This window comes from Argopecten irradians, chromosome 2 (genome assembly GCF_041381155.1).
Source record: "Argopecten irradians isolate NY chromosome 2, Ai_NY, whole genome shotgun sequence".
Lineage (NCBI taxonomy): Eukaryota > Metazoa > Mollusca > Bivalvia > Pectinida > Pectinidae > Argopecten > Argopecten irradians.
In genome coordinates this window covers 70354737-70426825 of record NC_091135.1, presented here as the reverse complement: position 1 = coordinate 70426825, position 72089 = coordinate 70354737, and the positions used below count along the sequence as shown (strand labels likewise).

At 34.2% G+C, this 72089-nt stretch overlaps 3 protein-coding genes across 5 annotated transcripts in view; 1 reads left to right on the top strand and 2 right to left on the bottom strand.

Moving 5' to 3' along the window:
* The window catches only part of LOC138316352 (annulin-like), a 77435-nt gene extending 59667 nt beyond the window's left edge, over positions 1–17768 (bottom strand). The window contains exons 1-3 of one of the 2 annotated variants that reach the window (XM_069258047.1): positions 17609–17768; positions 6706–6791; positions 2019–2272 (exon numbers count right to left, since the gene is read on the bottom strand). In XM_069258047.1, coding sequence (XP_069114148.1) covers positions 2019–2271 — 253 coding nt within the window. In that variant the 5' untranslated portion in view covers position 2272; positions 6706–6791; positions 17609–17768. Of the gene's footprint in view, positions 1–2018; positions 2273–6705; positions 6871–17608 lie in introns of those variants that run through there. The other variant, XM_069258046.1, reaches the window with a different exon arrangement.
* Positions 17769–34997: 17229 nt separating this feature from the next.
* On the bottom strand, positions 34998–56858 carry LOC138316351 (mitochondrial import inner membrane translocase subunit Tim21-like). 2 transcript variants are annotated; one of them, XM_069258045.1, is made up of 7 exons: positions 56559–56858; positions 54412–54474; positions 50223–50320; positions 49586–49659; positions 48279–48378; positions 36783–36986; positions 34998–36739 (listed from the first exon to the last, which is right to left on the bottom strand). In XM_069258045.1, the coding sequence occupies exons 1-6, from the start codon at positions 56608–56610 to the stop codon at positions 36897–36899; spliced, it is 477 nt and encodes a 158-aa protein (XP_069114146.1). In that variant the 5' UTR covers positions 56611–56858; the 3' UTR covers positions 34998–36739; positions 36783–36896. The 2 variants fall into 2 exon arrangements, with proteins under 2 accessions (XP_069114146.1, XP_069114145.1); XM_069258044.1 differs by having other exon boundaries at positions 56393–56857.
* Positions 56859–57153: 295 nt separating this feature from the next.
* Positions 57154–69521, top strand: LOC138317078 (mediator of RNA polymerase II transcription subunit 10-like). Its single transcript, XM_069258699.1, is given in 5 exon segments — positions 57154–57174; positions 57176–57285; positions 64931–65014; positions 65178–65280; positions 69367–69521. Coding segments are annotated over 5 exon segments (414 nt in total). The 3' UTR covers positions 69463–69521.
* The last annotated feature ends 2568 nt before the right edge of the window (positions 69522–72089 follow it).

The following is a 72089-nucleotide window of genomic DNA, read 5'->3' as shown; positions in this document are numbered from 1 at the left end:
ATGTAAATGTTACTATAGATATATAAATGTTACTATAGACATAGATATGTAAATGTTACTATTGACATAGATATGTAAATGTTACTATTGACATAGATATTTAAATGTTACTATTGACATAGATATATAAATGTTACTATAGACATAGATATATAAATGTTACTATAGACATAGATATATAAATGTTACTATAGACATAGATATGTAAATGTTACTATAGACATAGATATGTAAATGTTACTATAGACATAGATATGTAAATGTTACTATAGACATAGATATATAAATGTTACTATAGATATAGATATATAAATGTTACTATAGACATAGATATGTAAATGTTACTATAGACATAGATATGTACATGTTACTATAGACATAGATATGTACATGTTACTATAGATATAGATATGTAAATGTTACTATAGACATAGATATGTAAATGTTACTATAGACATAGATATGTAAATGTTACTATAGACATAGATATGTAAATGTTACTATAGACATAGATATGTAAATGTTACTATAGACATAGATATATAAATGTTACTATAGACATAGATATGTAAATGTTACTATTGACATAGATATATAAATGTTACTATAAATATATAAATGTTACATAAATATGTAAAATGTTACTAATGACATAGATATGTAAATGTTACTATAGACCTAGATATGTAGATGTTACTATTGACATAGATATTTAAATGTTACTATAGATATAGGTATGTAAATGTTACTATTGACATAGGTATGTAAATGTTACTAATGACATTGATACGTAAATGTTACTATTGACATAGATAATTTTAAAATGTTACTATAGACATAGATATGTAAATGTTACTATAGACATAGATATGTAAATGTTACTATAGACATAGATATGTAAATGTTACTATTGACATAGATATGTAAATGTTACTATGACATAGATATGTAAATGTTACTATTGACATAGATATGTAAATGTTACTATTTACATAGATATTTAAATGTTACTATTGACATAGATATATAAATGGTACTATAGACATAGATATGTAGATGTTACTAATGACATAGATATATAAATGTTACTATAGACATAGATATGTAAATGTTACTATTGACATAGATATGTAAATGTTACTATAGACATAGATATGTAAATGTTACTATAGACATAGATATGTAAATGTTACTATAGACATAGATATGTAAATGTTACTATAGACATAGATATGTAAATGTTACTATAGACATAGATATATAAATGTTACTATAAATATATAAATGTTACTATAGACATAGATATATAAATGTTACTATAGACATAGATATGTAAATGTTACTATAGACCTAGATATGTAGATGTTACTATTTACATAGATATGTAAATGTTACTATAGACATAGATATATAAATGTTACTATAGACATAGATATGTAAATGTTACTATAGATATATAAATGTTACTATAGACATAGATATATAAATGTTACTATAGACATAGATATGTAAATGTTACTATAGACATAGATATATAAATGTTACTATAGACATAGATATGTAAATGTTACTATAGACATAGATATGTAAATGTTACTATAGACATAGATATGTAAATGTTACTATAGACATAGATATGTACATGTTACTATAGACATAGATATGTAAATGTTACTATAGACATAGATATGTAAATGTTACTATAGACATTGATATGTAAGTGTTACTATAGACATTGATATGTAAATGTTGCTAAAGACAGATATATAAATGTTACTATAGATATATATATATAAATGTTACTATAGACATAGATATGTAAATGTTACTATACATAGATATGTAAATGTTACTACTGACATAGATATGTAAATGTTACTATAGACATAGATATGTAAATGTTCCTATTGACATAGATATGTTAATGTTACTATAGACATAGATATGTAAATGTTACTATAGAAATAGATATGTAAATGTTACTTTTGTTATAGATATAAATGTAACTATTAACTTACAAGCGGACACAACGTCAGCAGTGGTATCAAGACCAAGTCTGGCTTTCTCCTCCTTCTCCTTGATTTTTTCCTTCACTTTCTCTGGTTGGTGTTTTTTTTCTAATTCACTTTTTGGTTCCTTCGGTTTGCAGCCATAGCGCTTAATCTTGTTAGGTACAATCCTGGCTTTCTTGGTACCTTTGCTACCTTTCTTGGATTGGGTACCTGTTGCTCCACTATCGCAGGGTTTACCTTGTTTGTACTTCGCATACATCCTTAAACAAACATTAGACTTCAACATCTATAAAAATGGCAAAAATAAGCGTTGAATAAAGAGACCGTTGCTATTTTAGATATCAAATAACATTAATGCACATTAGGCTGTATGGCCTTTAATTAAAACAACTATATTTAACTTAAAACAAAAATAAGTTGCATACGCATGTTTTATACTAGTTTACATTTGAAGATACATATTGTGACCATTCGGTAGTATTTGTTTCCAAGATCATGTCAGAAGCCTAGTTGTCAGTTACCTGTATGATACATTCTTGGTAAAGACTATGAGTAATAGACGCATCAGTATAACTTACTCTTTCTGCATAGGTTTGTAAACGCTAAGCGACATGATCACCATAACTATAATTCTGTTCTTATTTCTTAACCCAAAACTAGTATGAAGGTGGTGATCAGCCTTTGAAAGTACCTTCTCAAGTCGCATCTCAGCAGCAATACGTAGTGTTGAAAAATAAATAAAATGGCTAATACGCCAATAAACATTGGAGGAAGTCTAGAAAATTGTCTGATAATTTGTTTATGGACAAGAAAAAACGGTACAATGGATGATTTTTAATCATTTGTTTTGTATTTCTATATGAAAATCTTTATACTACACTTTTAAACTTCTAGTGTTTGCCGCTAGGGATCTCAAGACGATTTCGCGTGACTAGCTATGACTGTAGATTAGTGTGACTCTACTAGGGACTACATGTACATGCATTGATATGTTTCAGAGGAAAACACATATTGCATTAATGTTGACAAAATAAGTACTTGTCAACTTAAGCAGCAAAACAAGATTATTTACATAAAAGACTTTCCCGTTAAAATTAATCTGTTTCATTACATTGTTAATCATGCTACTGTGTTCTACCTTTTGGAGAATAATTACTAGGAAATGAAGATTTAATCCAGTGATCAACAGTGGATATCTTACATGAATTTGGCAAATTTAGGTAACAGTGACCTATTGTTTTAATTGACCAAGAAAAATGTAAATTCACATATGGGATCCAAAGCATGTTAAACTTGAATTTTATTGAAAGTTATGTCATTGCGATATACTTTTTAATAAAAGTATAATAGGATCATCAATTTGATGATTATGTTGAATAATTGATGATTAACTGATTCACCGTCACATAATATCTTATTAACATCCGGAATTAGCATTAAATGGGCTAAATAAAAAAAAATATGTTATAAAAACTGACTGGTGGGATGTCCAAATAATTGATAGGTTGGATGACCAATTAAAAGGTGTGATGACCAATTGATAGGTGTGGTGACCAATTGATAGGTATGATGACCAATTGATAGGTTGGATGACCAATTGATGGATTGGATGACCAATTGATGGATTGGATGACCAATTAAAAGGTGTGATGACAAATTGATTGGTGTGATGACCAATTAAAAGGTGTAATGACCAATTGATAGGTTGGATGAGCAATTGATGGATTGGATGACCAATTGAAAGGTGTGATGACCAATTAAAAGGTGTGATTAGTTGACCAATTGAATTAGTGTGATGACCAATTAAAGGTGTATGACCAATTGATGGATTGGATGACCAATTAAAGGTGTGATGACCAATTGATGGGTGATGACCAATTGATTGGTGATGATGACCAATTGATTGGTGTGATGACAATTGATTGGTGTGATGACCAATTGATTGTGTGATGACCAATTGATTGGTGTGATGACCAATTGATAGGTGTGATGACCAATTGATAGGTGTGATGACCAATTGATAGGTGTGATGACCAATTGATAGGTGTGATGACCAATTGATTGGTGTGATGACCAATTGATTGGTGTGATGACCAATTGATAGGTGTGATGACCAATTGATAGGTGTGATGACCAATTGATAGGTGTGATGACCAATTGATAGGTGTGATGACCAATTGATAGGTGTGATGACCAATTGATAGGTGTGATGACCAATTGATAGGTGTGATGACCAATTGATAGGTGTGATGACCAAATGATAGGTGTGATGACCAATTGGTTGATGACCAATTGGTGTGATGACAAATTGACAGGTGTGATGACCAATTGATTGGTGTGATGACCTATTGATAGGTGTGATGACCAAATGATAGGTGTGATGACCAATTGATTGGTGTGATGACAAATTGAAAGGTGTGATGACCAATTAAAAGGTGTGTTGACCAATTGATTAGTGTGATGACCAATTAATAGGTGTAATGACCAATTGATAGGTTGGATGACCAATTGATTGGTGTGATGACCAATTGATTGGGGTGGTGACCAATTGATTGGTGTGATGACCAATTGATTGGTGTGATGACCAATTGATAGGTGTGATGACCAATTGATTGGTGTGATGACCAATTGATTGGTGTGATGACCAATTGATAGGTGTGATGACCAATTGATAGGTGTGATGACCAATTGATTGGTGTGATGACCAATTGATAGGTGTGATGACCAATTGATAGGTGTGATGACCAAATGATAGGTGTGATGGCCAATTGATAGGTGTGATGACCAATTGATTGGTGTGATGACCAATTGATAGGTGTGATGACCAATTGATAGGTGTGATGACCAAATTGATAGGTGTGATGACCAATTGATAGGTGTGATGACCAATTGATAGGTGTGATGACCAATTGATTGGTGTGATGACCAATTGATAGGTGTGATGACCAATTGATTGGTGTGATGACCAATTGATTGATTGATAGGTGTGATGACCAATTGATAGGTGTGATGACCAATTGATTGGTGTGATGACCAATTGATTGGTGTGATGACCAATTGATAGGTGTGATGACCAATTGATAGGTGTGATGACCAAATGATAGGTGTGATGACCAATTGATAGGTGTGATGACCAATTGATTGGTGTGATGACCAATTGATAGGTGTGATGACCAATTGATAGGTGTGATGACCAATTGATAGGTGTGATGACCAATTGATAGGTGTGATGACCAATTGATTGGTGTGATGACCAATTGATAGGTGTGATGACCAATTGATTGGTGTGATGACCAATTGATTGGTGTGATGACCAATTGATAGGTGTGATGACCAATTGATAGGTGTGATGACCAATTGATAGGTGTGATGACCAATTGATAGGTGTGATGACCAATTGATTGGTGTGATGACCAATTAAAAGGTGTGATGACCAATTGATTGGTGTGATGACCAATTGATAGGTGTGATGACCAATTGATAGGTGTGATGACCAATTGATAAGTGTGATGACCAAATGGTTGGTGTGATGACCAATTTATTGTTGTGATGACCAATTGATTGGTGTGATGACCAATTGATAGGTGTGATGACCAATTGATAGGTGTGATGACCAATTGATTGGTGTGATGACCAATTGATAGGTGTGATGACCAATTGATAGGTGTGATGACCAATTGATAGGTGTGATGACCAATTGATTGGTGTGATGACCAATTGATTGGTGTGATGACCAATTAAAAGATGTGATGACCAATTGATAGGTGTGATGACCAATTGATTGGTGTGATGACCAATTGATAGGTGTGATGACCAATTAAAAGGTGTGATGACCAATTAAAAGGTGTGATGACCAATTGATTGGTGTGATTACAAAATTGATAGGTGTGATGACCAATTGATAGGTGTGATTACAAAATTGATAGGTGTGGTGACCAAATATTACGATTTAGAATGACTGATATGAGTTTTACGATGCATTTTAATGATTATATAGCGTTCTTAACATGGTAATTTTTCGATTTAAAGCTACCTGCATTTATAAATGATAATTGTGTCGTCATAACATTATGCAACCCTACTCGATCTGAATATACCGGCTTCAAACCATCGGCACATTGTTGTGTAACATAAAAAATGAATTAATTGTCTCGCTAAGGTATATAAACAAAGTGATCTTTTAAGAGACATTTTTTTAAATAGTACATAGGATCCCTTGATGGACATTTTTAGACTAGTTCGTGTTTATTGAATTATTACTATTTAAGGTTTGACATTATGTGCTTGAACGTTTTAGGAAATGCGCCGCGCAGCGGAAAATTTTCTAAAGATTACGTAAGGTCCTCAATATTTTGTAATCATCCCCCGGTTACATGGTCAGGTGAACTTCGACCCCTACTGGGTCTGACTGATGAAACAGACAGGTGATAACATGTTCTGATAGGAATAGACTTCAGTGCGCCATAGTGTGTAAATTTACAGTATTGTAATAGACTTGTATACGTGTCATTAGAGTCTAGGTTACCAACAACATGTTGTGCACCATACCCTGTTAGTATAATCAATACCTACCGTCTAAATATAGACACCAACTTAAAGGTAATGGTGAAAATACAGGTAGAGCCATTACAGGTAAAATAAGTTTATCATATCAGGTAATTTATTTAGACTTAGAATTAGTGGTTTAGCTTACCTGGAGTTATCAGCTTAACAGACCTTATTGGTACAGATATGGTTCAGACAATAAGCAGTACTGGTCAACGGCTGTTCTCAGACCAACTTCGGTTAGACGCTAAGCAAACAACAAAGCTGCTTTGAGCCAATGTAAATCAGTGCGAATGAAAGGACGCACTTGCACAGCAGGTTAGTCTGGGTTGCATTATACACGAGTTAGTCTGTGGAGTGATGTGGCCTTGAGACTATTATCACACAAAAGAAGATATCCTGTTCGCCTGCTTGACGATCGTTTAGGTTTTAATTACGTGGCAATTGTATGACGTATGTCCGTAGTATGTCCGTATATGTCTATTTTCGTTATACTTCTCAATTAAGAAAATAAACGGTGTGGGAAAATATCACTAATTAATTGTATGCAGTCTCTCATGACAATAACAATTTTCTAAATGTATTAATGTCGGTATTTAACAGTAAGTTCGATCTTTTACTCAGATCAGGGTGCATTGTTTTATGTCATGATAGAAACACATGTCATATAAACTTATAAAGATCGGTATACCCTAAAAATTGCCATGTTTCGAGCGCAATATATACGTATTTAGCGAATAAAGAAATCAATTCCTTTTTTCCTCAATTTAGTCTCTACATTGTACCTTTATTATTGTATCAGTGCACATTGTTCCTGTATTATTGCGTCAGTATACATTGTACCTGTATTATTGTATCAGTATACATTGTACCTGTATTATTGTATCAGTATACATTGTACCTGTATTATTGTATCAATATACATTGTTCCTCTTTTATTGTATCAGTATACATTGTACCTGTATTATTGTATCAGTATACATTGTACCTGTATTATTGTATCAGTATACATTGTACCTGTATTATTGTATCAGTATACATTGTACCTGTATTATTGTATCAGTATACATTGTACCTGTATTATTGTATCAGTATACATTGTACCTGTATTATTGTATCAGTATACATTGTACCTGTATTATTGTATCAGTATACATTGTACCTGTATTATTGTATCAGTATACATTGTACCTGTATTATTGTATCAGTATACATTGTACCTGTATTATTGTATCAGTATACATTGTACCTGTATTATTGTATCAGTATACATTGTACCTGTATTATTGTATCAGTATACATTGTACCTGTATTATTGTATCAGTATACATTGTACCTGTATTATTGTATCAGTATACATTGTACCTGTATTATTGTATCAGTATACATTGTGTACCTGTATTATTGTATCAGTATCAGTATACATTGTACCTGTATTATTGTATCAGTATACATTGTACCTGTATTATTGTATCAGTATACATTGTACCTGTATTATTGTATCAGTATACATTGTACCTGTATTATTGTATCAGTATACATTGTACCTGTATTATTGTATCAGTATACATTGTACCTGTATTATTGTATCAGTATACATTGTACCTGTATTATTGTATCAGTATACATTGTACCTGTATTATTGTATCAGTATACATTGTACCTGTATTATTGTATCAGTATACATTGTACCTGTATTATTGTATCAGTATACATTGTACCTGTATTATTGTATCAGTATACATTGTACCTGTATTATTGTATCAGTATACATTGTACCTGTATTATTGTATCAGTATACATTGTACCTGTATTATGTATCAGTATACATTGTACCTTATTATTATTGTATCAGTATACATTGTACCTGTATTATTGTATCAGTATACATTGTACCTGTATTATTGTATCAGTATACATTGTACCTGTATTATTGTATCAGTATACATTGTACCTGTATTATTGTATCAGTATACATTGTACCTGTATTATTGTATCAGTATACATTGTACCTGTATTATTGTATCAGTATACATTGTACCTGTATTATTGTATCAGTATACATTGTACCTGTATTATTGTATCAGTATACATTGTACCTGTATTATTGTATCAGTATACATTGTACCTGTATTATTGTATCAGTATACATTGTACCTGTATTATTGTATCAGTATACATTGTACCTGTATTATTGTATCAGTATACATTGTACCTGTATTATTGTATCAGTATACATTGTACCTGTATTATTGTATCAGTATACATTGTACCTGTATTTGTATTCATTGTATCAGTATACATTGTACCTGTATTATTGTATCAGTATACATTGTACCTGTATTATTGTATCAGTATACATTGTACCTGTATTATTGTATCAGTATACATTGTACCTGTATTATTGTATCAGTATACATTGTACCTGTATTATTGTATCAGTATACATTGTACCTGTATTATTGTATCAGTATACATTGTACCTGTATTATTGTATCAGTATACATTGTACCTGTATTATTGTATCAGTATACATTGTACCTGTATTATTGTATCAGTATACATTGTACCTGTATTATTGTATCAGTATACATTGTACCTGTATTATTGTATCAGTATACATTGTACCTGTTTTATTGTATCAGTATACATTGTACCTGTATTATTGTATCAGTATACATTGTACCTGTATTATTGTATCAGTATACATTGTACCTGTATTATTGTATCAGTATACATTGTACCTGTATTATTGTATCAGTATACATTGTACCTGTATTATTGTATCAGTATACATTGTACCTGTATTATTGTATCAGTATACATTGTACCTGTATTATTGTATCAGTATACATTGTACCTGTATTATTGTATCAGTATACATTGTACCTGTATTATTGTATCAGTATACATTGTACCTGTATTATTGTATCAGTATACATTGTACCTGTATTATTGTATCAGTATACATTGTACCTGTTCAGTATACATTGTACCTGTATTATTGTATCAGTATACATTGTACCTGTATTATTGTATCAGTATACATTGTACCTGTATTATTGTATCAGTATACATTGTACCTGTATTATTGTATCAGTATACATTGTACCTGTATTATTGTATCAGTATACATTGTACCTTTATTATTGTATCAGTATACATTGTACATGTACATTGTACCTGTATTATTGTATCAGTATACATTTTACCTGTATTATTGTATCAGTAAACATTGTACCTGTATTATTGTATCAGTATACATTGTACCTGTATTATTGTATCAGTATACATGTTCAGTATACATTGTACCTGTATTATTGTATCAGTATACATTGTACCTGTATTATTGTATCAGTATACATTGTACCTGTATTATTGTATCAGTATACATTGTACCTGTATTATTGTATCAGTATACATTGTACCTGTATTATTGTATCAGTATACATTGTACCTGTATTATTGTATCAGTATACATTGTACCTGTATTATTGTATCAGTATACATTGTACCTGTATTATTGTGTCAGTATACATTGTACCTGTATTATTGTATCAGTATACATTGTACCTGTATTATTGTATCAGTATACATTGTACCTGTATTATTGTATCAGTATACATTGTACCTGTATTATTGTATCAGTATACATTGTACCTGTATTATTGTATCAGTATACATTGTACCTGTATTATTGTATCAGTATACATTGTACCTGTATTATTGTTCAGTATACATTGTACCTGTATTATTGTATCAGTATACATTGTACCTGTATTATTGTATCAGTATACATTGTACCTGTATTATTGTATCAGTATACATTGTACCTGTATTATTGTATCAGTATACATTGTACCTGTATTATTGTATCAGTATACATTGTACCTGTATTATTGTATCAGTATACATTGTACCTGTATTATTGTATCAGTATACATTGTACTGTATTATTGTATCAGTATACATTGTACCTGTATTATTGTATCAGTATACATTGTACCTGTATTATTGTATCAGTATACATTGTACCTGTATTATTATATCATTGTACCTGTATTATTGTATCAGTATACATTGTACCTGTATTATTGTATCAGTATACATTGTACCTGTATTATTGTATCAGTATACATTGTACCTGTATTATTGTATCAGTATACATTGTACCTGTATTATTGTATCAGTATACATTGTACCTGTATTATTGTATCAGTATACATTGTACCTGTTCAGTATACATTGTACCTGTATTATTGTATCAGTATACATTGTACCTGTATTATTGTATCAGTATACATTGTACCTGTATTATTGTATCAGTATACATTGTACCTGTATTATTGTATCAGTATACATTGTACCTGTATTATTGTATCAGTATACATTGTACCTGTATTATTGTATCAGTATACATTGTACCTGTATTATTGTATCAGTATACATTGTACCTGTATTATTGTATCAGTATACATTGTACCTGTATTATTGTATCAGTCAGTATACATTGTACCTGTTCATTGTTTCAGTATACATTGTACCTGTATTATTGTATCAGTATACATTGTACCTGTATTATTGTATCAGTATACATTGTACCTGTATTATTGTATCAGTATACATTGTACCTGTATTATTGTATCAGTACATTGTACTGTATATGTATCAGTATACATTGTACCTGTATTATTGTATCAGTATACATTGTACCTGTATTATTGTATCAGTATACATTGTACCTGTATTATTGTATCAGTATACATTGTACCTGTATTATTGTATCAGTATACATTGTATCTGTATTATTGTATCAGTATACATTGTACCTGTATTGGTGTATCAGTATACATTGTACCTGTATTATTGTATCAGTATACATTGTACCTGTATTATTGTATCAGTATACATTGTACCTGTATTATTGTATCAGTATACATTGTACCTGTATTATTGTATCAGTATACATTGTACCTGTATTATTGTATCAGTATACATTGTACCTGTATTATTGTATCAGTATACATTGTACCTGTATTATTGTATCAGTATACATTGTACCTGTATTATTGTATCAGTATACCATTGTACCTGTATTATTGTGTATCAGTATACATTGTACCTGTATTATTGTATCAGTATACATTGTACCTGTATTATTGTATCAGTATACATTGTACCTGTATTATTGTATCAGTATACATTGTACCTGTATTATTGTATCAGTATACATTGTACCTTATTATTGTATCAGTATACATTGTACCTGTATTATTGTATCAGTATACATTGTACCTGTATTATTGTATCAGTATACATTGTACCTGTATTATTGTATCAGTATACATTGTACCTGTATTATTGTATCAGTATACATTGTACCTGTATTATTGTATCAGTATACATTGTACCTGTATTATTGTATCAGTATACATTGTACCTGTATTATTGTATCAGTATACATTGTACCTGTATTATTGTATCAGTATACATTGTACCTGTATTATTGTATCAGTATACATTGTACCTGTATTATTGTATCAGTATACATTGTACCTGTATTATTGTATCAGTATACATTGTACCTGTATTATTGTATCAGTATACATTGTACCTGTATTATTGTATCATTATACATTGTATCTGTATTATTGTATCAGTATACATTGTACCTGTATTATTGTATCAGTATACATTGTACCTGTTTTATTGTATCAGTATACATTGTACCTGTATTATTGTATCAGTATACATTGTACCTGTATTATTGTATCAGTATACATTGTACCTGTATTATTGTATCAGTATACATTGTACCTGTATTATTGTATCAGTATACATTGTACCTGTATTATGTGTATTCAGTATATACATTGTACCTGTATTATTGTATCAGTATACATTGTACCTGTATTAGTGTATCAGTATACATTGTACCTGTATTATTGTATCAGTATACATTGTACCTGTAGTATTGTATCAGTATACATTGTACCTTTATTATTGTATCAGTATACATTGTACCTGTACATTGTACCTGTATTATTGTATCAGTATACATTGTACCTGTATTATTGTATCAGTATACATTGTACCTGTATTATTGTATCAGTATACATTGTACCTGTATTATTGTATCAGTATACATTGTACCTGTATTATTGTATCAGTATACATTGTACCTGTATTATTGTATCAGTATACATTGTACCTGTTCAGTATACATTGTACCTGTATTATTGTATCAGTATACATTGTACCTGTATTATTGTATCAGTATACATTGTACCTGTATTATTGTATCAGTATACATTGTACCTGTATTATTGTATCAGTATACATTGTACTGTACTGTATTATTGTATCATTATACATTGTACCTGTATTATTGTATCAGTATACATTGTACCTGTATTATTGTATCAGTATACATTGTACCTGTATTATTGTATCAGTATACATTGTACCTGTATTATTGTATCAGTATACATTGTACCTGTATTATTGTATCAGTATACATTGTACCTGTATTATTGTATCAGTATACATTGTACCTGTATTATTGTATCAGTATACATTGTACCTGTATTATTGTATCAGTATACATTGTACCTGTATTATTGTATCAGTATACATTGTACATCTATAATTGTATCATATATCATTATACATGTAGTATTATTGTATCAGTATACATTGTACCTGTATTATTGTATCAGTATACATTGTACCTGTTATATGTATCATATACATTGTACCTGTATTATTGTATCAGTATACATTGTACCTGTATTATTGTATCAGTATACATTGTACCTGTTCAGTATCATATACATTGTACCTGTATTATTGTATCAGTATACATTGTACTGTATTATTGTATCAGTATACATTGTACCTGTATTATTGTAGTATACATTGTACCTTATTATTGTACATAACATCTACTTGTACCTGTATTATTGTATCAGTATACATTGTACCTGTATTATTGTATCAGTATACATTGTACCTGTATTATTGTATCAGTATACATTGTACCTGTATTATTGTATCAGTATACATTGTACCTGTATATATTGTATCAGTATACATTGTACCTGTATTATCGTATCATATACATTGTACCTGTACCTGTATTATTGTATCAGTATACATTGTACCTGTATTATTGTATCAGTATACATTGTACCTGTATTATTGTATCAGTATACATTGTACCTGTATTATTGTAACAGTATACATTGTACCTGTATTGTTGTGTCAGTATACATTGTACCTGTATTATTGTATCAGTATATATTGTACCTGTTCAGTATACCATGTACCTGTATTATTGTATCAGTATACATTGTACCAGTATTATTGTATCAGTATACATTTTACCTGTATTATTGTATCAGTGTACATTCTTCCTGTATTATTGTATCAGTATACATTGTACCTGTTCAGTATACATTGTACCTGTATCATTGTATCAGTATACATTGTACCTGTATTATTGCATCAGTATACATTGTATCAGTATTATTGTATCAGAATTCAAAAATAGTGACTTCAATGCTTAAGTGGTCATGATGTTTTCATTAATATATATAAGCAGTTACTGTAAATATGCACTACATACAAAAATCAATTTCTATTTACATAGTTTGTACATATCAACTTTTAACGAGGTCTTTTCCATATTGTCAATATAATCAAATACCATCAAAAAATGAAGATACAAAATTCCATTTTCTTATTATTTTTCTTTTCTTTACTGGATACGAATTCAAGTCGAAATCTTCAATTTTTTTTGTAGAAAAATAGATAGGTTTTTCACTCTTCAACTGAAGGAATTTTTATTGCAATTTACAACGATATATATAATATTTCAATGATAAAATCAAAAAATTTAACTGATCCTCAAAACAATTGTCTACAATGCCAACGACCATTATGGTCGGTTCTCTATATAACTCTACATCATAATTGTTCTTAAGTAAAAACATAAAGGATGACCATATTGACTGTGAATGGCAACATTCCCAAAATAAGTGCAATTGTGTTTTTCTACAATCTTTACAAAAACTACACCTTTCTGTTTCACTCAGTTTAAATTGAATTAGTTTAGTGTTGGTACATATTATTTTATGGAGAAATTTGAATTGAAAGTTCTGGAGTTTTGTGTCATCTGTGACATTCTGAGGTATGAGAAAAATTTTCTGCCAAACTTCTTTGGGAATGTTGACATTCCAAGTTTCTAACCATGAGTTTTGAATTTTATATGGAGGTTCGAGTATAAACTTTAATATATGATAATAAAAATACTTTGTAACTTGATCATATTTTTTTTAAATATTTAATAACTATGTTTTGTTTTGATTCCTTTTCAGGAATCTGTTGAAGCACTCTATTCTTCCATTGCAATGGTATTCAACTGATTGCTCCATAGAACTCAATAGTTTTCAAATTTTATTTTTCACATAATTTTTCAAAAGTTAAGAAAACATTATTTTCTACTATATCCTTAATGAAAAAAATTCCTTTTTCACACTAACGTTTGTTAATAAAAATTTTGTTATCAATCTTAATGGAATTGTTTAACCATAATGGTTGTGATGCAACCATGGCTGGGGTTGTGGGGGATCATCACCATTTAACTCTGCCCATGTCATAAATATTTCTTTCCAAAGCTGGTTTACATATTCACTTACTTCAAAAAGCCCTTCTTTTTTAGTCCGAATACCTTGTCTCCTCCAAATGATTCAATACTATCTAAAATCAATGTCTTCCACGGAGAACAGTTCAATAGGTCTAACATTTTTTTTAATCCAGCACATTTTCAAAACATGACAAAAGGTTGAAACATGAGGTACACGTATGCCCCCATAATTAAAATCGCCATACCTGACTTTACGTTTAACTTTATCTATCTTGCCATCCAAAATAAATTCAAAAAGCATTTCTGTAATTCTTGCACAATATCTGAAGGAGGGTCTTGTAAGACTGTCAAAGATTGGATAAAAAAAAAGGACAGAGCTAAACTTTTTATAACAGTTACTTGGAAGTCCTTTTGGAATATATATAGTCTGAAAGATATACATATTAACAAGGACGTATATGAGACTTATAAATCCTTGATTTTAAGAAAGACAATGCTGATTGTGGTTTCCTGAAGCCAGAGACGAAACGTAACAGGGAAAGGGACAAAAGTCCTCAATATTTTGTTTAGGGGGTACGGGGGTCTCCCCCGGGGAAAAAATTACTATTTAGAATGGCTGAGATGAGTTTTACTATGGATTTGGATAAATTTTCGTGCGCTGACGGCGCGAGATATTGTTGTTGTTTGGGAAGTCCGGGGGTCTCCCCTGGGGATGAATTTACGATGTAGAATGGTTGAGATGAGTTTTACAATGAATTTTGATGATTTTAAAGCGTTCTTAACACAGTAATTTTTCGATTTAAAGTTACCTGAATTTAGAAAAGATAATTGTGAATGTCGTCATACCATTATGCAATCCTACTCGATCTGAACATACCGGATTCATACCATCGGCACATTGTTGTGCAACTCAAAATACGAATGAATTAATTGTCTTGCTAAGACAAATAAACAAATCTTTTGAAATACTATATTCCCTTGATGGACATTTTTAGTCTAGTTCGTGTTTAATGAATGTTCTTTCTGCAGATGTTGTAAAAAAATTGAGGATAAAACCCACTTCATTTTAAGTGTTCCGTTAGCTCTTCAGTGAGAACTATTTTCTTTAATTGTCATAAAGATTTAATTAACCACCATCTAACAGATTTTGAAAAAATGATAAGACTATTGTCTTCTAATGATCTAAACCTCTGCAGGAATTACGCCTCTTTGTTAAAAGGCATTTGAACTGAGGAAAGCTGGCTTGATAAAGCTGTTGTTTTGATCTACTGTGTAATATGTACGTGTAGGTTTTGCTATCGATCCCTTTTGTATGAATGTAAGGAAGCGATAAAATTGAATTGGATTGAATTGAATTATTAAAAGTTTGAACATTACGCTCTTGAACGTATTAGGAAACGCGCTGCGCAGCGGGAAATTAAAAAAAAGTACGGAAAATGTGTAGGAGGACCTTTTTTCTTTCAAATGTGCATTTTTAGAACATTTCACTCGGCCAAGATGGGGTGGGGGAGGGGGGCAAGAAGACATGTTTGCGCCCACCCTCCCGCTTCCTACACCCCTGTTTGCAGTTTCCAAATCGTCACCACTCCTTCTTTTATTCATGAATTTATAGAAAAAGAGAAATGGAATTTATTTCTGACAGGGATAGTTAAATTTCCTTAAAGGCCCACTACTTTTCCAGAGCAAACCATAAATGTTTCTTAAAACATTAATAACACCAGAAAATATATACCGATGGCCTAAGCTGAGGTTACAACACCAAACATATGCACGATTTCCTGCGTAATATATGATAACAGTGGAAAGACATTTCGCTGTTTTGCCGTCTGGCGCAGTGATAGTCAAATACCGCGCGGTATTTAGTATGACGGCGGGAGACATAAGACGACCCGCGTTATGAAAATTAACATTTTATTTATTTTCATCAAATTGTTCAGATGGTGATGATACATGTAGTATTAACGGTAAGTTAATAACTTTTGCGACTCTACAAAATTATCGATCTCGTTTTACATTCCCATTTTAAAAATTAAAAGCCGTTCCGGAAAGGTAGTGGCCCTTTAAAAACGAATATCCTCTGATACATGGTCAGGTGAACTTCGACCCCTACTGGGTCTGACTGATGAAACAGACAGGTGATAACATGTTCCGATAGGAGTAGACTTCAGTGTACCATAGTGTGTAAATTTACAGTATTGTAATAGACTTGAATACGTGTCATTAGAGTCTAGGTTACCAACAACATGTTGTGCACCATACCCTGTTAGTATAATCAATACCTACCGTCTAAATATAGACACCAACTTAAAGGTAATGGTGAAAATACAGGTAGAGCCATTACAGGTAAAATAAGTTTATCATATCAGGTAATTTATTTAGACTTAGAATTAGTGGTTTAGCTTACCTGGAGTTATCAGCTTAACAGACCTTATTGGTACAGATATGGTTCAGACAATAAGCAGTACTGGTCAACGGCTGTTCTCAGACCAACTTCGGTTAGACGCTAAGCAAACAACAGCTGCTTTGAGCCAAAGTAACAGCAGTGCGAATGAAAGGACGCGCTTGAATGATCATGAGCTCAACTTTTAAACACAGCAGGTTAGTCTGGGTTGCATTATACACGAGTACGTTAGCTGGAGTGATGTGGCCTTGAGACTATTATCACACAAAAGAAGATATCCTGTTCGCCTGCATGACGATCGTTTAGGTTTTAATTACGTGGCAATTGTATGACGTATGTCCGTAGTATGTCCGTATATGTCTATTTTCGTTATACTTCTCAATTAAGAAAATAAACGGTGTAGGAAAATATTACTTATTTGTATGCAGTCTCTCATGACAATAACAATTTTCTAAATGTATTAATGTCGGTATTTAACAGTAAGTTCGATCTTTTACTGAGATCACATGTCATATAAACTTATAAAGATCGGTATACCCTAAAAATTGCCATGTTTCGAGCGCAATATATACGTATTTAGCGAATAAAGAAATCAAATCCTTTTTTCCTCAATTTAGTTTCTACATTGTACCTTTATTATTGTATCAGTATACATTGTACTTGTAATATTTTATCAGTATACATTGTACCTGTATTATTGTATCATTATACATTGTACCTGTATTATTGTATCAGTATACATTGTACCTGTTCAGTATACATTGTACCTGTATTATTGTATCAGTATACATATTTGTACCTGTATTATTGTATCAGTATACATTGTACCTGTTCAGTATACATTGTACCTGTATTATTGTATCAGTATACATTGTACCTGTATTATTGTATCAGTATACATTGTACCTGTATTATTGTATCAGTATACATTGTACCTGTTCAGTATACATTGTACCTGTATTATTGTATCAGTATACATTGTACCTGTATTATTGTATCAGTATACATTGTACCTGTATTATTGTATCAGTATACATTGTACCTGTATTATTGTATCAGTATACATTGTACCTGTATTATTGTATCAGTATACATTGTACCTGTATTATTGTATCAGTATACATTGTACCTGTATTATTGTATCAGTATACATTGTACCTGTATTATTGTATCAGTATACATTGTACCTGTATTATTGTATCAGTATACATTGTACCTGTATTATTGTATCAGTATACATTGTACCTGTATTATTGTATCAGTATACATTGTATTATATCATATACATTGTACCTGTATTATGTATCAGTATACATTGTACCTGTATTATTGTATATTGTACTGTATTATTGTATCAGTATACATTGTACCTGTATTATTGTATCAGTATACATTGTACCTGTATTATTGTATCAGTATACATTGTACCTGTATTATTGTATCAGTATACATTGTACCTGTATTATTGTATCAGTATACATTGTACCTGTATTATTGTATCAGTATACATTGTACCTGTATTATTGTGTCAGTATACATTGTACCTGTTCAGTATACATTGTACCTGTATTATTGTATCAGTATACATTGTACCTGTATTATTGTAACAGTATACATTGTACCTGTATTATTGTATCAGTATACATTGTACCTGTATTATTGTAACAGTATACATTGTACCTGTATTATTGTAACAGTATACATTGTACTGTATTATTGTAACAGTATAATTGTACCTGTATTATTGTATCAGTATACATTGTACCTGTATTATTGTATCATTATACATTGTACCTGTATTATTGTATCAGTATACATTGTACCTGTATTATTGTATCAGTATACATTGTACCTGTATTATTGTATCAGTATACATTGTACCTGTATTATTGTATCAGTATACATTGTACCTGTATTATTGTATCAGTATACATTGTAGTATACATTGTACCTGTATTATTGTATCAGTATACATTGTACCTGTAGTATTGTATCAGTATACATTGTACCTGTATTATTGTATCAGTATACATTGTACCTGTATTATTGTATCAGTATACATTGTACCTGTATTATTGTATCAGTATACATTGTACCTGTATTATTGTAACAGTATACATTGTACCTGTATTATTGTAACAGTATACATTGTACCTGTATTATTGTATCAGTATACATTGTATCAATATACATTGTTCCTCTTTTATTGTATCAGTATACATTGTACCTGTTCAGTATACATTGTACCTGTATTATTGTATCAGTATACATTGTACCTGTATTATTGTAACAGTATACATTGTACCTGTATTATTGTATCAGTATACATTGTACCTGTATTATTGTATCAGTATACATTGTACCTGTATTATTGTATCAGTATACATTGTACCTGTATTATTGTATCAGTATACATTGTACCTGTATTATTGTAACAGTATACATTGTACCTGTATTATTGTAACAGTATACATTTTACCTGTATTATTGTAACAGTATACATTGTACCTGTATTATTGTATCAGTATACATTGTACCTATATTATTGTATTTTTTGTAATTGTTTATTTTTAAGGTATTTTATAATTAAAATATTTTAATTGTTTATATACTATATAGAAAGAATATTGAATTGAAATATTTTGGTTCGAAATGTAGATATTTATTCGGCACTGAAAGGGTCAAAACCAAACATAAAAAGATTAAAAATTGTTTGTAGTATCAATCTGTTTATATCAATATGGTAATTGTATAAATCTATACATCTATATATATGTATAAATACATTAATATGTATATGCATGTGATGTGAGGTGATGTGTATACCTGTTATATATGATTAATCAATTAATTAATTAAATCAAATTAAGAAATTGTGCATACATAAGGAAAGAAAATAAAGTGTTTAAAGTTCTAACAGTGGTTTCTATTTCCTTAAATTAATTTAAAACAATTGTGTTTTCCCTCGATTGTTTAAAAAAAATCAGAGCTGATAAGTGCTCCTATATAGTATAAATAAAGGCATTTGTGTTTAAAGATTTATTTATTGAATTACTTGGTATATTTCCCTTAGGGATACATGTAATAATGCCCTGCCGTTGGGTTATGGAAAGCTGCCCAACTGAGAATCCAAAAAATATATATCTGATATCAAATCCATTTAGAATTTTCCAAAAATACTTTAAAAATTTTGCATTAAAACCATCGGAACCAGGACTTTTATTGTTTTTCATTTTTTAAGTACATTATCTACTTCTGCCAGTGTTATTAGACCTTCTACACTATTAGCTTCAGATTAATCTAACTTAGGAACATTACAACCCTGTAGATATTCATCAATAAACAATGAACTTCTCTGAAGCTGTACAAATCTTAATAGAATGTATTTTTCTTTTTTTTTTAATTTTCTTCCTGGTCCGTTATTGTAGTATCATGTTTTTGAAGATTTTGGATTTAAGTTTTGAAATAAAATTATGGTTTTCTATGTTAAAGAAATGAGAAGTAGTTTCTCACCTTCCTGTAACCACTAAGCCCTAGATCGAATAATACTTTCTTTAATTTATGGCTTCTAGTTCTCTCTTTTTAACTTTTCACTCTTGCTATTTGGAATGTTTTCCATGAGTTATACAGTTTCCTTTAAGGGTTTGCTGCCTTTTCTTATATGATGAATATGAAGGGTCTTTCCTCTGATTTCCATCAACAAAGTCTCTACATATAGCTGATCATCGATTAAAAATTACATTTAGTTATCAGGAATAAGAATCATAGATGATGTGAATGAAGGACTCAAACAAATTAATAAAGAAATTGTTTCGTCATTTATATTGAATTTAGTATACATGTTGCAATATTCCTTTATAATGTTGAATGTTGGGGTTTAACAAAAAAAATTGTACCATGTATTTTTAATGATGTTTAAAGTTGATTATTTTCATGAAGTAACTGAAATAGATTTTATGTTTAAATTTCTTACTTTTGAAATAAGAATCTAAGCGCCGTTTTTTAAACTAATTAATATTCATATATTAATTACTAAAATTTTCAATTTTATCAATGCATTTTAAAAGAAAATAAATGAAATAAGAAATAAGTTGTAAATCCATATATTAATATCCACTTAATCATTTAAGAATACTTTGTATAAACAATAACGTTAGAAATGTTATGATTTCCGGATTATGTGTTGGTTTCCTTGCCAGAAAACCAACATGGCTACTTGCATGTGTATCACTTTGGTTGCCGACTTTTGACTTATAAATTATGGTTAGATATTTTTGCCAAATAAAAGGTACATAATTTGGTTACGTAAAACACTCCTTTGATGTAAGGAAGCGTTGAAGCAAATAATACACTGTGTAACTTTATGTTTGTTTAAACTGCTTGAACAAGTCGAAAAGAAAGTGATAAATATAGCAGTGTTACGGCCGTACAATTAAAATGTTGACTACAGTAGGCCTAAAGATTGATATCATCTTGTGGTGTATTTGCCGCACATCAATAACACAGCTAACAAGCATGGCCGTCTTGATAGAACTTCTTTTATTGAGTCTTAGTAGCATTGCGCAGGGCCTAGTTTCATGAAAATTCCTCGAACTTAAGAAATTCCTTAACTTGAAATTCTCCATAGGAAAGCATTACAGATTTTAAGGAAGGCTCCTTAACTTTAGATTTTTTTGTAATGCATTTCTATGGGAAAATTTAAGTTAAGGAATTCACTAAATTTAAGGAATGTTCATGAAACTGGGCCCAGGGCGCGTATAATAGGGGTCCGGATGGGGCTATTTCCGGAATGTATGATATTACAATTATAGTTAGTAAATACACTACATCTACTCCCTCCTAATTATGTAACTATAAGAACAATTATCTTCAGAGTATTGTTAATAAGACTAGATAGCAATAACACCTAATATATCAATTTTGATATATCTACTAAACCATGTCTCTGTAACTCTGTTTCAATTGTCCTTCACAACAACATATTTTTTTTGAGTTCTTTATAACTTGTTTTCATTTGATGACTAGCTAAATAACTGTTCAGAACAAAACATCTATCGGATGTCTATAAAAATACAAAATTAACAATTGTAACAAATTAGAACCTACGTGGTTCTTATGATACACACGGAGTTTACTGTGCCCCTTTCATAGTGTGTTCATATTAAAATAACTAGAATCGAACTGACAAGTCATTTCACATCACGCTTATGTCGTAACATAGTCTCTGAGTTCGGAGGATTGATGTTACGACGAGGTCTTTGGGGACATCATTGGCGTACTCACAGGTGTCGGACACGACTCAATGACTGGGGATGGTGAACTGATGTTACTCGACGACTCTAGACGTACCTCTAACGGAACTGGTGATAACTTGTCATGGATTGGTCCCAATGCGTTACTAACTGCATTCTACACGATAACTGCTGGAGATTTGAGCTGATTATCTCCCCTTAGAGGAACATAAGATTCGGCTGGTTGCTCGACCTTAGTGTCCCTGATTTGGTCAACATGTCTCCTTCAAAATACACCTGGAGCAAATTCAACTTTGTATGATACTGGTCCGGTCTTCTCCGCGACTTTCCGATAGACCCATTTTCGTGAACCGCGATAATCACGTATCGATATTTGGTCTCCCACAGTGAATGATCTACAAAGGACCTGTCTCTGCAACTCCTGTTTCCAACGTCGATCTTCTACTCGGTGTCGTAGATCAGGTTTGATCAGAACTAGCCTTGAGTGCAAGTTTCTCCCTATGAAGAGTTTAGCTGGACTCTCATTGGTTGTGGCATGTTTACTGTTTCGGTATGCCAACAGGAAATTTGCAAGCTTTTTCTGTAATGTACCAGAGTCTTTCTTGCTTGCCTTCCTTGCACTCTTGAAAGACTGGACGAAGCGTTCCGCAAGACCATTGGTACTTGGGTGGTACGGAGCCGATGTTGTGTGCTTGATTCCGTTTGAGCTGGAACTCCATTTCTGCAGAATATCTCGCGCATTACTTCTACGGTCTTCTCTGCTGTAGTTGTTTTCATTTCAACCACCTCAGGCCACTTTGAGTGAGCATCTACTGCTACAAAGAACATCTTATCTAGGAAAGGGCCTGCAAAGTCCACATGTATTCGTTGCCAGGGAATGGATGGCCATTCCCATGGGTGCATGGGTGCAGCAGGTGGCGCATGTTTAACATCTTGACAGCCGACACAAGACTTACAGATGTTTTCAATATCGCTGTCAATACCTGGCCACCATACGTAGCTTCTGGCAAGACCTTTCATTTTTACTACACCGACATGTCCATCATGTAATTCTTTCAACACTCTTTCTCCGATCGTGCTGGGAACAATGACACGTATTCCCCAAAACAGACAGTTCTGATGGATGGTTATCTCTGCACGTTTAAAACACCGAGATTATTGTCTCCTCATTCTGTCCATTCTTGCTGTATTGTTGTGTACACTTTTGACATAGTTGGATCTCTCGTAGTTTCCCGCGCAATTTCCTAGCTTGAAACTGGTAAAATGTCCATATTAGACACCAGAAAGGTTTCTACTGTGTCTCCTTCTGTTTCCTGCTTGGTTTCCAGAGGCAGTCTTGACAAACAATCCGTGTTGGCGTGTCTTACGGTACTTTTGTACTTAATCTCATATTGGAATCCTGCCAAGAATAGAGCATAGCGTTGTAGTCTCACGGCTGTTGTGACTGGTATACCCTTTTCCGGATGAAATATAGATTTCAGCGGCTGATGATCTGTCAATAATATGAATGAGCGTCCATATATGTATTGGTAGAATTTCTGCACTCCCCACACGATTCCGAGAGCCTCTTTGTCTATCTGAGCGTAATTACGCTCGGATTTCGTGAGTGAACGTGACGCAAAGGCTATGGGCCTTTCAGATCCATCTTCCATCACGTGCGAAAGAACCGCTCTTAACCCATATGGTGAGGCATCGGTTGCTAGTTGTACCCTTTTCGAAGGGTCAAAATGTGTTAAGACTTGGTCTGATGTTAATGCTTCCTTTATACGTCGAAACGCGTCATCAGACAGCTCGGCCCAAGCCCACTTCCGGTCAGCTTCTAGTAGTTTGTTCAGAGGTAGAACGAATATACGTACCCGGCCTACTATACCTTTCGGCCGGGTACGAATTGGTCCCTATGTGTCGTAGTGGAGCGCTGCCTCCGACAATCACACGGGCACAATTTTCTATACTTTTTTTGTAGGTTTTTAATTATTTTATGCATGCATTTACATATTATTTTTGTCCAAAACAAACATAACTACCATTCTTAATATCTACCGTACCGCTCACACGACGTCATATTCAGAATTTCCGGACTTGTCGTAAAAATCCCCTTCAGAAAGATCTTCATATGTATTACGTAAAACAATAATGCCTCGGTGGGAATTTGATAATCTATGTGGTTCAGTTTTATTGCCTAGTAAGTAAGCGACATCGAACAAGTAAGATGAAATGCAAATAAACGTTTTATAATGGTTTGCATAATCATTACTTTGCTCCATTAGCAGTAATAGGCACCAATTGTAGCTCTAAAGACGACACCATTTTCTGTCTAAAAGTATTTTGAGCTACAATATTGCAGCTAGTTTAGAGGGTATACTATGGATGATAGGTTCTGTATGAACTTGGCATAGTAGTTTACTAGTCCTAGAAATTACTTCAATTGACTCACATTTTCTGGACAAGGAGCTTTAACCACAGCTTCTATCTTGCTCTGTGTCTTGTGTAGACCGTCCTTGTCAATCCTATGGCCACAAAACTCATTGGAGTCTTTGAAGAACTCGCATTTCTCTTTGTTTACTCATAAGCCGTATCTGTCCAAGCGCTGAAGAACAGTCTCCAAATTTTCCATGTGTTCTTCATCTGTTGCCCCCGTAACAATCATGTCATGTAGGATACATTGTACTCGAGGCACACCTTGTAGGACCTGGTCGATCGATCTCTGCCAGATTGCTGGAGCAGATGCTATACCAAACACTAGCCTATTATACTGGAATAAGCCCCAAAGTGTATTGGTGGTCAAATATTCTCCATCTTCTTCGCGCACTGTCATCTGCAGGTATGCATTTTTAGGTCTATTTTGGTGAAATTTTGGCCTCCTGCTAGCGTAGCAAAGATTTCTTCTATTTTGGGAAGCGGATACTGGTCCACATCAAAGACCGGATTTATGGTCACTTTAAAGTCACCGCAGATACGAATACTACCGTCGCGCTTTGGAATAGGTACGATGGGGGTGGCCCACTCAGAATTGTCCACCTTAGACAAAATACCGGTTTCGACTAATTTGTCTATTTCTGCATCAACCTTCTCCTTCTAACCAAATGACATCCGCGTTTCCCGACTTACTCGGTATGTTAAATAAAGCTCAAGTGAGCTGATCATTTCCGACTCTGATTCACTTTCATATTGAATTCTATGAGATGGAGCTCGCTTGTTCCGTGGCTTACCCGCGGCCGACAAGCATGCCTTCTTTATATGGCCCTTTTTTCCCACACTTATGACAAATGGCATCTTTGTAATGGCAATACTGGGGTTTGTGTGTCCCTGTACATCTATAACAACCATTAATCTTCTCAATTTTTTTGGTAAATGAGGTTTTCTTAGGAACTGGTTGTTTCTATTTTCGTATTTTGTTTACAGGTACCTTTATATGTTGCCTCTGCAATCTTACAGCATCCTTAGTTGCTGTTTCGATAGCTATCGCGACCTCTAACGCTTTCTGATGTCAAATCAGGTTCAGTCAAAAGTTTCTTCTGTATGTGTTCTGCTTTCCAACCACAAAGAAGTCGACCTCGTAATGTATCGTTGAGAGATTCTCCGAACGAAGAATTTTCGCTGAGCTTTCTGAGAGCTGTATCATAATCTCTAATAGATTCTCCCTCCCGCTGATCGCGCTTATGGAAGCGGAAGCGTTCCGCTATCACCAATGGCCGCGGCGAGTAATGTTCCTGCAAAATCATTGTCAAAACTGGGTATATTTTGGTTGCGGGAAGGCCAGGTGCGGTCAAATCACGCAACAGCCCATGTGTCCTTCCGCCGATTAGACTGAGGAGCGTTGGGACTTGTTTTTCCACTTTTATCGTATTGGCAATAAAATATTGATCTAAACGTTCTTTATAGGCGTCCCACCTTTCTATGCTTTCATCGAACGTATCAATTCTTCCCAGAACAGCAATTACCTAATAGTTCATGGGTTTTGGGCGAATATTGTTTCAAATCGACTCTTACGATATTATTACGATATTCCTTCAGAGTTTGAGTCATCCTCGTCGCCAATACGTGGTGTATTTGCCGCAGTAAATCATCGGACATCAATAACGCAGCTAACAAGCATGGCCGTCATGATAGAACTACTTTTATTGAGTCTTAGTATCATTGCGCAGGGCGCGTATAATAGGGGTCCGGATGGGGCTATTTTCGGAATGTATGATATTACAATTATAGTTTGTAAATACACTACACTTCTCATGTATACTTTCTACATGTATATTGGTTTGAAAATGCTCCGAGTTGAATAATTAAATGGTAGCTAAAAATAATATATTCCTGAAATAAATTATAGCCGTTTTAACTAGGGACGTTATTGCACTAGGACCGTTTTGACCATATTCCAGTAAGAATGACGTTTAAAGGGAGGCAACCGAGTTACCACATCTCGATGGCAGAAAGCTGAGCGTAGTAATTTCATCAAATATAGTTCGGAACTTAACCAAATATAAAGACTTTTGCAAACACATTAAAATATAATATATTTTTTTTATAAATCATTCTAACAAATATCATTAATCATCATTATAATTGAACATCAGTTTTGTAGCATTCAAATAGATAGATACACTCAAAAAATCTACAGTGGAGGAATAAATTAAGAAGGCGTTGTGTGTGATTATTGAGAATAAACAACCTGCTCAAGAATCTGAAAACTACGGCGGCGTATTAGGGCCACTACAAACTTTTATTTATCTTGTACGAACAAGTTATTATCTTGTACGTACAAGTTAGTATTTTGTACGTACAAGTTAGTATCTTGTACGTACAACTTAGTATCTTGTACGTACAAGTTAGTATCTTGTACGTACAAGATAGTATCTTGTACGTACAACTTAGTTTCTTGTACGTACAAGTTAGTATCTTGTACGTACAAGATAGTATCTTGTACGTACAACTTAGTATCCTGTACGTACAACTTAGTATCTTGTACGTACAAGATAGTATAATGTTGAAACTCTCGGTATTAAAGGCTTTGGCTGGTTTACTCTCACAATGGCATCGCATGCTATACGTATATTACGTAAACTTTGTTTAAGCCAAAGGGAGAAAAGAATATATGTTGTGGAGTTGTAATGCTGTGATAAGTTTCCGAACACTTATATGTAAATGTTTATAACAGAGTATTTACTATGATCATCATTTGGACAATAATTGATGTGTGTATATATGTCTAATAAACACAAAAACACATATGAAATATTTTGTTTTGCTTTTGTTGTCTTTGCAATCAGTAACTCATTCGAATTAGGGCATAATGCCTAGGATTTTTTTTCGGAGGCAGTTAATTATTTTCAATACTACTATTCTGAAGTAAAATAAATGCTCAAACATTTCCAATAATGGCACCATTGTGAAATATTTAACTTTTATTACTGAAGAAAATTACGAATTTGTTTAATAGATCAAACTTATCATTCATCGGAGATGTATCATATCCGTTTTATCACTAAATATATCTTATCTATAAAACAAGCGACTATACAGTTTTCTCGAAAGAAGGAACTATACAGTGTCAGTTTTAAAATAATGCAAGTGACTATACAGTTTCAACTCATAATCCGGTAATTTCAAATTACGATTGTGAAAAAAGATATTGTTCTCATTAATATATATTCATATTTTTAATATTGTCAAATAAGTTAATAAACCTGTGATCGTGCTTGAAGCAATGTAAAGTAGACCGACTATCTTTAATTACGAAAAATATCAGGCGGGTGACTCAATTCTGCGGTGATGAACAGCATTTCAACTCAACTTGTATGTTCAAGATACTATCTTGTACGTACAAGATACTATCTTGTACGTACAAGATACTATAAGTTGTACGTACAAGATAGTAACTTGTACGTACAAGATAGTAACTTGTACGTACAAGATACTAACTTGTACGTACAAGATACTAAGTTGTACGTACAAGATAATAACTTGTACGTACAAGATACTAAGTTGTACGAACAAGATACTAACTTGTACGAACAAGATACTATCTTGTACGTACAAGATACTAAGTTGTACGTACAAGATACTATCTTGTACGTACAAGATACTAACTTGTACGTACAAGATAATAACTTGTACGTACAAGATAAATAAAATTTTGTAGTGGCCCTAATACGCCGCCGTAGAAAACGAAATAGTTCGAAGTAAACATTATCGCTGAGAAAATTATTGTAAATGAGGTTTTTTATCATTTCATACCTTCAATTAGCGTCTGAAAGTATCAAAACAACATTCAATTTTCATCGCGGATTGTTATTACCGTTTTGATGTGCTCAAGCTCGCCGAGCGTACCTATGATTGCTGTTTCACAGCATCAACAAGAGATCCCAGAGGGATTGATCTATATCTGGCAAATGAAAGAGGGATCCTTTCTCTGCTTTTCAAACTTTAACTTCGTTTTCTGCTTTTCAAACTTAACACTTCTTTTCTCTGCTTTTCAAATTTTTACTTTCAATATCTATGATGGTGGTCGGACATCTTGTTGACCGATCGGTCCCAAAAATGCAATAGACAGAACTAGGGCCCTAGAAGAACATACATGAAAATTTGAGAACGATCCCTTCAATACATTCTGATAAATAGCGGTAAGTAACTTTAACTTTCTAAATCAAACATGATTGCCTGGTTGCTATCTTGTTAACCGATTGGTCCCGAAATGCAATATGCGCAACTAGGGCCCTAGGGAAACCTACATATAAAATTTGAGAATGATCCCTTCTGTAATTTCAGAGAAATAGCTGTAAGAAACTTTAACTATCAAAATCCATGATGGCGGCAAGGTGGCCATCTTGGTAACAGATCAGTCCTAAAATACAATATGCACAACTACGGCCCTATGGGAACTTACATTTATTTGAGAATGATCCCTTCAGTAATTTCTGAGAAATAGCGGTGACAAACCTCAACTATCAAAATCCAAGATGGCTGCCTAGCGGCCATAATGTTTACCAATCTGTCTGAAAATAAGCATGACACTCCTAAGGCCCTAGGGGAACCTACTTATGAAATTTGAGGCAGATCCCTTCAGTACTTTTTGAGACATAACGGTAACAAGCATCAACTGTCAAAATCCAAGATGGCTGCCTGGCGGCCATATTGTACTTCCGATCAATCTCAAAATCAGCATGACACTTGGAGTGCCGTAGGGAAACCTACATATGAAATTTGAGACACTTCCTTGAGTTCTTTTGAGAAATAGCGGTAACAAACATCAAATTCCAAAATCCAAGATGGCTGCCTGGCGGCCATATTATTTTTCTGATCAATCTCAGAGCAGCATCGACGTTGGTCTCATCACAGGTTCGGCAATACGTAAGAACAAAGAATCTCCCAAGTGTGAGGAGAACATCATATTGTAAGTTGACAATACACGATGATGACAGGTAAGCAAATGTTTCAGTCCCATCTGGCCATGCAAGCCATGTTTTCCATGCAGATTTCTTTCCGTAGTTGGTAAAGAAGGATGCCACGTCGCAGCCTGTGAACGTATGGAAAAACAATAATCCTCGGGGAATCTGTGGGGCCAGCGCAGTGACAATCTCATGGATAGGGATATATCATAAATTCTTTCCAGTTCGAAATGCTACCCAAAGGGTTTCAATATCAAGTAAACTCCGAAATAGGGCAACCGCAAGTACAACGATATCGGTGACAACTGTTCTTATCATGACTGACGCGTATCAGCTTCTTCATGAGAACATGGTTGGAGCCCTTGAAGTTGTGTGTCAAAATTAGCCATTGACGTAACAACTGTGTCATTGACACATGTAGTAGATATTATGACCTTATCGCCAGTGCCCTTGGAAACGCACTTATGCCCCAGAAACTGGAAAAGCTCGTCTTCATTGTCATCATTTCGTAAGAAGTTCTTCCAGTTTCAAGGGGGGGTATTGCTTGCCATTCGTTTCCTCAAACCTGTCCCTCTGTTTATTCTCGTTGAGAGTTTTAGGCTATCCTCCATGTAGAAATCCCATACAAGGTCAACACGCTGTGACTTTTCCAGTTGCAAGAGTACATGTGGAATGAATATATCGTTTGCATATTCTCCAAAAGTTCTGGATTCTCCAACAGAGAGAAAGTGAACTACAGCCACTACATCTAAGACCTGCACATCCACAGAAGGGGCGACTGTCACTGAAAGTTCTTTCTTTGTGGATTCTAAGCATCCGATGAGATCGGACTTCTTTTCGTGTTTTAGTTGCCCAGATGAAGATAATGATGGTGGTTATTTCTGATTTTCATGTTTGAAGAATTCACCATCCCTCGTCTGAGAGGAAATATAGAGTCACCATCCCTCGTCTGAGAGGAAATATAGAGTCAAACAACGAACAGTCACTTCAAATTCCGATATTTTTTGTTTATCTTTGGTTTTTCCGCTTATTCTGGTCTACTGAAAAGAGGGTGTGAATTTCGTGGAACGGATGAGCTTAGTAATGTCTCATTTTTCTGTAGACTTTCTTCAGTAAAGATTCTGTACTTAGTTTCTCCTAGAGTTTGGATCCCTTGGATACTTTTAACCACAGCAACTAGCATAACAACCTGCAAATGAATCGTGACTAGGTTCTTAGTACGATCCAGTAAAGATTTTTCCATTTCATCCAGCGTTCAAACAAGAGAACGCGCATCTTCAGCAAATGCACTTTGATGGGTGGTACTCTGCTCATGATATTTGATGTTGCTTTTCGAGTGTGAAATGTCTTTCGTTTTCTCATATTCCTCGACAATATATATATAGTGGCCAATTGCGGTCCGGCCACCATCCACCTTCGCAAAGCACCTGCGTTTTCTGTAAGTCCTATAGCTCCGCCATCACCTCTAATCTGGGCATTCATTTGTTCGTGTGCGTGATCCAGGCCAATAGCAGAATAAGAATTCCCGGTCTTATTGACAGGTGGCTTCAAAACTCACAACCATGTCATTATACCCTATTAATGTCCTGGTTTATATCAGAAACATATATACATATAGATTGGAAACTCCTTCTTTGTCTTTGTTGACAGGCAGCGGGACCTCAGGTTTATAAGCATTTTCCCTTGGCCAACTACTTTTAAGTGTATTCTTTTAAACATGATACTTTTACATCAATACAAAGTTTACACATTACATCATGGTTTGATGTGACCAATTTTCCCGGTTGATGTTATTTAATATTATTTTTGAAAGCATGAAAATCAGCAATTTTACCTGGTTTTTCGAAAATCAGACTTTCAAAACCGGAAGTGCATTTAATTTTATTAATGTATAAGTTAAAATATATTTTTTCTATCCAAAATTGTATTCAAACCATCTGAAAATTATTTAACTTTTATAACATGTCAAAGTTATTCTTCTGTATCTAACTATTTAAAAGTTTATCTAAAAACCATTAAGCACATGCAGAGGTACATCTGCCTATCGTAAAAATGGCGGAGTTGCCAATCTCTATGTATATATGTTTCTGTTTATATGGGACAAGGAAGTAATTGTCAAATTTTCGAGCCGATCTGCCCCCTTATCAAGGCACACAAAACGAACACGATAACATAATATGGTACGAACAGTAATTCGGGACAAAGAAAGTAGACAAATATATAACAGCACAATGGAGCACTATACACCCTTCGGCAGTGGCAGCCGAAGGCCGGATATACCAAATGTAGCCATGCTGTTCGGCAGAACGCTAAAATATGAGCGATGACTAGAAAGCGTGCCACGTGTGAAGTCAAATGTGTGGCGAAATTTATATGTAGTGCTCATTTGTATAGGATGCAAATTTAGTCGCCTATCTCCTCGGTGTGTGTGTGTGTGTGTGTGTGTGTGTGTGTGTGTGTGTGTGTGTGTGGGCAAAGGAGCAAAGTCCTAAACTTAGTCGCCTTTTGCTGGGCAGAGCATATGCAAAGGATCAAAAAAGCGTAGAACAGAACGAGAAAATGCTGGAAGTAGGGATAGGTAATTGAAAAGCGAGTGATCAATTGATGTCAATATGTAATACATATACATTTAACGTTCGTTAATGCCTGTGGGATACCGGGTCTGTGGATAGGTAATCCAGAATCTCTCTCGATCGACGCTTGGTTTGTGTCCAGTAGGAACAGTGCTCAATTGCAATCACCTGATTTATTAATATACACAATAAACTATATACCTACATATTGTACCTACGTATTGTACTAGGCATTCTCTTGTTAAAACTGTTTTTGTGTCAAAACAAAATTAAAGAGAAATAGTTATTTTTCATGAACACAAACAAACTTGAGTATTAAAGGCCTACTATACGTAAATTTTCAGGGTTATTTTATTATAATCACAAATATTTACAAGAAAATTACAACATCTCGATAAAATGACGACTAAAGCCAGGTAAGTTGTAACTGAGACCAACTCTGAATTTTTGAAAAAATGAAACATGAAAAAATAAAACAATCAATGTGGCCCACAATAAATACACACCCAAATGATTTCAAGAAGTTCACGATCTCAGGAAATACCATGTGACGCTATCAACTTCGCATGGGAAAAAACGAAACAAACATGTTATCCGCAGTAGAAAATGTGTAGGTTTGTCTATATAAAACACTTTGGTAATTGTCGGTTTGTCTATATAAAACACTTTGGTAATTGTCGGTTTGTCTATATAAAACACTTTGGTAATTGTTGGTTTGTCTATATAAAACACTTTGGTAATTGTCGGTTTGTCTATATAAAACACTTTGGTAATTGTTGGTTTGTCTATATAAAACACTTTGGTAATTGTCGGTTTGTCTATATAAAACACTTTGGTAATTGTTGGTTTGTCTATATAAAACACTTTGGTAATTGTCGGTTTGTCTATATAAAACACTTTGGTAATTGTCGGTTTGTCTATATAAAAAACTTTGGTAATTGTCGGTTGTATTGTATGTTTGTGATCACAAAACAAGAGGCCCATGGGCCTTAAGGATGTACTCCTCTGAGAAGTCAAAATTTTCTTGTATTAAACTTTTTTTCTCATATAGATTTTTGGAAATAGGAGTTCATGTTATAAACGAAAATGGAAGAAAAAACATATGTCCGTGTGCTCGTTTTTGAGATATTGTCACTCAAAGATACCTAGTTGACAAAATATTGGATTTTATGGGAATTTTGCGGTTTTGACCATATACACATGAGATTAAAGTCATAATTTCCTATCGAGGTGTTTGATATGTATGGATGTTTGTAGAATTTATTTTCCAGTAGTCTTCTTTAAAAACATACCAGTTTTGATTAATAAGACTAATATTTTTTCTCAGAATAACAACATATGCTACCCCTACCCCTTAATTTTGAGCTAAAAAATGCACCATTTTCAGCCATTTTTGCCAAATTTAACCCTTTATAGAAAAAGTTCTGGTATTAAACTTTTGTTCATATTTTGCATATCAACAGGGAAAGGGTTGTTCTTTCTAAATCAGGCAGAAAAATAAGGGGTCCGTGTGCTTACTTTTTTGCCCCATTTGAATATTTGTTATTTTTCAGTATTTTGGAGTAAAAAATAAAAGTGCCCAAATTACCATTAAATGTCAAAATAAAGTGACAAAAGTGTATCATTTCACACATTAATGCTCAATATTTTAATTACCACGAACCCAGTAACGATTTACAGCAAAAATTAGTTCGATACAGCTAAAAATACTGGCGCAGTGATGATTTACGTAAAAACAATTTCAGTAAAAAATGGTAAAACTGTGGCGCTATTCAAAGCGAAAAAAGACACAATTTCAAAATGGCCGCCAAATGGACCATTTCTTAAAGTCCCCGTATAAAAAAATCTACTAAAAATAGAAATGTAATTTTTTGACAGAATTTGCAACTGGCAACTTGCTAAAGATATTGGTAGATTTTATCTTAAAATCTCATAACTTCTTTGATCTATGTCGAAACGAGACTTCAACGGGACTGAAACCTCAGAAGAATACAACCTTAACGGTCACCTGAGTTAGAATATATAATGAAACAAATAATAAAACAAATGACAGACATAAAAACACTATATGCTCTATTGCTGGGCCTTGAAGTTGGTCAGTGATTTATAAATTTGACCTTTTTAGACTATGAAGAGTATTTGCTTCCATCAAACCTGTGAACTTAGAGAGAGGTATTTTTTGAAATTTTAATCAATTTGACCCTGTTTGGTCCTGCCCCTCTGGTCCCCCAGGGGGTCATCGAGGACGGATATGGATGTTAAAATGCTATATCTTAGGCTAATAATTCTAATCAAGTTTGACTAATTTCCTACGAAAATTGGGCAAATAATGTTCACAAATATGCTTTTCCTATATAAACTAAAGCAAACTTGACCCCTCCCCAGGGGGTAACGTAAGACCCCAAGGTCATATAATTCACAATTTTTATAAAACACCTGAAGACCTTTCCATCTATAATTATTTGATTCTACTATATCCAGAATTTTAGAAGATTTTTGAAGTTTTAGCCTATTTGACCCTTTTTTAGCCCCGCCCCTCTACCCCCAGGGGGTCGGCCAGGACCAATGTGGATATGATATTAAAATGCTATCTCAGGCTAATAATTCTAACCAAGTTTGACTCATTTCCTATGAAAATTCAGCAAAAAATGCTCATTAATGTGTTTTTCCTATATAAACTACAGTAAACTTGACCCCCTCCCCAAGGGGAAACAGGAGATCCCAGGGTCATATAATTTACAATTTTTATAAACAAACTTTAAGACCTTTTTATCTATAAAGTGTATTTGATTATACCATTTCCAGAATTTCAGAAGAAGATTTTTGAAGTTTTAGCCTATTTGACCCTTTTTTAGCCCCGCCCCTCTGCCCCCAGGGGGTCGGCCAGAACCAATGTGGATATGATATTAAAATGCTATCTCAGGCTAATAATTTTAACCAAGTTTGACTCATTTCCAATGAAAATTGAGCAAAAAATGCTCATAAATGTGTTTTCCCTATATAAACTATAGTAAACTTGACCCCCCTCCCCAGGGGGAAACGTGAGACCCCAGGGTCATATAATTCACAATTTTTGTAAAGGACCTTAAGACCTTTCTATTTATGAAAAGTATTTGATTCTACCATTTCCAGAATTTCAGAAGAAGATTTTTGAAGTTTTAGCCTATTTGACCCCTTTTGACCCCGCCCTTAAGGCCCCTGGGGGTCAGTCATAGAAAATTTGTTAATAGAATTAAATGGCCATCTCATACTGATAATTCTGACAACATTTGACTCATTTCCTATTACAAATGACCAAATAATGCGCAAAAAAGTGTTTTCTCAATATAAAGTATAGTAAACTTAACCCCCTCCCCAGGGGGAAACTAGAGACCCCAGGGTCATATAATTCACAATTTTTGTAAAGGACCTTAAGACCTTTCTATCTATGAAGAGTATTTGATTCTACCACATCTGTGAGTAGAGAAGAAGATTTTTGAAATTTTACCCCTTTTGGCCCCTCCCACAGCCCCCTGGGGGGTGGGGACCATATAATTCACAATTTTGATTGGCCTTATGCCTTAGAAGGTTTGTGCAAAATTTCATTGAAATTGCTTCAGCAGTTTTGGAGAAGAAGTCGAAAATGTAAATTGTTAACGGACATACGACGCACGACACACGACGGACGACGGACGACGCACGACAACGGACAAAAGGCGATTAGAATAGGTCACTTGAGACTTCATCTCAGGTGACCTAAAAAACTGAATAGTTATGTATAAATGGGCCTTTAACACAGCAATGTAACCCTTAATTTTACTGTAAGCTATAAACTCTTAATCCATTAAAATTTTGAACTTCAATCACACCATATTTGTTCTTCTTCACTTTATTGGTGTATCATATCTGAATTTCAACACAGACTTCAGAACACAACTTTGTAGAGTTCAGTTGTGGAAACATGATTTAAGATAAAAGGATTTAAAGGATTTTTTATATGTTATAGATATTAAAACCACACAGGCTTTCAATGGAAAATTGTCTTTATTGGCCACTGGTCATTATGTGTTATCTTTAGTACACAGTCTTTCATGACCACTGGTCATTATCTGTTGTCCTGTATAATGAATGTGCGAGGTGGGTAACCATATAGTTCCACAAAAAGGTATCTATATTCATATTTCTGCCCAGGCGTCTGAAACAAACACAAACACATTATATTAAAGATTTTTCAGAGTGAATTCCCTTAATTTCATTTTGACTATTACTGAAATCTAATCCCAATGAATGGGTATATATTGTTCAAAAGCCTATACAGGTATAATAAGGCGTTAGATAGACATGCAAGAAAAAAACCCAGAGTGGAAATGATCTGTGCTGTGTGGCAAGATTTTACAGGTAATGTCCTGTGCACAAGAAAAACACAGAAACCAATAAAACTTCTGTAATGCATACATGTAAATGTCCCGACACAGAAACCAATAGAACTTCTGTAATGCATACATGTAAATGTCCACACACAGAAACCAATAGAACTTCTGTAATGTTTACATGTAAATGTCCCTACACAGAAACCGATAGAACTTCTGTAATGCATACATGTAAATGTCCACACACAGAAACCAATAGAACTTCCGTAATGCATACATATAAATGTCCCCACACAGAAACCAATAGAACTTCTGTAATGCATACATGTAAATGTCCCTACACAGAAACCAATAGAACTTCTGTAATGCATACATGTATATGTCTCAACACAGAAACCAATAGAACTTCTGTAATGCATACATGTAAATGTCCCCACACAGAAACCAATAGAACTTCTGTAATGCATACATGTAAATGTCCCTACACAGAAACCAATAGAACTTCTGTAATGCATACATGTAAATGTCCCTACACAGAAACCAATAGAACGTCTGTAATGCATACATGTAAATGTCCACACACAGAAACCAATAGAACTTCTGTAATGCATACATGTAAATGTCCCTACACAGAAACCAATAGAACTTCTGTAATGCATACATGTAAATGTCCACACACAGAAACCAATAGAACTTCTGTAATGCATACATGTAAATGTCCCACACACAGAAACCAATAGAACTTCTGTAATGCATACATGTAAATGTCCACACACAGAAACCAATAGAACTTCTGTAATGCATACATGTAAATGTCCCCACACAGAAACCAATAGAACTTCTGTAATGTATACATGTAAATGTCCCTACACAGAAACCAATAGAACTTCTGTAATGCATACATGTATATGTCTCAACACAGTAACCAATAGAACTTCTGTAATGCATACATGTACATGTCCCCACACAGAAACCAATAGAACTTCTGTAATGTATACATGTAAATGTCCCTACACAGAAACCAATAAAACTTCTGTAATGCATACATGTAAATGTCCCCACACAGAAACCAATAGAACTTCTGTAATGCATACATGTAAATGTCCCCACACAGAAACCAATAGAACTTCTGTAATGCATACATGTAAATGTCCCACACAGAAACCAATAGAACTTCTGTAATGCATACATGTAAATGTCCCACACAGAAACCAATAGAACTTCTGTAATGCATACATGTAAATGTTCCTACACAGAAACCAATAGAACTTCTGTAATGCATACATGTAAATGTCCCACACAGAAACCAATAGAACTTCTGTAATGCATACATGTAAATGTCCCACACACAGAAACCAATAGAACTTCTGTAATGTATACATGTAAATGTCCCTACACAGAAACCAATAGAACTTCTGTAATGCATACATGTAAATGTCCACACACAGAAACCAATAGAACTTCTGTAATGCATACATGTAAATGTCCCCACACAGAAACCAATAGAACTTCTGTAATGCATACATGTAAATGTCCCTACACAGAAACCAATAGAACTTCTGTAATGCATACATGTATATGTCTCACACAGAAACCAATAGAACTTCTGTAATGCATACATGTAAATGTCCCACACAGAAACCAATAGAACTTCTGTAATGCATACATGTAAATGTCCCCACACAGAAACCAATAGAACTTCTGTAATGCATACATGTAAATGTCCCCACACAGAAACCAATAGAACTTCTGTAATGCATACATGTAAATGTCCCTACACAGAAACCAATAGAACTTCTGTAATGCATACATGTAAATGTCCATACACAGAAACCAATAGAACTTCTGTAATGCATACATGTAAATGTCCCCACACAGAAACCAATAGAACTTCTGTAATGTATACATGTAAATGTCCCTACACAGAAACCAATAGAACTTCTGTAATGCATACATGTAAATGTCCACACACAGAAACCAATAGAACTTCTGTAATGCATACATGTAAATGTCCCCACACAGAAACCAATAGAACTTCTGTAATGCATACATGTAAATGTCCCTACACAGAAACCAATAGAACTTCTGTAATGCATACATGTAAATGTCCACACACAGAAACCAATAGAACTTCTGTAATGCATACATGTAAATGTCCCCACACAGAAACCAATAGAACTTCTGTAATGCATACATGTAAATGTCCCTACACAGAAACCAATAGAACTTCTGTAATGCATACATGTAAATGTCCACACACAGAAACCAATAGAACTTCTGTAATGCATACATGTAAATGTCCCACACACAGAAACCAATAGAACTTCTGTAATGCATACATGTAAATGTCCCTACACAGAAACCAATAGAACTTCTGTAATGCATACATGTAAATGTCCCCACACAGAAACCAATAGAACTTCTGTAATGCATACATGTAAATGTCCCCACACAGAAACCAATAGAACTTCTGTAATGTATACATGTAAATGTCCCTACACAGAAACCAATAGAACTTCTGTAATGCATACATGTAAATGTCCCCACACAGAAACCAATAGAACTTCTGTAATGCATACATGTAAATGTCCCCACACAGAAACCAATAGAACTTCTGTAATGCATACATGTAAATGTTCCATATGTAAGCCACACAGAAACCAATAGAACTTCTGTAATGCATACATGTAAATGTCCCTACACAGAAACCAATAGAACTTCTGTAATGCATACATGTAAATGTCCCCACACAGAAACCAATAGAACTTCTGTAATGCATACATGTAAATGTCCCCACACAGAAACCAATAGAACTTCTGTAATGCATACATGTAAATGTCCCTACACAGAAACCAATAGAACTTCTGTAATGCATACATGTAAATGTCCCTACACAGAAACCAATAGAACTTCTGTAATGCATACATGTAAATGTCCCTACACAGAAACCAATAGAACTTCTGTAATGCATACATGTAAATGTCCCCACACAGAAACCAATAGAACTTCTGTAATGCATACATGTAAATGTCCCTACACAGAAACCAATAGAACTTCTGTAATGCATACATGTAAATGTCCCTACACAGAAACCAATAGAACTTCTGTAATGCATACATGTAAATGTCCCCACACAGAAACCAATAGAACTTCTGTAATGCATACATGTAAATGTCCCCACACAGAAACCAATAGAACTTCTGTAATGCATACATGTAAATGTCCCTACACAGAAACCAATAGAACTTCTGTAATGCATACATGTAAATGTCCCCACACAGAAACCAATAGAACTTCTGTAATGCATACATGTAAATGTCCCCACACAGAAACCAATAGAACTTCTGTAATGCATACATGTAAATGTCCCTACACAGAAACCAATAGAACTTCTGTAATGCATACATGTAAATGTCCCTACACAGAAACCAATAGAACTTCTGTAATGCATACATGTAAATGTCCCCACACAGAAACCAATAGAACTTCTGTAATGCATACATGTAAATGTCCCCACACAGAAACCAATAGAACTTCTGTAATGCATACATGTAAATGTCCCCACACAGAAACCAATAGAACTTCTGTAATGCATACATGTATATGTCTCAACACAGTAACCAATAGAACTTCTGTAATGCATACATGTACATGTCCCCACACAGAAACCAATAGAACTTCTGTAATGCATACATGTAAATGTCCCAACACACAGAAACCAATAGAACTTCTGTAATGCATACATGTAAATGTCCCTACACAGAAACCAATAGAACTTCTGTAATGCATACATGTAAATGTCCCCCACACAGAAACCAATAAAACTTCTGTAATGCATACATGTAAATGTCCCCACACAGAAACCAATAGAACTTCTGTAATGCATACATGTAAATGTCCACACACAGAAACCAATAGAACTTCTGTAATGCATACATGTAAATGTCCCCACACAGAAACCAATAGAACTTCTGTAATGCATACATGTAAATGTCCCCACACAGAAACCAATAGAACTTCTGTAATGCATACATGTAAATGTCCCACACACACGAAACCAATAGAACTTCTGTAATGCATACATGTAAATGTCCCTACACAGAAACCAATAGAACTTTTGTAATGCATACATGTAAAATGTCCCTACACAGAAACCAATAGAACTTCTGTAATGCATACATGTAAATGTCCCACACAGAAACCAATAGAACTTCTGTAATGCATACATGTAAATGTCCCCACACAGAAACCAATAGAACTTCTGTAATGCATACATGTAAATGTCCCACACAGAAACCAATAGAACTTCTGTAATGCATACATGTAAATGTCCCTACACAGAAACCAATAGAACTTCTGTAATGCATACATGTAAATGTCCACTACACAGAAACCAATAGAACTTCTGTAATGCATACATGTAAATGTCCCTACACAGAAACCAATAGAACTTCTGTAATGCATACATGTAAATGTCCCCACACAGAAACCAATAGAACTTCTGTAATGCATACATGTAAATGTCCCCACACAGAAACCAATAGAACTTCTGTAATGCATACATGTAAATGTCCCCACACAGAAACCAATAGAACTTCTGTAATGCATACATGTAAATGTCCACACACAGAAACCAATAGAACTTCTGTAATGCATACATGTAAATGTCCCAACACAGAAACCAATAGAACTTCTGTAATGCATACATGTAAATGTCCCTACACAGAAACCAATAGAACTTCTGTAATGCATACATGTAAATGTCCCCACACAGAAACCAATAGAACTTCTGTAATGCATACATGTAAATGTCCCTACACAGAAACCAATAGAACTTCTGTAATGCATACATGTAAATGTCCCCACACAGAAACCAATAGAACTTCTGTAATGCATACATGTAAATGTCCCTACACAGAAACCAATAGAACTTCTGTAATGCATACATGTAAAAGTTCCTACTCAGAAACCAATAGAACTTCTGTAATGCATACATGTAAATGTCCCCACACAGAAACCAATAGAACTTCTGTAATGCATACATGTAAATGTCCCACACACAGAAACCAATAGAACTTCTGTAATGCATACATGTAAATGTCCCACACAGAAACCAATACATGTAAATGTCCACAGACAAGAACTTCTGTAATGCATACATGTAAATGTCCCACACAGAAACCAATAGAACTTCTGTAATGCATACATGTAAATGTCCCCACACAGAAACCAATAGAACTTCTGTAATGCATACATGTAAATGTCCCTACACAGAAACCAATAGAACTTCTGTAATGCATACATGTAAATGTCCCTACACAGAAACCAATAGAACTTCTGTAATGCATACATGTAAATGTCCCCACACACAGAAACCAATAGAACTTCTGTAATGCATACATGTAAATGTCCCTACACAGAAACCAATAGAACTTCTGTAATGCATACATGTAAATGTCCCTACACAGAAACCAATAAAACTTCTGTAATGCATACATGTAAATGTCTCCACACAGAAACCAATAGAACTTCTGTAATGCATACATGTAAATGTCCCACACAGAAACCAATAGAACTTCTGTAATGCATACATGTAAATGTCCCACACAGAAACCAATAGAACTTCTGTAATGCATACATGTAAATGTCCCAACACAGAAACATAGAACATGCATACATGTAATGTCCCACACAGAAACCAATAGAACTTCTGTAATGCATACATGTAAATGTCCCTACACAGAAACCAATAGAACTTCTGTAATGCATACATGTAAATGTCCCCACACAGAAACCAATAGAACTTCTGTAATGCATACATGTAAATGTCCCCCACACAGAAACCAATAGAACTTCTGTAATGCATACATGTAAATGTCCCCACACAGAAACCAATAGAACTTCTGTAATGCATACATGTAAATGTCCCCACACAGAAACCAATAGAACTTCTGTAATGCATACATGTAAATGTCCCACACAGAAACCAATAGAACTTCTGTAATGCATACATGTAAATGTCCCCACACAGAAACCAATAGAACTTCTGTAATGCATACATGTAAATGTCCCACACAGAAACCAATAGAACTTCTGTAATGCATACATGTAAATGTCCCCACACAGAAACCAATAGAACTTCTGTAATGCATACATGTAAATGTCCCTACACAGAAACCAATAGAACTTCTGTAATGCATACATGTAAATGTCCCCACACAGAAACCAATAGAACTTCTGTAATGCATACATGTAAATGTCCCTACACAGAAACCAATAGAACTTCTGTAATGCATACATGTAAATGTCCCTACACAGAAACCAATAGAACTTCTGTAATGCATACATGTAAATGTCCCACACACAGAAACCAATAGAACTTCTGTAATGCATACATGTAAATGTCCCACACAGAAACCAATAGAACTTCTGTAATGCATACATGTAAATGTCCCTACACAGAAACCAATAGAACTTCTGTAATGCATACATGTAAATGTCCCACACAGAAACCAATAGAACTTCTGTAATGCATACATGTAAATGTCCCACACAGAAACCAATAGAACTTCTGTAATGCATACATGTAAATGTCCACCACACAGAAACCAATAGAACTTCTGTAATGCATACATGTAAATGTCCCCACAGAAACCAATAGAAACCAATAGAACTTCTGTAATGCATACATGTAAATGTCCCCACACAGAAACCAATAGAACTTCTGTAATGCATACATGTAAATGTCCCACACAGAAACCAATAGAACTTCTGTAATGCATACATGTAAATGTCCCAACACAGAAACCAATAGAACTTCTGTAATGCATACATGTAATGTCCCCACACAGAAACCAATAGAACTTCTGTAATGCATACATGTAAATGTCCCTACACAGAAACCAATAGAACTTCTGTAATGCATACATGTAAATGTCCCCACACAGAAACCAATAGAACTTCTGTAATGCATACATGTAAATGTCCCCACACAGAAACCAATAGAACTTCTGTAATGCATACATGTAAATGTCCCTACACAGAAACCAATAGAACTTCTGTAATGCATACATGTAAATGTCCCCACACAGAAACCAATAGAACTTCTGTAATGCATACATGTAAATGTCCCACACAGAAACCAATAGAACTTCTGTAATGCATACATGTAAATGTCCCTACACACCACAAACAATAATCACTTCTGTAATGCATACATGTAAATGTCCCACACAGAAACCAATAGAACTTCTGTAATGCATACATGTAAATGTCCCACACAGAAACCAATAGAACTTCTGTAATGCATACATGTAAATGTCCCTACACAGAAACCAATAGAACTTCTGTAATGCATACATGTAAATGTCCCCACACAGAAACCAATAGAACTTCTGTAATGTATACATGTAAATGTCCCTACACAGAAACCAATAGAACTTCTGTAATGCATACATGTAAATGTCCCACACAGAAACCAATAGAACTTCTGTAATGCATACATGTAAATGTCCCCACACAGAAACCAATAGAACTTCTGTAATGTATACATGTAAATGTCCCTACACAGAAACCAATAGAACTTCTGTAATGCATACATGTATATGTCTCCACACAGAAACCAATAGAACTTCTGTAATGCATACATGTAAATGTCCCTACACAGAAACCAATAGAAACTTCTGTAATGCATACATGTAAATGTCCCCACACAGAAACCAATAGAAACTTCTGTAATGCATACATGTAAATGTCCCACACAGAAACCAATAGAACTTCTGTAATGCATACATGTAAATGTCCCCACACAGAAACCAATAGAACTTCTGTAATGCATACATGTAAATGTCCCACACAGAACCAATAGAACTTCTGTAATGCATACATGTAAATGTCCCACACAGAAACCAATAGAACTTCTGTAATGCATACATGTAAATGTCCCACACAGAAACCAATAGAACTTCTGTAATGCATACATGTAAATGTCCCAACACAGAAACCAATAGAACTTCTGTAATGCATACATGTAAATGTCCCACACAGAAACCAATAGAACTTCTGTAATGCATACATGTAAATGTCCCTACACAGAAACCAATAGAACTTCTGTAATGCATACATGTAAATGTCCCACACAGAAACCAATAGAACTTCTGTAATGCATACATGTAAATGTCCCCACACAGAAACCAATAGAACTTCTGTAATGCATACATGTAAATGTCCCCACACAGAAACCAATAGAACTTCTGTAATGCATACATGTAAATGTCCCCACACAGAAACCAATAGAACTTCTGTAATGCATACATGTAAATGTCCCACACAGAAACCAATAGAACTTCTGTAATGCATACATGTAAATGTCCCCACACAGAAACCAATAGAACTTCTGTAATGCATACATGTAAATGTCCCCACACAGAAACCAATAGAACTTCTGTAATGCATACATGTAAATGTCCCTACACAGAAACCAATAGAACTTCTGTAATGCATACATGTATATGTCCCACACAGAAACCAATAGAACTTCTGTAATGCATACATGTAAATGTCCCCCACACAGAAACCAATAGAACTTCTGTAATGCATACATGTAAATGTCCCTACACAGAAACCAATAGAACTTCTGTAATGCATACATGTAAATGTCCCTACACAGAAACCAATAGAACTTCTGTAATGCATACATGTAAATGTCCCACACAGAAACCAATAGAACTTCTGTAATGCATACATGTAAATGTCCCTACACAGAAACCAATAGAACTTCTGTAATGCATACATGTAAATGTCCCCACACAGAAACCAATAAAACTTCTGTAATGCATACATGTAAATGTCCCCTACACAGAAACCAATAGAACTTCTGTAATGCATACATGTAAATGTCCCCACACAGAAACCAATAGAACTTCTGTAATGCATACATGTAAATGTCCCTACACAGAAACCAATAGAACTTCTGTAATGCATACATGTAAATGTCCCTACACAGAAACCAATAGAACTTCTGTAATGCATACATGTAAATGTCCCACACAGAAACCAATAGAACTTCTGTAATGCATACATGTAAATGTCCCACACAGAAACCAATAGAACTTCTGTAATGCATACATGTAAATGTCCCTACACAGAAACCAATAGAACTTCTGTAATGCATACATGTAAATGTCCCTACACAGAAACCAATAGAACTTCTGTAATGCATACATGTAAATGTCCCTACACAGAAACCAATAGAACTTCTGTAATGCATACATGTAAATGTCCCTACACAGAAACCAATAGAACTTCTGTAATGCATACATGTAAATGTCCCTACACAGAAACCAATAGAAACTTCTGTAATGCATACATGTAAATGTCCCAACACAGAAACCAATAGAACTTCTGTAATGCATACATGTAAATGTCCCACACAGAAACCAATAGAACTTCTGTAATGTATACATGTAAATGTCCCTACACAGAAACCAATAAAACTTCTGTAATGCATACATGTACATAAATGTCCCACACAGAAACCAATAGAACTTCTGTAATGCATACATGTAAATGTCTCCACACAGAAACCAATAAAACTTCTGTAATGCATACATGTAAATGTCCCCACACAGAAACCAATAGAACTTCTGTAATGCATACATGTAAATGTCCTCCACACAGAAACCAATAAAACTTCTGTAATGCATACATGTAAATGTCCCCCACACAGAAACCAAATAGAAATTTCTGTAATGCATACATGTAAATGTCCCCACACAGAAACCAATAGAACTTCTGTAATGCATACATGTAAATGTCCCCACACAGAAACCAATAAAACTGCTGTAATGCATACGTGTGATATGTACCCCACACAGAAACCAATAAAAAATGCATTGTGAATGTACCCACACAGAAACCAATGTTCTGTTATGCATACATGTAAATGTCCCTACACAGAAACCAATAGAACTTCTATAATGCATACATGTAAATGTCCCCACTTCCCCTTGAGGGGAGAACATGTAATAATCTGTATACAGTAACCATTTGCCTGCCTCCTTTTTCCAGACAGGTTTGACAATAGTTCTTCCAAACATTTTCCTTTAAGTTAAAATGAGCTTTTCTGGACTTGTGAATGTTTGACCTGAACTTTGTACTTCTAACTGAACTTTGCCTTTTGTCGACCTGTGGACATTTGACCTTACCCTTTGTACTTCTAACTGAACTTTGCCTTTTGTGGACATGTGGACATTTGACCTTACCCTTTGTACTTCTATTTGAACTTTGCCTTTTGTGGACATGTGGACATTTGACCTAACCCTTTGCAATTCAAACTGAACTTTGCCTTTTGCGGACTTGTAGACATTTGACCTTACCCTTTGTACTTCTAACTGAACTTTGCCTTTCTTGGACTTTCGGACATTTGACCTTACTCTTTGTACTTCTAACTGAACTTTGCCTTTTGTGGACATGTGGACATTTGACCTTACCCTTTGTACTTCTATTTGAACTTTGCCTTTCGTGGACTTTCGGACATTTGACCTTACCCTTTGTACTTCTAACTGAACTTTGCCTTTCGTGGACTTTCGGACATTTGACCTTACCCTTTGTACTTCTAACTGAACTTTGCCTTTCTTGGACTTTCAGACATTTGACCTTACTCTTTGTACTTTTAACTGAACTTTGCCTTTCGTGACCTTGTAGACATTTGACCTTACCCTTTGTACTTCTATTTGAACTTTGCCTTTCGCGGACTTTCGGACATTTGATCTTACCCTTTGTACTTCTAACTGAACTTTGCCTTTTGTGGACATGTGGACATTTGACCTTACCCTTTGTACTTCTATTTGAACTTTGCCTTTCGTGGACTTTCGGACATTTGACCTTACCCTTTGTACTTCTAACTGAACTTTGCCTTTCGTGGACTTTCGGACATTTGACCTTACCCTTTGTACTTCTAACTGAACTTTGCCTTTCTTGGACTTTCGGACATTTGACCTTACTCTTTGTACTTTTAACTGAACTTTGCCTTTCGTGACCTTGTAGACATTTGACCTTACCCTTTGTACTTCTAACTGAACTTTGCCTTTCGTGACCTTGTAGACATTTGACCTTACCCTTTGTACTTCTAACTGAACTTTGCCTTTCCTTTCATGCCCCTCGATGTAAAACACCATCCTCATATACTGCATGCCATCCTTTTCAAATTCAACATGGCTGAAAAAACAAAAGGTATAAAAAATCCTGTCTGTAAGACTTGAGCACACCACATATCAAAATAGGAAAGGATGGGACAGACAGGATCAACATTGTACACCTAAATAAATTTTATTGCAAGCACCAAAAAATATGCTTCTTGCAACAAGGATCTTAACAGTGATTAATTTTAGCAGCAGGGGGTCTTTTGTTTGTCTGTTTAATTTGTTATGAAGTATATTGGAATTCTTCTCCACCATCTTGAGCTGTTGGAGAACAGCAAAGCTCGCCTATTCAGAAGAAGATAATGTTCAAGTATTTACTATTTAAAAATATCAAGCAGTGCCCTCAGTCAAAAAACCCCGAAAGGGCTCCAAATTGGTTGTATTATCACGTTCAGTATCCATACACATTTGGAAAATAAAATCATAAACATTTATGATGACTTAAGCTTAAACAATAGACAAAATAGAAACTTGCTCAAAAACTTTAACAGACTCAAAAAACCCCTAAAGGGCCCCAAATTGGTTGTATTATCACGTTCAGCATCCATACACATTAGGAAAATAAAATCATAAACATTTATGATGACTTACGCTTAAACAATAGACAAAATAGAAACTTGCTCAAAAACTTTAACATGGAAATATGACAAATTAACAGACTCAAAAAAAACCTAAAGGGCCCCAAATTGGTTGTATTATCACGTTCAGCATCCATACACATTAGGAAAATAAAAATCATAAACATTTATGATGACTTAAGCTTAAACAATTGACGAAATAGAAACTTGCTCAAAATCTTTAACGTGAAATGGGACACCAACGCTGACGCCGGCGCCGGGGTGACAACATTGGCTCCCCCTATTCTTTGAATAGGTGAGCTAACAAACTTTAACGTGAAATGGGACGCCAACGCTGACGCCGACGCCGACGCCAAAGCCGACGCCGGGGGTGACAACATAAGGTCCCCCTATTCTTCGATTAGGCGAGCTAACAATGATCATTGTATTACCGCACTAAACATGTATTAAATGTCTTGTTGGTCCAGACTACAGTTTTGCTAAATATTCAATATATTCTTTTTTAAACAGTTTTAGATAACTCAAAATTAACTCTGGTCTGGCTGGCTTTGCGTTAAAATGGTTTGTCTGTCTGTAACTCAAAAAAGTCTATGTAAAATAGATTGTGATATGTACCAAGTCCTAGTCACAACTGTTTAAACCTACCTGGTGTGTCTTCTTCTCCCTCGTCTAGTTTCTTCTCCATAACATTTAACTGGTTCTCCTAGCACATCCATAAGCTTAAAACACAGAGACATTATCAGATGTAAAACTTGACCAAGTCTGACGTCTATTTCATTTCAAAATATTTTATTGTCTGATGTTAAAGACAATCAGAATTTGGCAACAGGTAACATGCCTATACATGCCCTCTCCTTACATATTAGTGTTAATTGCTATTTTATCTAATGATGTTGATATCCTATAACATCAAGCTAGATATTGATAAACATCATATACAAAATGTCTCCTAGTTTATACACTGTATCATTAGGCCATTCCAATTTGATTTCTTGTTCTTCGGATTTTGAAATTTTAAACAAGCTGAGGATGTTGGTGTGATGATTTTATTTCGTCATCGACAGTAATTGCATATCCAGTTCAAATCTTTGTCATTTTATTAGATATAAGAATTTACATATGAAGCCGTATTCATGTCTAAAGTACAACTTCTATATCTTAATCATTTGAAATGTCTTCTCAATTCTAGAAAGTTTAACAAGTTCATTCCTTTCTAAGAAGTATCATCTTAAAATGAAATAAACATTAAAATACATGAACAGAAACATTGTATTGGATTTACCTCTGTATTCTGTTTACATAACTCAAAGGCATTACTATAGATCCCTCTTGGACTTTGACTGGAAAATACCTCTTTCCCAATGATATACAGCAAACTTCCTATTGATGGTAAAATGTTTCATTTAAGTTTAATCAAATCAATAAAATGCAAAATATACCTAGAGGTGTTAAAATAAAATATAAATACTGTATAGCCTAAATCAAATTATTTTTAATTATCCAATTCATGTACCGTGTATGCCAACACAAGCCAGCAAGAGAGAACTTCTCTTTAGTTTACCACTAGTAATCAAGTGGTGATGACTATGTTCCCTAGTGGAGGCAGTCATTAAGTTTATATGAAATCCTGCACTTTCTCACATTAATATCCAATTTTACTACAATTCAGTTCAATTAAACATAAATATTCACGATGGTTGCAACCAGGCTGTGAACACACACATGTACTAGCTGTGATAACATACAGTTGGTAGTAGACTAAAGGTTACACATTGTGCACACGGTGTGAACTACGAGTGGACACGGAGTGCACGAGGTTTAGACTACAGGTAGACACGGAGTGCACTACGTGTGAACACGGTGTCCACTACAGGTGGACATCGTGTCCAGGTAAAATATCCACTACATCCAGACCACAGACAGACTAGATGATGTGCCACAGAAATATGAGAAAATATGTATTCATTGGACTTTGACAGATAGAAATAGTTATTGCGATCAGAAACATAATATTTATTGCAACATAAAAATTGCCGTTAATTACTGGAAATCATTCGTAGTGTAATGTTTATTTGAATAGATACATATAAAGTAAAATGTATCAACATATATTATCATACAATTTAATTTATAAATAAGGACGTTAATTATAGAATTTATAAAAGCAAATTAACTGCGTTGCAAATTAACTGCGTACGGTAAACCACATACTAGTTATGTCTCATCAATGGATAGTTCCCAGTAAAAACTATTTTTCTTAGCTAGTGATAAGTAGTTTAAAGATGAAATTCTTTTTCGTACGCATAAAGTGATGAACCTCGCGTGGAGTAAGATTTTTAGTATAAGCAAATCATCGCTAAAGAGATATTTTGATCGGCAAATTATTTTGATTAAAAAGAATATATTGATGGACATAATAAAAACAAGGACATATAAACATACACAAATTAAATTCTTCATAAAATGTTAAACTATGTATGTATGGAATATAGTTTTCTAAACGGCAAGGTGCGCGAAATAGTTTGTATAATACGTATACATTTGCTACATGAAACCTGGCGCGTTGCAAAGCATTGGAAAAATGAGAAATCGTCCATAGACGTTAAAAATCGGCATTAGAAATTACACTTTATTACACTCAACCGATTGAGGAACCTGTAAGCACTGGCTTAAGAAAGCAAAATAATATTATCGGGCATGTGGCTGTTCGTGAGCATCACCAGTGTTCAAAGGACCGATTGCTAAAATGTAGGTCACATGTCTGATAACAAATCAAACAGACAGAATCAAAATAAATCCAACTTCTACCCATTTAAACTGTAGATTCATAGTTGTTGATTAGATTCTGAATTGGTCATAATTATTTTAATTCTAGAAACCTTGATAATTTGACAATTTGACAATATTCTAATCTGACCTTCTTTTACAAACCGCGTGAGTTTTATATGATAACAATATTAATGTATGATCCATACATGTAGTATATTGTTCACTTAAATTTGCCTGCTCGAAAGGTAGACCCATAGGCTAGGACTGCAGTTGCCATGGTCACTTGGACTTCATACGGTTCCATCAACCACACGGGTATGATAATCTAAATTACCTAACATTGGTCAGAGTGGGGCTAGGGGCCTGGGGCCTTCTTTGGGCACCCTTCAATATGTTCAGTCAAGTGTATCACAGACTAACAACACCTGTATACATGTAGTACCTTATCCCAACCCCAGGAGGTCCATTTATAGCATGCTGTACTTAGGTGGCAGCCTCTCTACATACTTACATACATATGTACATTGTACTCATCACACAAATACGTACAGTTATACAACAATGCTAGTCAATAGGGATATGTGTTTTAACTGGTAGTGCATTTTAATTTATTTGTTAATGAAGCTTTATATATTGAAATTAAAAATAATCTAAATACCAAGTGTATAGTTAACTAAAACATTTATTTCAAGATTATTGGAATATCATTTTTCATCCAATATCTTTTCATTAATTTAATTTTTTTTACACTGGCTTTTTACATATATCAGAAACCTGATTATCATGACTATGTATATAAAATACCATATTACAATGTTGAATAAGTACCTAATCTACATTAATTTTGATTATAATATATACATGTATTATTGGCAAATTCAAGGTTGTGACAGACATGCATGATTTACGCATTGTACAGCTACCGTCAGCTCCACTTCACGGCTGCCTGTCATGACAATAATTGAGGTGTATTCAGCATCACTTACTATATGTTTTGCCAGCTAGTTTTTACGTATACCTCATCCCTCATCCCAATCTACACCCCACCTCCCCCGGGAACCGGTGTACATGTTTACCCAGGCTCTACAACCAGCATGTTCATGTATCTAATAAGAATGGTAATTATGTGTTTCAAACTCATGGACCTATATGATTTTTAAACGGTAAAGTATATTTGTTTGTCTTAACAAACTTCCATAGAAACAATTCTAAAATCACATCTTATATAAAGATACTGTCCCCATTCTCATAAAAGCCGTGCAAACACACAAACACAGAAGATAACGATTCTGCCCTCTGGCCATTATCGATGGTCACCTTGAGGCACCTGTATAGCTGGATACTGTGGCTTACCTGTATGTTTGACAAGTTGTAATTATTGAACCATGACGCAATATACGATCAAGATAACTTGCGGGGTTGGGATCATAAACTTATTGTGTGTACCGGTAATTAAGAATCAAAACAAGCTGAATTGGGTACTTGTAGGTAGACTAGCCACCAATTAGTGGAGGACGTCATATAGCTTGAAGTGGATTTAATTCTGCATGATCTTTTAAAGACGTTCAGTTTTTAATAAAGAATATGTAATTAAGCTATTTTTACGTACAATACTTTTAGAACTTAAAATAGCAAGAAAAATATTATAAAAGTGTAATTATTTTAATGAAAGACGATCTACAAGGGTATCGCTAGACAACTAATTGATAGGCACCAAATCTTTTTGTTTAAAATCTATGTATTACCCGGTATATGATTGTATTACTGATAGCTTATTATAAAAGAAAAAGTGTCTCAAAAGCACATTAGGACTGGTTTTTGCTGCAATTCAAAGTTGTTTTTGACTTGTGAAAATGCTTGATGTAAATGATATATATATATATATATTTAATGTAATTTACCCATAAAACATTTACTTCTGAAAACGCAATATAGACAATTTAAGATAAGAAATGGAAACTAATGATATCTGATATAAAATTAAATAGACATATACTTAATGAATATAAATCAATCTTTATTACTTTTGCAGTGAAAAGGTTTTATTCATGTATACTAAAAATATTGTATCATATAGTTATATATACTGTACATTAAATTGTAGATGTTGTAATTAAAAAAAAATAAACACTTAAAATTATAATTATGTATTATTTCAAATTGAAGAACTTATTCTTCCCCGATCCCTAACTTTAACACATCACCTTGTCTGTCTAGGTCTCAATGTACCTGGACACGATGTCCACCTGTAGTGGACACCGTGTTCACACGTAGTGCACTCCGTGTCTACATGTAGTCTAAATCTTGTGCACTCCGTGTCTACCTGTAGTCTAAATCTTGTGCACTCCGTGTCTACCTGTAGTCTAAACCTTGTGCACTCCGTGTCTACCTGTAGTCTAAATCTTGTGCACTCCGTGTCTACCTGTAGTCTAAACCTTGTGCACTCCGTGTCTACCTGTAGTCTAAATGTAGTGCACTCCGTGTGCACAAGGGTGTAACCTTTAGTCTACTACCAACTGTACATAGTCTTACTGTGCCATGCAAGGTGGAGGTAAGCAGGAGTATACTTACAGAAAAACTTTTTGTTTGTTTGTTATATTGCTCTAGATAATCAAAGGAACAAACAGGAAAGGATAATTGACAATTTGACATTAAATGACATTGTGTCATTAACTCACCTGTAGTAACTCAAATCAACTCACCTGTAACTCCAATTCCAAAGATAACAACTCCTCCCCAAAATGATGTTTTCCCAGCTTCTTTAACTAAAACAGAAAAAGGTCACCTTGTCATAGAAAATGAGATATTTACAAGGATACATAATATTACATATATCAATATAGGCATACATTATATAATTTACCAAATATTAATAAAGAATAGGACTTACAGAGAGCCTAGCTGATTTATAATGATAGCAATAGAAAAAAAGATGGAACTTCAAAATTGTCACATTCTGTAAACTTTGACCTATAGCGAGCTTTTTAACGATCGAGACATATTTTGTGAAAACACATATTAAATGAGGAAAAGTTAGAAATGTCCTTTCCCTACAATACAATGTCTTCAGATTTGGAATAGCTTAGCTTTCATACTTTTTGTGTTATAGCAGTTTTTGTGTTTTTAGGTTTTGCGTCATCACTCATGGTGGCCAATTTGGATTTTTTGACCTACTTAATTTTGTTTGTGGAACAACACCTTCAGATATATGTACATGCATATGGCAGTAACATACTGAAATAATTTTTATCATATATCTTACCGTTTGTCCAATAGAGCGTTCACAAAAACAGGAAGAACAAGCTCATAGTCATTCAGATCCCCCGCCAATGGAGAGCTAAATCAATTAATGCATTAATTTTTTATGCTAGTAAGAGTATAGGGAAAGTATTTTAAAACCCAACTGCAATTGAAGAATATATACAAAACATATTTATGGTTTTTTTAACAAAGTGAAATCAACTTTGAAAACATTTGCTTCTTTGAAAAATACCAGAATCAATCTTAGCTTTAACAAAGTTCAGCAGCTAACAGTACGATTTTTGATTTGTTTTAAACAGCGACGAGTTACATAGGAATTAAGTGAATGTTCATAATAATTGAGTTTGATATATCTGAGTTTTACTGCATGCATATTAAATAAAAAGTAAAGCATAATACAAAATTAGAAGTCCTACATAAAATGTTTCTATGAAGTTTCATGGAAATATCTCTGCTGGTTTTAGAGTTGTGCTCCGGAAACGATTCTTACAAAAAATCTGCCATTTTCAGCAATGGTTCCATAGTAACAGAAAAAAGTACAAAAAGTGAAAACCTTAAAATAGCAAAAGGCACTACTAGACCATAAGACCAATGTGTCTATGAAGTTTCGTGGAAATATCTCTTCTGGTTTTAGAGTTATGCTCCGGAAACCATTCGTATGGACGGACGGACGGACAGACAGACGGACGGAACCCATTTGTATATCCCCTGCCAACTTCGTTGGGCAGGGGATAATAATAATAAGAATAAGAAACTTAATGAAAACAATAGGTCTTTTCACCATTTGGCGAAAAACCCTAATTTCACCATTTGGTGAAAAGCCCTAATGAACACATATATCTAACATACAGATAACTGTCAATAACTGTCCAAAGGGATCACCCAGACAATACACATTGCAAATGTCCCTATAGTTTATCTGTATGTTCTTCATATGTTCTGTTTTAATATGTGAAATTATGTGACCGTCCTTAATGTAATTTTATTTGTTCTTTTTAAGTCTTAACAACCAGATAGATCGCCTCGAAAATTTGTTAATATTCTGTCTATATTGTTAGAATTACTTCTTCACTCCATATGTATCATCTATGTAGCTGTAGCGGGATCATACTGGGTTAAACATCGGCGACTAGGTAGTTCAGCAGTTAAGTATTTGGCTAGTGTCCTGAGTCCCAGGTTTGAATCTCGGTCTGGCTGCTACATGTTCTCTTCTCCTGTTACATAGCGTACTTGGACTCGATTGGTATTGGTGACAAGGTACATGTAGCTGCATGTAGCTCAACCAGTACAGCGTCCAAGTTTGAGTACAGGGTTGGAACCCTGGTCTGGCCATTACATTTTATTTACATTTATCATTAATTATATGCATTGTATGATATATAATCAAAGGAACAAATGTATGGTTCAATAATTGTCAATTACCCTTTTCCTTTGTTGACAGTTCAGAGAAGGGGCTCTCCCTAGTTACATCAATTTCTGTATTCTTTTTTGGCTCTGCACAATGTTTAAATGATGTTGTAAAGAGGCATTTTTGTCCCCATACACTCTTTGACTTAGTATACACTTGCAGTAACGGTTGTCTACTAACCATAGATAATGTTTTCTGTGATTGATAAAGTACAGGAATCTTCAGCATCCATTTTGAACTTGATTTAAAAGATTGCATTTTCTAAATAAAAACGTACAAGCTTAGATGCCTATCTAATATGCATGCACATGTATGCCACTGTACTTATCCGGGGTAAATGTTACACTATCGCATGTAGACTTTATGACACAGAAAGTTCCAGTTGATATAGTAACCAGATAAACGCCTCCTTCCGATCTCCAAAACACAAAAGAAGGGTTGTCGCATACACCAGTACGCTACACATAAACGGACAGTTCAAACGGACCGGCAAAAGTGAAAGGACATCGTGCCATTTAACGGTGATCAGAGTTGTTCCCCTTGTTTCACTTCCGCTATTATAGTCATTAGCAGAAAAGTGAAAAGAATATCTGTCTATCAAAATAAAGCATTACTTGATTTTAAGTATGGAATTTTAAGTCGATTGATATCTTACCTTTTTTGCAAATGATATGAATAGACTTAGAGAGAAGAATAGACAGTATATTTCCGAACTAACTGAAATCATCTGAAAATAATGAAACTGACTATAAACGTCTGCATTTCCGGTTCTAAGATGGCGGACAGAATGGACCGGTTTTGAAGCATTAGAGCAACAATTGGAAATGTTTATTGAAAACACGCGTCAATTGGGCATAGTTGTCAGCGATTTTCAGCCACAAGGACAGAGCAATATGAATCAAAAGATGTAGGATATTTTAACGATATTTGTTTATATCTAAGGCTTTAAACAGTGATATTTTGCAAGCCTATAACTCATTACTGCTGCAATTGAACAAAACTAACTTCATTATTTGTTGGTATGTACCCTGGCTAACTGCCAGTCTTACTGTTGATATGTAATTTGTGAAGCTGCTTGTAAAATTCAGTAAAATATGAGAAAAATGTATATTTCTGGAGAAGACATAGAACTCGTGTGAATTGCATTGATGGAACCAAATAATCATGCCATCGTATTCAGTTGTGAATATGCCAGGTACTCCAACAGTTTGTTTGGCAAAATCGGACCAGCAAATAGCGCAGGAGCCTATTGTAGTAAATGCAAATGGCTGATCACAAATATAGCATATAAGAAGACATTTTAATTGATACAAGTGCTCTTATATACACTATAAAGGTACTCTGAACATGACAAGAAGAAGCTGCACTTAAATTACAAGAAGATCTAGCTATAGACGTAGCAGGTAGGTGGGAGGAAGATTGATTAATGTCCTTCCACCCGGACAAGTGTAACGTCCTTAGCATCTCAAACAAACGCACAAAGACCAATTATACATACAAACTCCACGACCACAAATTACAACAGGTAAAATCTAGGAATCTCAATAAAAAATAACCTAAGATGCGACACACACATCAACAACATACCTGCAAATGCTAACAAGACACTAGGATTCTTGAACGAAATCTCCAGATAAACTCACAAGATATAAAAGAACATGCTTACAAATCCATAGTCAGACCCAAACTGGAGTACTTCTCCAACGTATGGGAACCTCACCAGACAAATCAAATCATGCAAATCGAAAAAGACGCAATGCAGAGCACAGTGATTTTTCAGGGTATTTTGGGAAAAAGGTTTTTGTAACAAATTGGGAATTTTTAATCGCAAAAAGAGCAGTTTTGGGAAAAAGTTACCCGATACTGAACATGGTATTACAAGTGATTAGACTAGTGGCTTTCCGCCCAATTAAAATTGTTTAAAAATACTATATCTGCAGTGGTCAATTGCATTTTCAACACATTTTGAGTGTATTCAGACTGTACTTTGGGGAAAAAATCGTAAACTTATGATGACCGAAGTGCTGTTCATGATAAAATTTAGTGTGGCCATACTTATATAATAAGAGTGGTATATAAGCATCAGTCCAATACATATATGTATGTAGTTTCATTTAGTTGTTGTACAATGTAGCCTTATTGATTTATTAAAGTTTTTTTTTGACTCAGGCAGAATAAAATGCAAATATATCCACTAAAATGTATAGTTCACTCAAGCGCAATTTGAATGCCGATAATAATTTATCATGATTTGATAATATATATAATTCAAAATAGAAATTAAACGACATCTGTGTACATTTTGTTCACTTTTTAAACCATTTTTACATTAAATATAAATCATGGTAAATAACAAAAGCATGCTGTTTAGCATGCATCTTCAGCATGAGCGATATTATCAGTCACCTGATCAAACCAGTTTTACCGCTTCGAGAGTTCAAAGAGGGAAATAGGATTACGTAGATAACACTCAAGGAGTTCTGAAGTTAAAAGAAAAGTGTTAATCCTTGTTGGTTTTGACATTAAAGGAGAATGATCCCAATTAGGAGGATGGTAATATATATAGCCTGAATAATTTATAACAGCAAAAGATTTATCTCCCCTGATCCATCAGGCTATTGAACTCTTATCGATATCATGTCTTTTGTTCTTATTGTATGCATTGACTAGCTACTGTCGTAACAGAAAAGATATCACCTTCTGACTGCCTTTTCCGCTACTGATGAATGGATGGTGTAGTGGTCAGGCCACTCGCCTTTCACCTAGCCGGCCGGGTTCGATCCACGGCACGGAGGTTAAAAGGTTAGGGGTCACCCCTCACCACTTTTGACCTTTATTTCTTCTCTGGGAGGGAGGTCTTATTTGCTGTCAATTAAGGGTGATGGAAATTTTCTGAATTTTGAATTATAAAAGAATCCACAATTTTGATTTTTGTCTTGATGATAAATTAACATATAGATGGTTGGTTTAATTGCCTGTTGTCATTATTATATGACTGGATGGTGTGTTTACCTTGTTCATTGTCTCCCACAGCATGCTTCAAAGACTTTAAAAAGCACTTTAAAACAGCAACAATCCGACTATTAGAAGGAGACACAACATGAAATACTACAGTCTCTCAAAACAGACATTCACACATATAACACATTTATTTTGTACAGGGGAGGTAGTCCTGACCTCAATAGGACAACATGAAATACTACAGTCTCTCAAAACAGACATTCACACATATAACACATTGATTTTGTACAGGGGAGGTAGTCCTGACCTCAATAGGACAACATGAAATACTACAGTCTCTCAAAACAGACATTCACACATACAACACATTGATTTTGTACAGGGGAGTAATCCTGACCTCAATAGGACAACATGAAATACTACAGTCTCTCAAACAGACATACACATATAACACATTGATTTTGTACAGTGGAGGTATCCTGACCTCAATAGGACAACATGAAATACTACAGTCTCTCAAAACAGACATTCACACATATAACACATTGATTTTGTACAGGGGAGGTAGTCCTGACCTCAATAGGACAACATGAAATACTACAGTCTCTCAAAACAGACATTCACACATATAACACATTGATTTTGTACAGGGGAGGTAGTCCTGACCTCAATAGGACAACATGAAATACTACAGTCTCTCAAAACAGACATTCACACATATAACACATTGATTTTGTACAGGGGAGGTAGTCCTGACCTCAATAGGACAACATGAAATACTACAGTCTCTCAAAACAGACATTCACACATATAACACATTGATTTTGTACAGGGGAGTAATCCTGACCTCAATAGGACAACATGAAATACTACAGTCTCTCAAAACAGACTAGGGATCTACACACATAAATAACACTCAAAACAAATTCATTAAACATGATTTGTACAGGGGAGTAATCCTGACCTCAATAGGACAACATGAAATACTACAGTCTCTCAAAACAACATTCACACATATAACACATTGATTTTGTACAGGGGAGGTAGTCCTGACCTCAATAGGACAACATGAAATACTACAGTCTCTCAAAACAGACATTCACACATATAACACATTGACTTTGTACAGGGGAGTAATCCTGACCTCAATAGGACAACATGAAATACTACAGTCTCTCAAAACAGACATTCACACATATAAACACATTGACTTTGTACAGGGGAGTAATCCTGACCTCAATAGGACAACATGAAATACTACAGTCTCTCAAAACAAACATTCACACATATAACACATTGATTTTGTACAGGGGAGGTAGTCCTGACCTCAATAGGACAACATGAAATACTACAGTCTCTCAAAACAGACATTCACACATATAACACATTGATTTTTGTACAGGGGAGGTAGTCCTGACCTCAATAGGACAACATGAAATACTACAGTCTCTCAAAACAGACATTCACACATATAACACATTGATTTTGTACAGGGGAGGTAGTCCTGACCTCAATAGGACAACATGAAATACTACAGTCTCTCAAAACAGACATTCACACATATAACACATTGACTTTGTACAGGGGAGGATATCCTGACCTCAATAGGACAACATGAAATACTACAGTCTCTCAAAACAGACATTCACACATATAACACATTGATTTTGTACAGGGGAGGTAGTCCTGACCTCAATAGGACAACATGAAATACTACAGTCTCTCAAAACAGACATTCACACATATAACACATTGATTTTGTACAGGGGAGGTAGTCCTGACCTCAATAGGACAACATGAAATACTACAGTCTCTCAAAACAGACATTCACACATATAACACATTGATTTTGTACAGGGGAGGTAGTCCTGACCTCAATAGGACAACATGAAATACTACAGTCTCTCAAAACAGACATTCACACATATAACACATTGATTTTGTACAGGGGAGGTAGTCCTGACCTCAATAGGACAACATGAAATACTACAGTCTCTCAAAACAGACATTCACACATATAACACATTGATTTTGTACAGGGGAGGTAGTCCTGACCTCAATAGGACAACATGAAATAGTACAGTCTCTCAAAACAGACATTCACACATATAACACATTGATTTTGTACAGGGGAGGTAAGTCCTGACCTCAATAGGACAACATGAAATACTACAGTCTCTCAAAACAGACATTCACACATATAACACATTGATTTTGTACAGGGAGGTAGTCCTGACCTCAATAGGACAACATGAAATACTACAGTCTCTCAAAACAGACATTCACACATATAACACATTGATTTTGTACAGGGGAGGTAGTCCTGACCTCAATAGGACAACATGAAATACTACAGTCTCTCAAAACAGACATTCACACATATAACACATTGATTTTGTACAGGGGAGGTAATCCTGACCTCAATAGGACAACATGAAATAGTACAGTCTCTCAAAACAGACATTCACACATATAACACATGATTTTGTACAGGGGAGGTAGTCCTGACCTCAATAGGACAACATGAAATAGTACAGTCTCTCAAAACAGACATTCACACATATAACACATTGATTTTGTACAGGGGAGGTAGTCCTGACCTCAATAGGACAACATGAAATACTACAGTCTCTCAAAACAGACATTCACACATATAACACATTGATTTTGTACAGGGGAGGTAGTCCTGACCTCAATAGGACAACATGAAATAGTACAGTCTCTCAAAACAGACATTCACACATATAACACATTGATTTTGTACAGGGGAGGTAGTCCTGACCTCAATAGGACAACATGAAATAGTACAGTCTCTCAAAACAGACATTCACACATATAACACACATTGATTTTGTACAGGGGAGGTAGTCCTGACCTCAATAGGACAACATGAAATACTACAGTCTCTCAAAACAGACATTCACACATATAACACATTGATTTTGTACAGGGGAGGTAGTCCTGACCTCAATAGGACAACATGAAATACTACAGTCTCTCAAAACAGACATTCACACATATAACACATTGATTTTGTACAGGGGAGGTAGTCCTGACCTCAATAGGACAACATGAAATACTACAGTCTCTCAAAACAGACATTCACACATATAACACATTGATTTTGTACAGGGGAGGTAGTCCTGACCTCAATAGGACAACATGAAATACTACAGTCTCTCAAAACAGACATTCACACATATAACACATTGATTTTGTACAGGGGAGGTAGTCCTGACCTCAATAGGACAACATGAAATACTACAGTCTCTCAAAACAGACATTCACACATATAACACATTGATTTTGTACAGGGGAGGTAGTCCTGACCTCAATAGGACAACATGAAATACTACAGTCTCTCAAAACAGACATTCACACATATAACACATTGATTTTGTACAGGGGAGGTAGTCCTGACCTCAATAGGACAACATGAAATACTACAGTCTCTCAAAACAGACATTCACACATATAACACATTGATTTTGTACAGGGGAGGTAGTCCTGACCTCAATAGGACAACATGAAATACTACAGTCTCTCAAAACAGACATTCACACATATAACACATTGATTTTGTACAGGGGAGGTAGTCCTGACCTCAATAGGACAACATGAAATACTACAGTCTCTCAAAACAGACATTCACACATATAACACATTGATTTTGTACAGGGGAGGTAGTCCTGACCTCAATAGGACAACATGAAATACTACAGTCTCTCAAAACAGACATTCACACATATAACACTATGATTTTGTACAGGGGAGGTAGTCCTGACCTCAATAGGACAACATGAAATAGTACAGTCTCTCAAAACAGACATTCACACATATAACACATTGATTTTGTACAGGGGAGGTAGTCCTGACCTCAATAGGACAACATGAAATACTACAGTCTCTCAAAACAGACATTCACACATATAACACATTGATTTTGTACAGTGGGAGTAGTCCTGACCTCAATAGGACAACATGAAATAGTACAGTCTCTCAAAACAGACATTCACACATATAACACTATTGATTTTGTACAGGGGAGGTAGTCCTGACCTCAATAGGACAACATGAAATACTACAGTCTCTCAAAACAGACATTCACACATATAACACATTGATTTTGTACAGGGGAGGTAGTCCTGACCTCAATAGGACAACATGAAATACTACAGTCTCTCAAAACAGACATTCACACATATAACACATTGATTTTGTACAGGGGAGTAGTAGTCCTGACCTCAATAGGACAACATGAAATACTACAGTCTCTCAAAACAGACATTCACACATATAACACATTGATTTTGTACAGGGGAGGTAGTCCTGACCTCAATAGGACAACATGAAATACTACAGTCTCTCAAAACAGACATTCACACATATAACACTATGATTTTGTACAGGGGAGGTAGTCCTGACCTCAATAGGACAACATGAAATACTACAGTCTCTCAAAACAGACATTCACACATATAACACATGACTTTGTACAGGGAGGTAATCCTGAACATAGGACAACATGAAATACTACAGTCTCTCAAAACAGACATTCACACATATAACACATGATTTTGTACAGGGGAGGTAGTCCTGACCTCAATAGGACAACATGAAATACTACAGTCTCTCAAAACAGAACATTCACACATATAACACATTGATTTTGTACAGGGGAGGTAAGTCCTGACCTCAATAGGACAACATGAAATACTACAGTCTCTCAAAACAGACATTCACACATATAACACATTGATTTTGTACAGGGGAGGTAGTCCTGACCTCAATAGGACAACATGAAATAGTACAGTCTCTCAAAACAGACATTCACACATATAACACATTGATTTTGTACAGGGGAGGTAGTCCTGACCTCAATAGGACAACATGAAATACTACAGTCTCTCAAAACAGACATTCACACATATAACACATTGATTTTGTACAGGGGAGGTAGTCCTGACCTCAATAGGACAACATGAAATACTACAGTCTCTCAAAACAGACATTCACACATATAACACATTGATTTTTGTACAGGGGAGTAATCCTGACCCTCAATAGGACAACATGAAATACTACAGTCTCTCAAAACAGACATTTACACATATAACACATTGATTTTGTACAGGGGAGTAGTCCTGACCTCAATAGGACAACATGAAATACTACAGTCTCTCAAAACAGACATTCACACATATAACACATTGATTTTGTACAGGGGAGGTAGTCCTGACCTCAATAGGACAACATGAAATACTACAGTCTCTCAAAACAGACATTCACACATATAACACATTGATTTTGTACAGGGGAGAATCCTGACCTCAATAGGACAACATGAAATACTACAGTCTCTCAAAACAGACATTTACACATATAACACATTGATTTTGTACAGGGGAGGTAGTACCTCAAAGGACAACATGAAATACTACAGTCTCTCAAAACTTCACACATATACGGGAGGTAGTCCTACCTCAAACTGAGTATGATAGTGATTTTAAATTGATTTGGAGCTTCATTACTTCATTTTGTATTGATTTGTCAACAATGAAAAAAAAAAATCTTTAACTTTCATTTTACAGTCAGAAGATGGTTGCTGGGATGCAGGAAATTGACAAGCTAAAATCCCAAATGAGTGATATCAATGTTCCATTAGAGGTGTTTGAGTGAGTTCGATTTTATGTAATTCTTACAATTTGGTTAAAAATGGAAAATAGAAATATCATTAATATTCTAGAAACTGCACACATAATGTTATGTTCCAAATGAAACATGTCATTTTATCTGAGAACATGCAGAATATCACTTTTAAATTTCCATTAATTTCAGTTACATTGATCAAGGAAAAAATCCAAATCTGTACACAAAAGACTGTTTGGAAAAGGCACTGGCAAAAAATGAGCAAGTGAAGGGAAAAATAGATAATTTGAAGGTAAGCAATTTTTTTGTATGTGTACATATTGATTAGAAGTGTAGAAATCCAGAAAAAACGAAGTAGAAATAATAACCATGGATTGTATAATAAAATGGTTTTTGAATCTTGTTTTGTAAAGTTGTGTATATTTAGCTGTTGTATAGGTGGCCATCAGGTATATGTAGTCTTCGTTTGTTGGGTCCGTATAACTTCTTGTGCGTTGAGAATTGTCGTTGAAATGATGATTGACTCTGATGTTTTGGTTCACATTTTATTCTGCTGTATTTCATACGTTACATAGAGTCATTGTTGATACATGTGGCCCAAAATGGGACCACACACAAGGTGTGTGCTCCTCTATGTTTCTCCCTCTCTCTTCTACAATAAGTGGTCAGCTCTATTTATACATAACAACGAGAGCATGGGGATCAGTATTTGGCCATGATATCCAACACCTGAAACATCTGATACATGGATAGCTACTGCATAACATAAGTAACACGCTGAACCAATTAATACTGACCAGTTTCACAATTAGCATTACATATAAGATGTTCAGGCACCACATACCATTACACAACAACGAGAAACTTATACCTGTAACCCAGACTATCACGTACAGACCTGGCCAGCTATCGCATGACACCCACAGTATATATACGTTTAGACCTGGGACACACACGAATAGCTGTAAGTCTATATCAGTATCTTATGAAATAAAACTTATTATATTATATTACGTCCCCTTGTTAGTAATTATTTAAAATTAGTTATAATTTGAAATAATAATGATAAATTTAAAATAAAACTTATTATATTCCGCTATGTTTCCGAAATACAATCTAAATTGATACAAGACTTAAACATTATCATATGAAGAATTTATATAAAGCTTGATAATCATAGATTATGTACTTAATAATTATAAATGATGTACAATGTAAATCAACTTGAAGAACGTACAAGAACTGATTCTATATTTGTAGCTAGAGTTTGTGTAAGCAAAATACAAAAACAATTACTGGACTTCGACATATTCATGATAATTATGCTGTTATTAAAATAAAAATGAAAATGAAAGCAAATGAATAGCGCTAGGTCAACGCCATATCGTTTTAAAAACACTAGCATGATGCCTCGTCTTTAATTAGACTGAGACTGGTAAACAATTAATGTAATGATACAATTCACAGGAAGTTTTTTGTTGTTGTGCAAGTAATAATAAATGTATGTAGCAAAGTTGTGTAAATAACGCAAGAGGAACATATTTCAACTTATGTGAACCCAGCATAAAACTGCATTGGGCATTCCCCAAATTATTCTAAGTTAATGTGTTTGTATATCTTACATTATGTTTTAAGTGAATATGAATATCATGTGTATTAATGTCACAATATAAAATGTTAAAAGAACTTCCATATGAAAAATTATAGTACAACAGCATAACCATGGATAAGTCACAGAGTATATAAAAATTTAGCAATAAATTGTTACATTGCTGTAAGAAAAATCTGTTCTATTAATAAAGTGGAAAAATATTCTCTAATTAATCATTGGTATTTATATTACAGTGTGTAGCTACATTAGAACATAATATGTTTCTTGTTAGTTATCAGTTATAAATGTACATGATGCAATATAATTAATTGAATAATTTGACCTGGGCACAGTGTTTTGTATATCTGTTAAACGTTAGTTGATAAATCAATTATAAAATGACCAATATATAGAAATTACCAAGTGCATGGTTACAAATGTATTGTGAATGATATTTAAGTATTAACCAACCAGTAAAAATGAAAATGCTATAAAAAAGTAATTGTACATTTGCTCAGAGTAACAACATATGTAAAACAGAATTTTGTTGTATTGTATTTCAAATATCTTAGACTAATAGTAATTTTAAGAATGTTTAAATATCATGATTTTGTAAAAATAAAGGATGATAGAGTTCATTAGCATAGAAATTTCATTTAGTTCATAAATCCAAAAAGAATAAAAAAAATGATTAACCTGAACTAGTACTGTTCAAACTTGTGCTATATAAAAAATGGAGTTATATATGAAAAAAAAAAAAAAATGCTTGTGCTGACGTCATGCCGTATTAACAATCAAGCCGTGAAATCTTGCACTCCAATCAGGCTAAGATCTTATAATCAATAAAATGAAATGAAAATCATCTTACAAAGAAAGTTCCATGTTGTGTATTTGTGTGTGCATGTAAACGTTGAGAGAAACATAAAAAACTTGTTTGTGCCCGGCATTAAACTGCATCGGGTATTCCTCCCAACGTGAAATAATATACATAAACGTAAATATGTCATTAATATCGAGAAAATGGGCCTTAATGAATTAGCTCACCACCCTATTGTTCTCAGACATACTGGAAGTTCCAATTACTTTTAAAAACTGCATGTTAGACCATGTCAGCAGAACATTTCCAGACGTTTTAAATATGTGTTTTATATTATGAAATTGTATTTGTGTCAATAAAAAATAGTTTAAAACAAAAAGTATGTTAAGGAACCTTCTCTGAGAATGATGAAAATGAAGAGCACAAGTCATGAACGTATCAATATAATAAGTTTAACATAATATAACTTTAGCAAAAATCTAAGTTCAGGAAAAAAATGATATTACAAAAATTATAAATTACAGAATTATTGTAATAACAACTTGGTGAAGTAAAATAAAGGAGTGTATAGTAAACATACAGAATTTAGAATAGTATGTATTACACTACATTATTAGATGAATATTTGCTAAGAACAACTATCATCCTTTTGCGTGTGTGTACAAATAATAAACTTGGTTTTACATTGTTTTTAAAATCTGTAGTAAAAAGTAACGTTAAATTGAGATCTTGTAAGAATTAGACGAAGAACAAATTAAGAATTAAGAAAAGATGTAAATATAGATTTAGAAAAAAAAAATAAACATAATACATTACTGAACACTAAATTCCAATATCTCAAAACACTGATCAATGTGCAAAATTTTTTAAGAAATCACAATTATTATAAAGAGTTCATTTTCTCTTTCTTCTTTCTTCGTTCTTCTGTCTTCTTACTGGTTGGTGTATGGTGGTTGTGGTCATTAGCGTTGGTTCCTTGAAGATTCTTATTGTAAGTGTGTTCTGTGTTCTTGTGGCACTGATGATCGTAGAATGGAATGGAATATGGCTGCTGGTCGAAAACTTGTTGTTGATGTGTGTTGTTTGTAGCTGGCGATCATTTAGTGGAGTAGCTCCGCGAAGTGTCCAATGGTCTGGTATTCATAAAGTGGTGCCCTTCTGCTTAACCCAGGTCCCATCGCACGTCACAGCGCCAGTATAATAGAATGGTTTTTTGAATCTTGTTTTGTAAAGTTGTATTATTTAGCTGTTGTATAGGTGGCCATCAGGTATATGTAGACTTCGTTTGTTGGGTCCGTATAACTTCTTGTGCGTTGAGAATTGTCGTTGAAATGATGATTGACTCTGATGTTTTGGTTCACATTTTATTCTGCTGTACTTCATACGTTACATAGAGTCATTGTTGATACATGTGGCCCAAAATGGGACCACACACAAGGTGTGTGCTCCTCTATGTTTCTCCCTCTCTCTTCTACAATAAGTGGTCAGCTCTATTTATACATATAACAACGAGAGCATGGGGATCAGTATTTGGCCATGATATCCAACACCTGAAACATCTGATACATGGATAGCTACTGCATAACATAAGTAACACGCTGAACCAATTAATACTGACCAGTTTCACAATTAGCATTACATATAAGATGTTCAGGCACCACATATCAATTACACAACAACGAGAAACTTATACCTATAACCCAGACTATTATGTACAGACCTGGCCAGCTATCGCATGACACCCACAGTAATATATACGTTTAGACCTGGGACACACACGAATAGCTGTAAGTCTATATCAGTATCTTATGAAATAAAACTTATTATATTATAATTGAAATGTTAACAGACTCACTATCCATGTTTTATCAACTTTTGAATATTAAAGCTGTTGTTAAATTTTGACTTTTATTATTATTTCTTTTTATTTTAATTTTTAATCCTATGGAAATTATTATTTTATTTTGTAGAAATTCAAGACTTTACTACTTGTTGAATTGGACAAAGTTTTCCCTAAAGAAATAAACACATACAGAGCCCTTAGGAGTAACGATCGGCCATTATAGTACAACGACAAATTTGTATATATAGAATGGCAGCAAGCAAACAGCATGGATGGCCGCTTATGCATGGATCCATCAACATTAAGATCACATTTACACTCGCTGTTGTATAATGTGGAGTATTACTGGTTTGTTGTAAGCGATTGCAGTAAGTTTTTTAATTGAGGTTTTATAGAGTCAGATTTAGGTATGTTGATTGATTATTTTCATGCACAACCATTACTGGCGTATTTTGTAAAACAATGTATACAGGTGGTTGTCAGTGTGGACAAATAGTGATACTTTTATGATACAATGTAAATAGTATTGTGTCTTTATCATTGTGTGTTTGTATACAAGTGAGTGATGAGATAAAAACATTTCAAATAAAATGAAAATAAGAGGAGGAAATGTTTGCGAACGAGAGAGTAAAATGAGAAAGTGTCTGATTGGCGTGTAAGTTGAAGAAGGTGAGAGAAATTAGTATGTTAGTGCAGATCAAGATACATATAAATCTATATATTTCCTTGCTGATGTAGACTGGTAAGGAAAGGGTAAATGCTTGTACATAAAGGATGTGTTTTTTATGAATATCAAAAAGATGAGCTATAGAATGTGAACAAAGTGTTTTTGATATTTGTAAATAAAATCAGCAGAAACCTGGAAGTAAAAGAATTGTTGTGACAACTTTATAAAAACAAAATTCTGTATGTGATAAGAGTTCTATAATGGGAATTCCGTTATATGTCTGCCGTCCACCGTCCATCTAGTGTAAACTTTTCATTTAGTAACCAACATCTCTCATCAATAACCAACGACCAAGGGTGATCTTATATTTGGCCTGTATCATGCTTGGATAGAAAGGGCTACCTAGTTGGTCAAATGAATGACCTTCACCTTCATTCAAGGTCACAGGGGTCAAAAAGGCTAAAATCCTTGTTCTCAATAACCAACAAGAGCCCATATGCCCCTCAATGGTCATCTGCCTATTGGCACAATACAACACATCAATGAATAAAGTATAGGGCAAACAATAAGGCAAATATAAAAGAAATCTTTTATTAGATAAGAAGTTCAGGTTATGATATATTTGATGAATTAGACCATGAATGAAGGTACCCTTGATCCCAACCATGCCACAAATCTAATACATCCAGTGTCCCAGGGCCTGTACTTATGTTATTTGATCAAGAAGTCTTTTAAAATATTAGACTATTTTGACTCCTGATGACTCTTGGGAATAAAGTTCAATGTCCAATCACTTCAACAAATTTCAGGTACCGCCCTTCTTCCCAGCATGCCACGAGGCCCCAATATCAGGGTACTTAAGCCTCTTAAGTTATTCATAAGAAAAACGTTTTAAAATTTTTTAGCCATCTATTACCCCCTGTGAGACATTAACTAAACTCCCAGTGATGCATTCCATTTGAACAAACTTGGTAGCCCTTCATCCAATCATGCCACAGGCCAAATATTAGGTGTCCTATGGCTCGTTAAGTTTTTCCACGAAGAAATTAGTTTATAAAAATATTTTAGCGCTATTTTGACCCCCGTTACCTTGAATTAGAAGTCAACTAGTCAAATTCATTAGAACAAAACGTTGTAGTCATTTCATTGCTAGCATGCCACAAGCCCAGACTATCATCAGGTCTCTATTGACTCTTAGGTTATCAACAAGAAGTCGCTTAAGAAGATTTTAGCCTATTGACCTTTGTTGTCCCTTGGAATGAAGGGGTCAATGTCCATTTATTTGAACTAGCAACTTGATAGCCCATTCATCCCACCATGACTGCAGACCTAATATGAGTTACCCCGATTCTTAAGAAGAAGTCGTATAAAGATTTTAGCACACATTAGCGACCCATGTTGTGCACCTTGAGTAGAATGTCAAAGGTCATTCATTTAAACAATCATGCATATGCGCTTCATCCAAGCATGCGTACCCGAATGAAAAGTATTAGTTTTCCAGACGATAAGCTTGAGAAAAAATTAAGGGAATTTGATCAAACTTCACACAGTGGTAGCATCTACAAAAATACAGCTGGGATTGAATTTTGGGTCCAGGTCAAACTGCAAAGCTTAAGGTCACTGTTACTATATAAAAAGGTTGTTTTCACAAAATATTAGTTTCCATGACAAAAACTTGAGAAAGCTTTAACGTATTTTTAATCAAGCTTCACACAATGGGGGTTTTTTAAAGCATATTGAAGAAATACAGCTTTAGGGTTGAATTTGAGTTCAAAAAGGTCCGACTACAAATGTCTCTGTTACTAAACATAGATTGTTTTCACAAAATTTCAGTTTCCGAATGGATAACATGAGAACAACATCAACGGAATTTGTTTCAAACTTCATACCAATGGTAACCATAAAAAATGTAATTGACGGCAGGGGGACGTGTGTTGCTTGCGTACACTTACAGTAAAGCTTGTTGATAATGAATGCTTCGTTTCATTCATCATAATACTATTTCGTTTTTTTTCGTGTTATCAAAATGTAATTATGGTTTATTTTCGATATACTATTTCGTTTTTATCGAAATACTATTTCGTTTTTATCGAATAACTTTTTCGTTTTAATGAAATAATAGTAAGATGTTATTACATAACCATTTTAATATAATACATTTTATCAGGTTGAGGGTCAAGATA

What these genes read in the sequence shown, in the direction of transcription:
- LOC138316351 (XM_069258044.1), bottom strand. Translation starts at nt 56,636, where the DNA reads ATGCAATCTTTTAAATCAAGTTCAAAATGGATGCTGAAGATTCCTGTA. An exon ending in CTTTGGAATTGGAGTTACAG is followed by an intron (nt 50,321 to 54,411) that starts GTGAGTTGATTT and finishes TACCATCAATAG; the next exon opens with GAAGTTTGCTGTATATCATT. An exon ending in GGGAGAAGAAGACACACCAG is followed by an intron (nt 48,379 to 49,585) that starts GTAGGTTTAAAC and finishes TTGTTTTTTCAG; the next exon opens with CCATGTTGAATTTGAAAAGG.